The sequence below is a fragment of the Triturus cristatus genome, chromosome 7, assembly GCF_964204655.1.
Source record: "Triturus cristatus chromosome 7, aTriCri1.1, whole genome shotgun sequence".
Taxonomy (NCBI): Eukaryota; Metazoa; Chordata; class Amphibia; order Caudata; family Salamandridae; genus Triturus; species Triturus cristatus.
The window spans coordinates 372,864,504-372,936,592 of NC_140590.1; the positions used below are offsets into that span (position 1 = coordinate 372,864,504).

The window sequence follows — 72,089 nt, forward strand, 5'->3', positions numbered from 1 at the left end:
GTTAGAACAAAGGGGAGATGTGAAAGAGGAATAGGGGGGACTGGAGAGGTGTAAGATACAAATAGACAAAAATTTGAATGAAGAGACGAGGTGAATGAGAAGTGCTGAGGGGCACGGGAGGTGACAGGGCCAGAGAGGCCATGAGATAAATGTGAGAGACTGTTAGAGATGAGGGCAGTGAAAGGACAGAATGGCAAGAGGTGATTAAAGGTGAAGTGAGAGGTTGAATGGGGAGAGTTCAGAAGTTGTAAAAAGGGGTGAAAGAAAATGACCTGCAAAGTGAAGAGAGATCCGGTGTTGGACAGGCCACACAGGGGGCTTGCTCCCTCCCCGCACGACAGGGCCCAAGCTCCGGCCCACCAGGCATACCCCCGCGACAAGCACCTGTACCCCATCTCCCGACGGATCTCCTGTCCTCGGACCACTACTCCTCACGGGGTCCAGCCCCTCAGGCTTCCCCGGCCGGGTCAAGCCTCCATCTTGGGCCCTGCACCACGCGGCCGCGTGGCCGCACCCCGACCCCAACCCCGGGCCTGGCCGGCCCCGACATCCCGGCACCACCATCCACCCAGGAGGTGAGCGGACCACTTGGCAGGTCAATGGGAGGACGAGGTGTCAAAGGCTCTCCCCCGCCAGGTGCCGGTCGCCTCCCGCTCCCCCAGGCACTGGCTCCACCCCCTGCTGGGTGTCTGGACACCTTCATCCCGGACCCTCCGACCTCCAAGTGCGAGGGTCCGGACATCAAAGGGCACCAGCCCTATAACTGGGGCAGCTCCGGAGCAGGAAGGCAGTTGTATCCTGGAGTCGAGAGACACCGAGTGAACTCAGCCTTGACGGTCTACTGGCGCTGCCGTAGCCCGCTCTTGTGACCCATCGTTCTGCCTGCTGGCGCTGCCGCGGCCTTCTGCAATCTCCATCTTCACCGGGACCTGCTGGCGCTGCCGCGGACCGTACATCGACCACCTTCCTGGGACCTGCTGGCGCTGCCGCGGCCCGTTGTACCAACCATCTTCACCGGGACCTGCTGGCGCTGCCGCGGACCGTACATCGACCATCTTCCTGGGACCTGCTGGCGCTGCCGCGGCCCGTTGTACCAACCATCTTCACCGGGACCTGCTGGCGCTGCCGCGGACCGTACATCGACCATCTTCCTGGGACCTGCTGGCGCTGCCGCGGCCCGTTGTAACGACCATCATCACCGGGACCTGCTGGCGCTACCGCGGCCCGTACCACCTAACCACCAAGCTCGAGGATTGTGAGCTCATCATCTCATCCGAACTACCTGACTGGTAAACAGACTGTCCCGCTACCCCCCTTTCCTACCTTGCGAGACTCGAATCGAGGGGACCCCTGAGTCCAGACCTCCTTGTACCATTCAACCGTACCTTAAGAAGTGCTTATAAAGAACACTGAACCTTATCCGTGTGTGGTATCTGTCTGTGGGGGGGGGGGGGGGGGAAGTTACTTGTCTGTACGATCGCTGGAGACGGTTCTCCCCGGAGACCTCTCCCCCTGACCCCGGCCGACCCTCCCGGTCCGTCTACCTTTTCTAACATTGGTGGCCAGCGGCGCGATCCGAATCAACGCGTAATCGTACAGAGAGTAGCTCACCCCACGACAAAAACACGATGTCGACCAAAGATAGCAGCTCCACCGAGAAATTCCAAATGGAGAAATTAGAAGAATACAACCACCGCGAACTAAGACAATTTTGCATAGAACTTGGCATTGCTACCACCGGCCTAAGTACCAAGGATGATCTAAAGCGCGCCCTTGAGTCATGGACAGAAACTGGGGTCGCAGGACCCTCCGACCAAAGCAGCGTCACACCAGACCGAAACAGCATCACACCAGAGGGGAACGCCACGGCTCCCGAGGAGCGGGGAACGGGCCTCTCACAAGAGGAGATCCGAGAAAGAGACAGAATCAGATTACACGAGTTGGAGATGGCACGACTCAAGATGGATGGGGAACTCAAGTTAGCTGAACAGAAACTCAACCTCGAGCACATGCGGCTCCGAGATGAACGAGAAGAAAAGCAGAGACAGAGAGAGCTGGAGGAGAAAAAAATAACGCTCGAGCACGAGCGCCGACTAGCGGAGATAGAACTGCGAAAACAGAATAAGGAACTGGGGGTGCCTGAGCGACCACACACCCCGGGGCCAATTGAGAAAAAAGTCCATATCCCCAAGTATGTTGTCCGCGAGTATGTCCGAGAAGACGACATACAGCAATGGTTTAAAGCCTATGAGATCGCCATGACCTCCCACCGGATCGACCGGAGTGATTGGGGAGCCGGACTTTGGGGGAGGTTTATCAACGAGGGTCGCGATGCCCTACTGCAGCTCCCAGATCACCAAATGTCGTCCTACGACCACATGAAGGCTGCCCTCCTCACCCGCTACGGCCTCACACCCGAGATGTACCGCCAGAGGTTCAGAGATTGCACCCGGATCCCAGGTACAACTTGGGTAGAATACGTGAACTATTTCAGCCGTGCCTTCGAGGGTTGGATCAAGGGGAGTCAGGTCACCACCTACGAACAACTCTTCAACCTTATGGTATGGGAGCACCTGTCAAACAACTGTTTCGTCGAGCTCAGGCAGCACCTCCTCGACAGTAAGCTGACTGACCCCCGGCAGCTCGCCGCCGAAGCTGACCGATGGGAAAGCACCCGAGTGGGCCGGAAGGGGCCACACGACCAGAACAGAAGCAGCCAAGGCCAGCACCGTCCTCGGGGAGGAGGAGGGGGCCAGGGTCGAGGGAGAGACGCCTTGCCAGCAACACCCGTGGCCAGCACCCCGCCTCCGGCCGGCCGGGGCAACCCCCCGTTGCGGCCCGGGTTCCGAGCCAACGTCACGTGCCACCGGTGCCAGCGACTGGGCCACTACGCCAATGACCCGAGCTGCCCGTTAAACCAAACACCCAAGCCCCGCCAGGTAGCGGCCGCCGCCCTGGGGGAAGAGCGATTATCGGAGGAACCCGAAGAGTATGAGCCGGCCCGGCAAGGGTGGGAACCGGCCGCCATGGTCCTGGCGTGCTTAGGGGGAAGAGACATGGTCCCGCGGGCTCCCCTACCCGCCAACACCAGGAAATACGGTCAGTGGGTGACCATTAATGGACAGAGGGCCGAGGCCCTGCGTGACACCGGCGCCAGTGTGACGGCCGTCCGCTGTCACCTGGTGAAGCCCGAGCAGATCCTGCCGAACATTCTCTGCCCCGTCCGCTCGGCAGATAACTCTGAGAGTATGTGTAAAATGGCCTGCGTCCCATTCGAATGGGGAGGGGTCTCCGGCCTGCTGAAAGGGACGGTCCGAGACGATGCCCCCGTGGACTGCCTCCTGGGGAATGATCTCGAGAGTTCCCCGTGGGCCACCGTCGAGAGAAGAGAGCACCTGGGGATGCTGGGCCTCTCGGACTGGGCCTGCATAACCACCCGGTCCATGGCCGCCCGTGCCGCCCCCCGATCAGAAGAACCCGAATGGCCAGCACCTCCGCCCCCGGTCGCCCCAGTAGAGGGCAACTGCGAGGTCGGCCTCTCGGACCCGACGACCCAAGAGGACGCGCAACCCCAGGACCTTCCGGATCTGGCTCAGTGGCGTCAAGAAGGGGGGCCCACCCAAGAACAGTTCCGCCAGGAACAAAAGACCTGTCCCTCCCTCGAGGGACTCCGCCAACAAGCCAGCGCCCAAAACGCAGGGGACGCCGCCGGAACTCACTGGGTCTACTGGGATAACGACCTGCTCTACAGCGAGCAAAGAATCGCCGAGCTGGGGGCCGGTCGAGTTCTGGTGGTACCTCTCCGCTTCAGAGACTTTCTGCTCAACTTAGCCCACGATGTCCCCCTGGCTGGACACCTGGGCCAGGACAAAACGTACAGTCGCCTAGTGACCCACTTTTTCTGGCCAAAAATGAGGAATGACGTCCTGAACCACTGCCGATCTTGCCCCACATGCCAAGCCAGCGGGAAGAGTGGTCGGAAGCTGAAAGCCCCTCTGCAACCCTTCCCTGTGGTCACCACCCCGTTCGAGAGGGTGGGGATAGACATTGTGGGGCCTCTGGACCCCCGCACGGCACAAGGACACAGGTTCATCTTAGTGCTAGTGGACCATGCCACCCGCTACCCCGAGGCGGTGCCCCTACGGACCGTGACAGCTCCGGTGGTTGGCCGGGCCCTAATGGGGATCTTCTCCCGGGTAGGCTTCCCCCGAGAAGTCGTCAGCGACCGAGGCACAAATTTCATATCCAAATACATGAAGTCCCTCTGGCAACAATGCGGGGTCACCTACAGATTCACGACCCCCTATCACCCCCAAGGGAACGGACTAGTGGAGCGTTTTAACCGCACTCTCAAGGGGATGATTGGGGGATTGGAAGAGCCCCTCCGTCGCCAGTGGGATGTACTACTCCCGTGCCTCCTCTTCGCCTACCGGGAAGTTCCCCAGAAGTCCCTCGGTTTTAGCCCTTTCAAACTCCTGTACGGGCACCCTGTGCGAGGGCCCCTCAGCCTAGTCAAGGAAGGTTGGGAGATGGCCCCCCTAACAACCCCTCCAGACGTCTTCAAATACATCCTGGCCCTACGAAACCAGACCCGGCACTTCAGGGAGATGGCCAAGGCGAACCTCGAGGCCAGCCAGGAGGACATGAAGAGGTGGTATGATCACAATGCCTCCTCCGTTGAATTCGAGCCTGGTCAGCAGGTATGGGTGATGTCCCCCACCGAACCATGTGCCTTGCAAGATAAGTGGACGGGGCCCTTCAAAGTGGTCGAGCGCAAAAGCCCCGTCACTTACCTCATCGACATGGGGACCTCCCGGAACCCCCTTCGGGTCCTCCACACCAACCGACTCAAACCACACTTTGTGCGCTCAGAACTCAGCCTCCTGATGGCTACGGACAGTGGGGCAGAGGAAGACTCCGAACCCCTCCCGGATCTTCTGAAGACTCAGGAGAATGACGGCTCCGTGGACGGGGTCCGGCTCTCTGACGCCCTCACTTCGGAGCAACGCCAGGACTGCCGGAACCTCCTGCTGCAGTTCGCGGCCCTGTTCTCCCTCACCCCCGGGGTCACCCCTTGGTGTTTGCACGACGTAGACACCGGGGACAGTCCCCCTGTCCGACACCGGGCCTACCGCGTACCAGATCGGGTACGGGCCTGCATACAAGAGGAAGTGGCCAAGATGCTCACGATCGGGGTCATCGAGCCCTCGGACAGTCCCTGGGCCAGTCCGGTTGTATTGGTTCCCAAAGCCGCTGCCCCCGGCACCGCACCTGAACTGAGATTCTGCGTCGACTACCGGGGCTTGAACGCTGTCACCCGGACCGATGCTCATCCCATCCCCCGAGCAGACGAGCTGATCGACCGGCTGGGGGCCGCCCGCTACCTTAGTATCTTCGACCTAACAGCGGGCTACTGGCAGATCGGCCTCACACCCAGGGCTCAGGAACGGTCAGCCTTCTCTACCCCAGATGGCCACTATCAATTCAAGGTCATGCCCTTTGGCATGAAGAATGCCCCCGCCACGTTTCAACGCCTTGTGAACCAGGTCTTGGCGGGGCTCGAAGAGTTCAGCGCTGCCTACCTGGACGATATCGCTGTATACAGCCGCCACTGGTCCGACCACCTCCGTCACCTCCAAGAGGTCCTACAAGCCCTCCAGCGGGCCGGCCTCACCATTAAGGCCGGCAAGTGCCAAATTGGCCAAGGGTCTGTGACCTACCTTGGGCACCAAGTGGGGAGCGGGCTGGTGGCCCCCCTACAACTTAAGATTGCGGCCATCCAGTCCTGGCAGCCTCCCGTCACCCAGACCGAGGTCCGAGCCTTCTTGGGGCTCACCGGCTACTACCGGCGGTTCGTGAAGGACTATGGCAGCATCGTGGGGCCCCTCACGGGTCTCACGTCCAAGAACCAACCGAAGCGGATTAACTGGACTCCTGATTGTCAAGCGGCCTTCGAGAAGCTGAAGGCCGCCCTGTGCACCGCCCCTGTGCTCCAGGCCCCCGATTACAGTCGGGAATTTGTGGTGCAGACCGACGCCTCCGACCACGGCATCGGGCCGTCCTCTCTCAGTTGAACCCCGAAGGTCATGACCAGCCGGTGGCCTTCATCAGTCGACGTCTCCTGGCCCGAGAACAGCGTTGGAGCACCATCGAGAGGGAGGCATTTGCAGTAGTGTGGGCCCTCAAAAAGCTCCGACCCTATCTCTTCGGTACCCACTTCCGGGTACAAACCGACCATCGACCCCTGCAATGGCTGATGCAGATGCGGGGGGAGAACCCAAAACTCTTGCGCTGGTCCATTTCCCTGCAGGGAATGGACTTCACCGTGGAGCACCGACCAGGCCAAGACCACGCCAACGCGGATGGCCTGTCCCGCTTTTTCCGCCTCGACGAAGAGAGCCCCCAAGGAGATGGGTGACTCTCCCCGCCTTCAGCTGGGGGGGGGACGCATGTTGGACAGGCCACACAGGGGGCTTGCTCCCTCCCCGCACGACAGGGCCCAAGCTCCGGCCCACCAGGCATACCCCCGCGACAAGCACCTGTACCCCGTCTCCCGACGGATCTCCTGCCCTCGGACCACTACTCCTCACGGGGTCCAGCCCCTCAGGCTTCCCCGGCCGGGTCAAGCCTCCATCTTGGGCCCTGCACCACGCGGCCGCGTGGCCGCACCCCGACCCCAACCCCGGGCCTGGCCGGCCCCGACATCCCGGCACCACCATCCACCCAGGAGGTGAGCGGACCACTTGGCAGGTCAATGGGAGGACGAGGTGTCAAAGGCTCTCCCCCGCCAGGTGCCGGTCGCCTCCCGCTCCCCCAGGCACTGGCTCCACCCCCTGCTGGGTGTCTGGACACCTTCATCCCGGACCCTCCGACCTCCAAGTGCGAGGGTCCGGACATCAAAGGGCACCAGCCCTATAACTGGGGCAGCTCCGGAGCAGGAAGGCAGTTGTATCCTGGAGTCGAGAGACACCGAGTGAACTCAGCCTTGACGGTCTACTGGCGCTGCCGTAGCCCGCTCTTGTGACCCATCGTTCTGCCTGCTGCCGCGGCCTTCTGCAATCTCCATCTTCACCGGGACCTGCTGCCGCGGACCGTACATCGACCATCTTCCTGGGACCTGCTGGCGCTGCCGCGGCCCGTTGTACCAACCATCTTCACCGGGACCTGCTGGCGCTGCCGCGGACCGTACATCGACCATCTTCCTGGGACCTGCTGGCGCTGCCGCGGCCCGTTGTACCAACCATCTTCACCGGGACCTGCTGGCGCTGCCGCGGACCGTACATCGACCATCTTCCTGGGACCTGCTGGCGCTGCCGCGGCCCGTTGTAACGACCATCATCACCGGGACCTGCTGGCGCTACCGCGGCCCGTACCACCTAACCACCAAGCTCGAGGATTGTGAGCTCATCATCTCATCCGAACTACCTGACTGGTAAACAGACTGTCCCGCTACCCCCCTTTCCTACCTTGCGAGACTCGAATCGAGGGGACCCCTGAGTCCAGACCTCCTTGTACCATTCAACAGTACCTTAAGAAGTGCTTATAAAGAACACTGAACCTTATCCGTGTGTGGTATCTGTCTGTTGGGGGGGGGGGGGGGGAAGTTACTTGTCTGTACGATCGCTGGAGACGGTTCTCCCCGGAGACCTCTCCCCCTGACCCCGGCCGACCCTCCCGGTCCGTCTACCTTTTCTAACATCCGGGGTTAGGAGGAGAGAGGGATGGAAGGGAGGGGGTGAGAGGAAAGCTGCATGGGTAAACGGCTTAACTCTACACAAAACCGCCAGGGTTTTAAGGGACCCCTGCTTCTTCCGGTCAGGGCCAGGTGAGCTTCTAATGTGGCAGCACGTATTGCTGCAGAGTGGAAGGCCCTTCACAAAGGTTGACTTGAAATCTTTCTGATGATAATTGCTGTATTTTGGTTATAAATGGGTACTGATTGGGTGAAATCTTTCCTCAGCGTTACTTTGTGTAACAAATATCAAAATAATGAAGCAATGCTATCCCAAAATACGCGGCATCACATAACCTCATTTACATTTTCATCCCACGCAATTTAGTCAACCGGTTTAGACATTTTTGTCAGGAGGGGGTCCTTACGCCTCAAAATGTTGACAGGGGGGTCTCGGTATCCAAAAGTTTGAAGACCTCTGATCTAAGGGAACAAGATGTAACCAAACCTCTAAAAGCTGATACATCGGGTATGTCTTAAAGTGCAAGACATCAACTGTGCCAATGCATTAATATTAAAAAAAAGAAAAAGAATCTGCGGTATAATATTTTTTTAATTTTAACGTGTGCTCTACAGTTTTCTTTCTATATACCATTTTAAGACAAGAGACCAAAAGGCAGATCAGGCAGGCAGTTGCCGGAATCAGAAAGTGGAATTCTCACCACTTGCATGCTGCCGCCATGAGTGATGCTTCACTTCTACTGGGAATGGGGCAGGCAGGGGCTGTACAGCGGGGCAGGCACTGCTCCTGTGGCACAGGACAAAGTCGTGCGTAAGGCTGCCAATGTTTCCCCTGCTTGTTTAATCCTCCTTTTTGGTGCTTAGATGTGGAATGGGAGTTTATAGTTTCTTCAACGCAGCACACGCATTCAACCTGTGGTAGGGGTCGGCTTTTTAATATGGGACAAAACCTTTACAAATCCCGTTCACTGTAATCTTTGACGCTAGGCATTTTGCTGCAGATGTTATTCAATAAAGCTGGCCCGTTACACAGCTCACTCAATAAACCAGATTTTCCCATAGAGTCAGGCGGTGGGCTATGCTCATCTAACACACTAGGAAGGACGAAGCTTTGATCAGTACCATCTTAGATTTTTAGCAGCAAGTTTTACACAGGGCTTCTCAGTAATTATAGTTCTGTAGACCAGCTGTCGAAGTTCATTAAAAAAAATAATTTAAAAAAAACAAACATACGAGAACTTTCCATTCTGGAGTTCGCGGCAGTCACTCGCGGCTTGATTATCGGTTCACTCAAGCGCAGTATATTCAATACTTCAGACTCCTCTGGCTTAGCTAGGGGGATATCTGACTCCCCGGTAATATCTTTCTTTGGAGCGAATATACTGCGACAACCTGGTCCCATCCGGATTCAGCCGTGGCTGCTGAAAATCCCGCATATCAGAGACTCCTTGCAACGCGGATTATTACTTTGGGGCCCACTTGACTCAATTATTAGGAACACTTTAAATTATGAATAGGTTTGCCAACGCTGCGCGTTGATCACATGGGTTGCTCTTCATAACATGGACAATGTGCCACAGCTTTGTGAAATAGTTAGTTTTCGCTGTGATAGACCTTAGTAGTACACTCTGGAGTAACGAGGTTTCTACTGGAACGTCTGAACATACACCTACTGGTTAAGCATTGATTCTCGCTAATGGCATTAGCCTGCTGTTTGGCAACCGTTATGACCGTTGCAATATTACGTTACTAATACGTGAGCTTAGTTTCACTATTTTAAGCTAGTCACTAACTGGCGAGGCTATTATTAAACATCTGCTTGGTGTTTGCCTTTCTTCTACATCAGCGTTGCACATAGTGTTATAAGAATACTGTTACCATCTACTATCTTGATATTACTACGCAATTAACGGACAGAAGCTTCTAGCCTTTTCCTTGTCAAGCAGGTGATCGTGTGAGTTTTTCAAGTATACGCTCCACAGATAGACTTAACAGTCTGACAATTGGAGGGATCGATACACCATGTCCACCACAAACTTGCCTGTGCTGCTGTAAGAATGGGAATGTTAGAGACTTTACTTTCATTCATGGAGTAGATCCTCTCCAGTGAAAGGTATCTTTAGTACATTATTATTCAGCAATCAAAATTTTCCCCAATGGACAGTTCAGTCCGAAATTCAGTGGCACTTAATGGGAACTAGTTCTGAAGGAACGACAATGCAATTGCCTCTTCGATGTAAGAAAAATATGAGTTTGCAACTACATGGAGTATAGACAAGATCTTAATCAAACGCCACAAGAGTCAAGAATCTTCATACAGACTTCACAGTGCGACTCAGGGATATAACTGCATTTGATTATAGCCAATATAGTTATTTCAATGACCGTGGGACAAAAGTTAAACCAAGCCAGAATTGATGATATTAAACTGAACATAAAACAGGAGTGCCTTAAATATTTTCATAAAGCTAACTTATCCAAATCTAGCTTGGCTTGCAAACTGGTACTGCGTGTACCAGTTACTATTGTCAGCAATAAGCATAGTTTCAGCCTGACTAAAACTGGTAAAGAGTTACATTAGATCCACAATGACAGAAAAGTGATGAAATCATTTGATGCTCATCATTAGTGAAGCAGGTAGCACGGATGAACTGAACTTGGACAGCGCAGTTAAAAGTGGAACATTTCACAGGATCAACAAGCTTCAGTTTAAGATTCTGGTTTATATTGCTCCAAAGCAACAAAGGCTTTTTTTTATACAGGTTCTACATTTTAGGATGTTGGTCCTCTACCAAGATTGTAGATGGTCACGTATTGTTATAAACGCAACGTGCAAATCCGAAGTAGAAAGAAGGCAATCACCAAGCAGATGTTTAATATTAGTATCACGTTAGCAATTAACCAACATGCGCACACCACACCCATCACAGCGATTAGTAGTTTCTTCAAAATTGGCAGTAGCCAGTAGTTAGTTCAAGTTAGGACCAACTTTTCCCATAGAGAAATTGTTTATTTTGCTAATAACTGATACCTTTTAATGAATCTTCACAGAATTTCCCACCAAAAGTTGCCTAGTTCTGTACAGAAGGTTTTGGGGTGGTCAAGTAGAGGCAGAGAAAAAGGGTAGGTCCCCCAAAACATTTTTCCCCACGCAGAGTATGGGGATTTAGCAATTATTAGACACTTCTAAAAGCCAAAACCACTGAATGGATTTACACCAAATGCATCAGAAAGCTAACTTGGTCCAGAAAGAGACCTTTTGTGATAGGTTACAAATCTGTTCAGTAGATTTGGAGTTAAAGATATAAAACATTGTATATCTAGGGGCAAGGGTACCCGCGGATCCAATTATATATTAGTTACATGGGAGTTATAGTTCGGTTCATGTTTTAACCACACAAAACCATAGAAATTCAGCAGTTATACTTATCTGAAGAAACTACATGTTGCCTAAAGTTACTTTGCTCAAGAAGTTTGAGTTTAACATAATTAGAACTACTACTGTAGAACTTATTTTTTTGTCGTAAAAAGTGAACCTAACTAGAACGTCCCTGTAACCTTTTTTTCCCCAGTGTGTGTGTGTGTATATATATTCCCAACCAAGCAGTAGGTTCCAATTTAGTGGGCTGGGATGTACAAAGGAGGGAGACTTATAGGTAGCTCATGAACTACTCATTGGAAATGCGACTGTTTTAAGATTTGCTGGTATATTACTGGTTTAATCTCAGATTTTTCTACCACAAAACTACCTAGATTTTGGTGTGATCAAGATTCCACCTTTAACTATGTAACCAAATAAATTCACATTTAAAAGCTTCTAGGCAAACTCAATGTCTCATTTGACCTGGGCGATGTGAATGTTCACTTTCCTAGAATTTTAAAAACTCGAAATCATGTTCCCGAGCTAAAAGGCAGGAGTCTATATATCCGGTCTTAAAATGCCTTAAATTTAGTACTCTCATTTTGTTTGGTTTTAGCCGGAGTATCCCTAAAAGCGAATGAAATTGGTAGGTAACCATGTTCCAAGAATGTTAAAGGCTCAATAATAAAATTTAAAAAAAATCTACCTGGGAAAGGTGCGTTTTATTGATAAGGTCTGTATTGTAATACAAAAGAAAAATAACCAGTTCACAAGCCAATTCTCCAGGAGCCCTTCAAATAGAGGTCAAACTGTAAACAATCACTTGTGCAATTTTAAAGACATTGACGGTGTAGCACTCCATTCATGGGTAGATTAAAATCCACTTGTGCAAAATTAAGCCTCAGTAGGAAACATTTTCTCTTTTTCAGTCTTTCAAAACAAAGACACTCACATATGGGGGACATACATATGCTTGATATATAGGCATCAAACCTGAAACTTAGATCTCTGAAGTCAGTATTTTTACTTTTTTTGCTAATGCACTGGAACATACAATACTACCTACCCATAAGCAACTAATTTTCTTTTTATCATTCACGTTTCCTAGATGAGCACGGCATCTTATTTCAGACTACAATATTAGTCTAGCAATTTAATCTTCGTGCAATGGTTTAAATACTTGGAATCAAGAGCTAAAATGTTACTCATTCTTGAGCTGGTCGCTTGAGTTCTGTAATGGCATGACAGGAAATAAATTGACCCCGTGTAGAAATACCTTTTAAATTTGTGGTAGAACTTTTTACATAGACATGTAAATAACCACAGAATGGTGGAGGTAGTCAAACACTTGGTTTATGGCTCACACATATATATATATATATATATATATATATATATATACATACACAGGATTGGTCTCATGGGCCTTACATAGTTCACGATCAATTATGCTAAGTCAGATATTTAAATTTTAAAAAAACTGTAAAAACTAAAACTTTGAACTAACCTCACTCCTACCCTTCTCTTAACCCATCTAAAATTGGGAGCCGACAATTTAAAATACTATTGAACGTAGACATAAAATTTAAGGACCATGCATAATCTTTAGAATACAAAACCTTTAATAGCCCTGCATGACAAGCTAGATCTGAAATTTTGCAAAGCTATCAGAGCCAGGTGCAACTAAACAGCTAGAGATTAATCCTATAACATACAATAGCTATTTCGAGGCAACAGCTGTATGCTTAGCACGAAGACAATAAGTGTACTAAGGCATAGGACAATAGTATCTGGAAGCCAGCAGTCACGATGAGGACAAGCAGAGTGATGAATTTATATACAATAAATAAGACTGACTTGGAGCGCTCTTCCAGATACCACACTGCACCATCTCTGCTCAATCTTTTTCTTGACAGATTTGACATCTATACTATCCCCCTAAATGTGCCCATTTCGGCTTTAGACCAGTTTAAGAAAACTTCCAGGGTGTTTGGCTTATGGAATAGAGACATTTAGTGCCCCATCTTCAAAGGAGCTAGCAAAAACCAAGTTAATTCTCTTATCCCTTTTCTCAGCACTAGAAATTATTTTCTGAGTGGACTTTTCTTGCACAGTCCTGTGAAATCGAAGACATTTGGTAGTATGATGCTGTAAAGTCTAAAGCACTCTAAATGTGGGACATTGGAAATGTGCATCTAGTGCTTGTATGTGTGAATACTAAAATTCTCTGAAAGTCTAGAGATAATCCTTTTGAAATCCAAGCGCACCCTACTGAAGTTTGCCAAGTCTTCCAAACCTTTACACCAGAAACGCATTGGGACCCCTAATCTATTTTACAAACTCGTTCATGTGATACCTTGCAAAGCCTTGAGGTGTAAAGCTGGCTGTTTCAGAGCGGCGATTAATTTATCCTCCAGGCACCCTATTAATTTTGCTTCACTGATTGCAACAGCGGAGTCCATAAAAACTCTACCCATACAACCTATGCATCAGTTAGTCTGAAGTTCAGGACTATCTACATATTGATCATGGAATGTTTTATTTGATGTGAAAGAAGGGTATTGGATATTTTATCTACACCCACATCGAGACTGTCCCTTTTGCTCTTTCATTTAATAGTCAAAGTAGTTCATAGTGGATAGCACTTCGGCATTTGTAGTGCAGAAAAATGCCATTTAGCTTGACAATCCAGTTACACTGTCAGGAAAGAGTTACTTTAGCCTGAAAATGGACATCAAAACAATCACAAAGAAGGAATCTGACTTGCCATATGGAGGTTCACAATTGTAAATGTAAGTCCTAGGTGGTCACAAGGCAATTCTTGAGCCACTTCCGATGAAACCTTCTAGATTACATATCTGACCTTATAATGAACACCCCAGGGATAGACATCTCTAACAGTCCAAAGAAAATGCAAATATTGTGCTTACGATTGGATGGTAGAATTCTTCACATGGTAAGACTAAATAACAAACCTTGATATTGGTGTTGATCTAGGAGTTGAAAGTAAACTAAATCAGTAATAACACATTTTTCACATATTAAGTTTGTTTGGAGGAGAATCTGGTGCCCTGGCTTTTTGTTTAGGCCTGACCTCACACTAATCTAATGTTTGCACAGAGGTGCAAGTCTGTCCCTGGACACGAGTGAGGCCCTGGACCAGTCTTTTGACATTGAGCAAATCAGGTGTGTACTCATTTTACTGACACTGTACTACTGTCAGTCATGGTTTTAGCATCTAGAGCAGTGGAAGCAATGTTCCAAGTTTTCAGAATCCATAGTAATCGTGCTATGTCTGTGTAGCTGGACTGAGCACCTACCGGCACCACTCAATCTCACTGCTCTGAACAAACCCAGACCCTAACGCTAACATCCCAAGTGTAGGTCGTACTTCTATGCAGCCTACATCGTGTGAATGGGTCAGCCAGATAGGTTATTTCCCAGGACTGGGAGTGTATTGTTGACATTCCTAGAGGCGAACTAGACACTAAAGTGAGAACAGGGTTTAGAGAAAAAGGCTTCTATAGAAACTCAACTACGCCTTTTCAAGTGAGCAGCTGCTGATTCTTTTAATAGCACTGCCTTTTTAATATATATCGGGAGTTAGACTAAAGTCTGTATTAAGGTGAAAGGCAGACCTTTTCAGTAAAGCCAGCCTTTTGCTTCTTCCCTGATCACTGTCAAGTGTGGCTGTTGATAGCTAGGTTCAGAAAGTTCACATCTTTGTGCCTTTATTGGGGGTGATCAGGGCCGGAGACTACCCTGCTTTGAGAAGTATCACTAAACCAAATCAGTGCCTGGAGAGCAGCTCAAAAGGACACCTGAAAGAACCATAGACCCACTTGTTTTCATGCTCTGATGACCAATGTGCAGCCAAAGCTAGTGTTACCCAACATTCCAGAAGTGAGAGGTCACCTGAAACCGTGCCTTGAGCTAAAACGCAGTTTCTTTGACCTGAAGTGCCTAGAATCCAGCCTACCTGCAGGTGGTGTATTTAACCAAGGAGTGCCAGAAGCAGCTTGACCAGATGTGTGTGGGTCAGCAAGGGGATGTGGAATCAAATATGTATGCCCCGAGGAGCATGGGAGCAGTCTACCTTCTAGCGATTGTAGATTGTAACTACAGACAGAAGTGGGCGACACTGGACAAGAACTGTGCCAGAGAGACTGTCGCCACACCAAAATATGCTGGTGAAGCAATGTGCTGTCACCAGGAAACTGCCAGAGGCAGACCATGCTGGCCCCATCCAAGACTACACGAGACAAATTATGCCACTACGACTGAAGACCGCATCCAATATGGATTCTACTGCAGCTGCCTTTGTGCCAGTGAACATCGACTGTCCATATGCAGCACCCCGAGACCTTGAAGAAGCAGTTGTAGACGTCCGCTTGCCTGCAAGGATGTCAGACAGCAGCCCCTGCTGTGACCCTACTCCAGATTCCAGGCAGTCTAGAGCAGACGTGTTCTCTCAGAAGCATGACAAAGCCACACTACCTAAGCCGCCAGTGACTGCTTGCCATCAATACTACAGAAAGTCAAGTGCTGATGGGATTGTACTTGGTCCAGCTTTGCAGCGCCATAACCTGCTGGACACCAAGGCAAACAAACCAAGCCTTTGCAGCAGTCCCTAACAGGATTGGACAATGTTGAAGTAGGCAACTGCTAGGTTAACACCCAAGATTGTCCCTGTCAAATCTGTGTCCTATAAGCAGGGCCACTAGACTCCTGCAATTGTGTGGTCGCAGCGATTTTTGCATAGTTATAGATTTGCCGCATTTGCAACATAATCCATCAGCTGCCGCATATTGTCCAGATTCTAACCCAATTTTATTCCAGCGCTCACGTGCAAAAAGTTACTAAAAATTGGACAATGTGTCGCTGAACAGAGGAAGGCTCTTTGCAAAGCTGAACTGATTGCCTTTGTTGCTCATTACTACATCTGGGTAGTTAAGTGGTACTAATTATGGTGCAACCAACACCCATGACGAAATAATGAAGTAATACTATTACAAAATATGAGGCATCTTTTGACTTTTCTTGCTGCATACTTTAACCATCCCGACCCATACTTTGGCCCTCTCCTGTCGCATAATTCCAGTGTCCTGGCCTACAAGGATTAACTGGTTATCTTGCACTGAGATTTAGCTATCAAAGAACTAGTATTTTTTTTCTTTTCTACCTTATTGGATGTAACATATAGCCAATATTTAGTTACCTTTGACTGCATATAGGAAATGGGAGGAACAATAAATCTAAATACTTCTAGAATTGATTGAAGTTAGATCCTAAGCAAGAAGGATTTGGATTCACCGCCCAATCTTGGAACCACAGCGCTTTCTCTGTGGTTTGCCCAGAATAAGGAGAAGTAGGAATAAACTAAAACATGCTAGCTCGCACTTCAGTATCCTGCTATTTCAATTGCAAAATGCGGAAATCTGCTCTTTTACTCCCATGTTCTATGGATTCTTTGAAGAATGAAGAAAAGTTGAGATCGATGGGCTATGTTTAATCATTACCCGAATCTTTTGTGGTATAACCCTCACTACTGGAAACCCTTGGTGAACATCATGCCGAAAAGATCTTAGTTATACTTCATTCACTTTTATGAACATCCAATTTGCCCAACGCTGTGTTTAGCAGCTATGAGACTTAGGTACAATTATTTACAATTGCCTGGCATCACAATAGTAAAAGCTCACCAACTCCTCACTTTTTAATGGTATGATGGTTTGGTTGTTAATTTACTCCATGTTGAAAAGATAATCAGTTTTTCTAAAGTTCATGCAGCTAGTCTAATGATTTAGGTCTTGCTCATACAAATTCAGATTGGTCCCCTATTCTTACAAATACTTTATTAGCCTTCGAGGTCAGAAGTTGCAGGTCAGAAAATAACGTTATTCTGTACAAGGGGTAAGTTTTACTTTGCCATACCTTGTGGCATTTTGATAGTTTGACTTCTAAAAGATGGTACTTATAATTTGACCTTGGTGCTTGGTAAGAATATAAGATCAGGCTTTTTTACACTGGGGAGAGACTTTCCTTACACCACATTAGTAGAATGTAATTGTATCATTTACTAGTCACTGCTCAAAAAAGCAAATCTATGACTTTGAATGATCCCAACTTTTCCCTAAAGTTAAAGAGTAGGCATCTGTTGTTTAGGAGATACAATTAGGTAATATTTCATCTAATATCTTTATGGGAAGTAAATGATGGCTGTGGAAGGCACTCCGAGGACAGAATCCATCTCATTAATCTTCAATTGGAATAATAACTATCAAACCGCGCTGTTCTCCCTGTTAATTGCAATGTCCTCATCTATACCTTTGGGGTTGATGGGTTTTGACTTGTCTTGCAAGTGGTGGCCAAGGCCCTTTAGGAACTGGACTTAACAAAACATTTCCCTTCAATTCTGAAGGACATCCATCTGGAGGAGGTAGAAGCCACTCTAGGACAGTAAAGGCAATGTATTCCTGGAGCCATCATGTTCTTAAAGGAGTCAGAAGGCACTTCGACCATTGGTGTAATGGAAGAGGCGGCGGGGGGTTAATGAACTGTAATAGCGAGGCTCTATTTCAGAAACTTCCTTTTTTAAGAACCACAGTAGAGATCATGTCCTCCAAAAAGGTATAACTACCAAAGAGGAGCCCAGTTTGGTTTTGAGGTTTTTACTTATTACCTTTACAATCTATCCGATAACACTAATTTTTTGAGATTTTTGGAAAGAAGTTCACAATCATATTGGGCAAACACTGACATTACCTACAGAAAATGATCCTTTGAGATAAAATTCAAGCTTTATTTTCCAGTTCTCAAGTCTGTACTGACAGTGTCGAGTGTCCCACATAAGCAGGATCCAGGTAAGAAACGCACTACCCGTCGTATGCAATAAAACATTACTCCCCACCACCACACGCGTCTGGTAATACTTCCTTGGCATCATTAAACTGGTGTAATTTACTGCACACAGGATGAGATCAAAGCCTCATCGCACTGGCTGCTGGATAGTTTGTGCAATGTGAATAGCATGTTTAAAATACGGTTACATTAATTCCGACACTGCTGATCGCTGAATCCCTAGCTTGACAGGTGCCAGCATGCAAATCTACAAAGCCTTAAACTGTGGAAAAGGGTCACTTAAATTCAATTTAAATTCTGGATTGAAGTGCATCTGTCATACTGTGCAATACAACATTCAATATTTGAGTGCACTCCATGACCAAAATACACGTTTGACAAGCACCCCCCCCCCCCCCCCCCCTTCCAGGTGTATTCTACCTTCAGCCACTGTTCCACTTATTTTTAACAAATAAATGATGCAAATCACTAAATGGTCACCAAATTGTGTTCAACAATCATGGCTTAAAGACAATAAAAACCAAGACAAGACTTTAGAAAAAAAGGACTTTAATAGATTTTATAATTTAAATAACTTAATATTCCAAAAAGAACTATGACAAAAAATTTTAAAAACATGTGAGGAAAATGTAAAAGATACGTTTTATTGTGTTGCCTCAAGTCCTTCCTCCCATCCCGCCTTGAACCCAAAGTTGACACACTGAGTTCACTCCATGATCTGGAAACCATTGTGCGATCAAACCTACAGCACCTAAAGCCTCCTCAGAGCCCTTTTTTTGTCAGTTTTCTTTTTGGCCGCTAGCTTCTTGTCCCTGTCACCAGCATGCTTCTTGGCCATGGGCCCGTCCCCATTGATCGCTCCAGAAGAAGAGCATGGGTCAGTTGGGTCCTTGCAACGTAGGCTGGTTACCTGTGCATGGATTTCTGTGAGAAGACGGGCACGACTGGCATATTCTTCATAGTTTTCAAGCAGGAGGCGCCCAGCCTCCTCGTTCAATGCAGACTCTGGGTTTGGGTGAATCAACAAACACTTTATGGTCTTGAAAGAAAAAGAGGGGGGAAAAAAAATTATTATTTGCCAAGTCTGTAATGATGCAAACATACGCATTAACAAATGCTCAATTGCTCTGCATTATTCAGCCAATTGTTTGTCAGGAATTATCTTTCTAATAAGCTTTTTGGTATTGCTGACCATAAGTGGAGCCATAAAGGCTCACTAGAACATGAATGGTCCTTGCCTCTGAGTATCTTTAAATGCATTATTTCTTATGGTAAGGAGGGATTGTGCCATTGATTTCAAAGACACCACAGGGGGTGGGGGTTCACTTGTGAATCTAAAATGGTTTCAATGACCACAAATTTGGTTACAGTTAACTAGTTTATTTTGCAATCTAAATTCAGATGTTCTACAGTCGTTACAAAGCAATATTTCCCCACCATGGTAAGAAGTGTTTTAATACGGTGACCTAGTGATTCTGGTGACAAAATAGTTTGTTCTAATTTTTGGCACTTTATTTCCGCTCAAATTAAGAGTGCCTCTACTTTAAGCAGAATGAGTGTTTTAAAAATTTGGCCACCATAGAAAAAATAAGTGTTAAACAAAGTTTACTAACTACAATGCCCCCACCCTTTCCAACAGTGCAAGAAACCCTGAGCCACATGATACTTGCCCCCAATCAACTGTATTCTTCCTATTTTGCTTTTTAAAATTTGCTTGGGCAGAGCTAATTTAGGGTAGGTAGCTTACCTCTTGCTCGTAAGGGCTGTCCACTACTGCCGGTTACCAGGGTGAGAATTTGGGTTAGGTTTGATTAGTTTGGAACTGGTGTTGAAAGGGTGGACTTTTCACATCTAAACGTTTATATTCACCTGAACCTTTAGTTGGAGCCCAATGTTTTGCTTTTATGCAATTCGTATATTATTGGTGCTATTCTTGTAGGTCTTAAATATCCATATAATCCAATATGCATTTTTCAATTAAAATGCATGGCAATTCCAAAGCAAGAAAAAAAACAGGAGAACCATAGTGATGGCGGTAATGGTAACAGTAAAGAAAGCCAGAAGGAGGTACAGAAAGCATTGTAACATGATTATCTAAATGTTGCAATTATTTTCAACCCCCAGAGGAACTCAGTCACTTATTTAGGCATTGCATTTTATGACTGGTCTAAATTGGACAACGTTTAATGTAATCATTTATTCTATTTAACATCTTTTTACCTTAAGTGACCAAGGAAACCTCATACTGTACGATCCTTAAAAGGAAAGTAATTTTATCAATTAAAATATTGCGAACCTTGATCAAATTGTAGGCATTCCACCTCAGACAACTACTGTAAAAATAAATTTTAAAAAATGCAATTTGGCCTGATTAAGCAGCAATTTCTCTTCCATTTACAATACCGGAGGGAAATACTGGCACAAAACCAGGTTCTTTACCTGTAACTATTTTTCCAACAGTGCTACCTTTTATATAGTCACATGCCCCATCAGGGTGGGAATCCCTGGTACATCAAAATAGCAGCATTCAGCTTAAAGTGCACAATAGAGTATATAATGTAAAAATGCCAAAGGCCTGAAACAGTATGTTCAGTAATGAATCCACCTCATTTGAAAGAACCCAAACTTTAGCCAGTGAGGAAGCTTAGGCACCCCATCTCTCCTTTTAGGCCACCATAGCTCTGATTTCAAAGCACAAGTGTGAGAATCAAATAGGATAGGGAGGATAAGCGTTGCACGTAAATATATAAAAATACCAGTGTTAAGAACTGGAGTAAGTAATTTCTTCAACGCTGCAGGTCCTTCACATGCCATAATCAGAAAAGCAAGCTGTACACAGTAGAACAAAGAGTGCAACGGGCTCATCTTTAATGAAACTGGTTTCTCAGGACTCCCTGTCCGACTGCCTAGTCAGCTTTTGTGTCCATGTCGAGGCAGTAATGCTTAAACGTATGCCTGCTCCCCCAGATGTATTTCAAGGTCACCTCAGTATAGAGTGCTGCATTGAAGCAATGCCAATGGAGGCATGTGCCACACTCTTCCCTTGAGAGGAGATTGGCTTTGGCATGACAAAGCAATTTAGGCTGAGATTCAACAAGCTATCCCCATTTGGACAAGGCTGGACCTTTTCGTGGTTGAGCAAGTTATGCAAGTAGCTCGTCCAATGTGCACATGTCCTTTATATATATATCGAATGAGGCATCTACGCAAGTCCAAAGAATGCAAGGGTCTTTCTGAGGGAGAGGATGGATTGGGAAAGAAGGATCCAAGAATGACAGGCTCATTGAAATGAAAGCCAGTAGGCACTATAGGAATGAATTCAGGGTTGGTTGCCAAGTATTTTGTCCGCCGAGAACAAGCGAAAGGGTTCTCGGATGGTGAACGCCTGAATTTCTCCCACTTTAACAGATGTCAGAGTCAATAGTAGTTCTGGCTACCATAAAACACATTTTAAGTCTACTTCTTTTATCAGCACAAAAGGTGGTATCAGCTGACTGAGAACTGTATTAAGCTCCCAAGGACCCAGAGGATACAAAAGAGCTGAAAAGCGATTTAATGATCATTTGAGAAAACAGTCTGGAAATTGCAGTCAGATGAACTCTGACTGAACATTTAAGAGCACTTTTGCCCAAAGTTAACAAATATGGCAGCATCCGAGAAGGCTTTATTTGAAGTAGATGACCATTATCCCTGCACCAGATACAGAAATGCTTAAGCTTAGCATTGCAAGTCTTATTGACTGCTGGAGTACGAGCCAGCAGCAGAATAGGTTTACACTCTTGTGGGAGCCAGATGGCCAAATTCTAGATGGTCGGGTACCATGCGGTCAAATTCAGCAACTTGGGACCATGATGAAGAATCTTTCCTTTATGTCTGGACAATTTCCTTGGATGCACCCTTACAAGATTGGCTGAATGTGCTGCCAACTGCAGCAGCTTGCTATGCCAGTACTGGCAAGGCCACACTAGAACAATGAGGATCATTGGTCTGCCTTTGCCTACAACACACTGGGGATCAGGGGAAAAGTAGGAAAGGCATTAGAAAATATCTTCGACCAGCTGATCATAAAAGCATTGTCCATCGTCCCTGGATGCCAAAACCTGCGTGTGAAGCATGTGCATTTTTTGTTGTTCAGAGGCCAACAGATAGATTGCGTAGTGAATCCACCGGTTTCTATTCTAATTTGGCATTAGTGACAATCTGTCATTTGCCATCTGAGTTCCTCCACCTGATCGTTCTGGCAGATGTTACACAGCAATGTCCATCTTGTGAAAAATGGACCAGTTCCACAGCAGCGGAGCTTCTGAAAGGAACTTGGATCAGGCCGCTCTGCTTGGCTATGTAGAACATGGATGTTTTGTCAGTTCGGATTAAGACAGCCTGACCTGCGAAGCTGGGGAGGTACACTTGTAAGCCTGGTTTTACGGCACGAAATCCCAACACACTGATGTGGAGCTTTTTCTGTGCATCCGATCAAAGGCCTCTTTTAGAAAGCTCTTGCAGGAGGGCTCCCTACCTGTACCTGGGTGCACACATGGTGGGCAATAACCTGTTATTGGTAGAAAAGCAAGACCTGCTTTCAGTTTTCTGGAGGTCTCCACCAGAGCTGGTTTCAAGCACCTTGAGACGCGTAGTAAATCTACCCATGGGCCTCCCACCCGCTTCTATTGCAAACCCAGCTCTTGCTGAACAGGTCTCATGAAGCGTGCAAAATTGAATGAGCCCTATACATGATTACAACATACCTATCAGGGACTTGTAGCGCCTCACTTTGCTTTCCAACAAATCTGACATGGTTTGCAACTTTCTCTTTCTGTCAATGGAAAGGCTGTCCTCAACTGAGCGTCTAGTATTGCTCCCAGAAATTGGATCTTTGTTTAGGGTACCCACAATGATTTCCCCGTTCAAAGTGAGACCTGATCTTCGGAAGAGATAGATGCAAGTATTTGTTACTATGTTTGCCATCCTTGTCTGGCAGAATAGATGTTATTGGTTCTTCTATGAACCGCAGAGGCAATTAATAAATCTGGTCTAGTATGACCAATGGGGCAAGCTGGTTCTGAATACGGAGCTTTGCATTTCTTTTCCAGACGAGGCATCATAGCTGGAACAGTAGCAGGTGCCTTCAATAACTGCAGACCTTCTGGCCTGACAATCTAGAATAGGCATGGATTTATCGTATTTCCAAGGCTGCTGTCAGAGAAAACAATCGATCTACAAAGGTCATTGTTAGTTTGAATTTCTTGGCAGCTCTTTCAATCAATGAAATGCAGAGATGGCATCTGTAGCATATTGTGGAAATGGCCAATCGTTTCCCACCAAGGGCAACATCGGCTATTATCATCCCTTCCATCATAGGATGGCAGTTCACCCTCCTCTCCTTCCATATCAGAATAGGTAGAACCATTAGAGTAAACATCATCCAGGTCTCCTCCATGGACTGAACCCCTTGGCGTTGGGAGGACTACCCAGAGGCGAAGCTTGTAAAGGAGCAGGTTGAGGAGGCTGAAGGATGGGCGCAGCCGGCAAGCCCATGCTTGGATTATTAGTTGGTTGCTGCGTAATAACAGAGTATGGTAGTCAACAGTTTGGTGTGTCTTCTCGCTGCAGACTACATGTTCGATGCAATCAGTGTCCGCATAGAAAGAAAGCTTGACGCGGATGGTGTCTTCACCGATGGGAGTGAAGTCTTTGACGTCAACAAGGTTTCCATTGAAGACCTTTTTGTCACAAGTGTGGCGCTTTGATTCTGGTTTGTTCGCAGAGGAGGTGGCTGCAAGCGCTGTACCAAATAGATCATGTTCGGGAAATCAACAGTATACTCTTGAGTGATGCCTTCATTAATGAAAGGGGGCATCTCCTTTAAAAAGGAGGAAAATTCTCCTTATTGCTAAGAAAAAATGACAACCTCATTCCACTGTCTTTAAGACTCTTATTGGAGAAATACTTACAGATCTTGCAATCTGCTGACTTAGGTTTAGGATAAAGACCATAAATACAGTGAGAGTGGGTCAGGCCTTGGAAAAACCTATGAGCCCACTTGCTATGGCAAGTCAGATTTTATCCGGGTGAGCTATTTTAGGGTCTACTGGCGAGCTGACAAGCAGGTATTCTGTTCACTCACAATGGGAATGAGCAGTAAAAATGCCTTAAAATCTTGTATTTATCTTGACACATTTGATCCGAGTTTAGAGACAGGTCAAATGTCAGTTTGTCTTCACACAATTAACTTTGGAGTCAATAGAGGACTTTGTACAGTGAACTGTCGGAAAATCGTGCTATACAAAGTGTGAAATGAAAGGCTGTAGGTGGTCAATTTTTCTTCTAAAATTTAAATAGCCAATAAGTGAACTAGGAATAAAAACACATTTTATGGTAACTGATGAAAACCAAGATGAACAAAATTAGAACACCTTGCTTGAATCATTTTGGCTGAATCCCAATTTCCAGATTGTTTATACACTATATAGTTTTATCAGCAAAAGTGTACGTTAGTGCGACTGTTTACAGCCATTTCAATAGAGAATGTGCAGTCTGTAAATGACAGTACAACCATATCATGCTTTAGTAACATTTGTTAAAAGTGAGTTTTTACACAAACTGAGAAACCTTACCCCTGCCCTGATGACAATGCTATTATTAAACTAATAGCCAAGTCGGGGGCCATGCTACTGTACATCGGAGCTAGATTATTATATATGGAGCAAACATTTAGTCCATTAAATCAAACTAGAGGCTTTTTTGTACAGCAGAAGTGCTGAACTGGCACACTTGTATGTGCTCGTAATGATAAAGAAAACGGCGGCTATGTAACAAATTATTTGCCTTGGATCACACAATTAGAAACCAGCTTACAGGTCAAGTATATTACAGTTAGCATAGATTCAACAGGCTAAAAAAAAAAAATCTACTCGCCCATTCACAATGGCCAGTCAGATTTGATCAGGTCGAGCTATTAGCATGTACTGGTCTGTCAGGCAAGTGAACATATTCAGGAAAGGAACAGGAGTACTGTTCATTCAGAAAGTGAATGAGCAATAAAGAGGCCTTTAAATCTGGTTTTATTTTGACACTTGCCGTCTGTTGAAGGAAAGAGGTTAACATGTCAGTTTGTCTTTTTACTAAATGCATCTTTGAAAATTGAGTTTATTTTTCTCTCCTACTACAGTTAGAGGTTTTTGTCAAGTGAGCGGTCTCACAATCATTGTCAAACAAAAGGTTTCAAGGGGTCAGGCTTATTCCTAATTTTTAAATAAGCTTGTAAAGAAATAGTACATATATTTCAAAACATCAAGAATGGTGATGCAAACAAAGATTTAAATAGGAGCAAAACAAATCGGAACTCTAATTGGGGTTGTGCAAATGACATTGGCAGACACTTTCAAAATTGTACACATAGTTTTATAAGTAAAACTGCTAGTCAGTGGAAAATTGTGTTTATTTCAATGTAAAATATGCTACAAGATAAACCAGTTTTAAAAAACTCTGCCACCCATGGCGACAGTTGCTTGCCAGACCAAAAGATTGACGATCCAGAAATTGAAACAATCTTCCCTAAAACAACTCCCAGTACAGTAGAGCTGAAGGACTGGTTCAAACCCAGGGCAGATCAAGATGGAAACAAATTCTGGTTCACGGGAGTGGGTGCACGGCGATGAGCAGGAAATGGGATGGCGTAGTAGAAGTGCTTAAGCTTCTACCACATTGAAAGATATCTGGGTTCTTTAAAATTAGGTGATGTGTTACTAAACATACAATGCCATTTTTGGTCTATGGCCTTTTTACATCTACTATGTTGTTTTTTTAACACTGTATACTGCTATTTTAATATACCAGGATTCCCAGCCCGGAGAATGATTCAAGCATGTGATTAAAGATCCAATGTTGAACAGTAAAGCACATCTTGGAGGATAATGCAAGCTGCACTGCTGAATCCATCTTGTTATTCTCAACTTCTAGCACTTCATAAAGAATTGGATTTCATTTTAGAAGCAGATTGTCAAATGAACCTCATTTCCCCCAGCGAGCCCAGTCCGTCAGACACTACCTGAAAGAAAATGTTTATTACAGTCATTATGCACACAGTTTATTGTCCAACACCAGCCACACTGGTACTTCCCTTCTGTTGCTCGACCTCCCCTCCAAATGAAGAATTTAAAATATTAAGAAAAAAAAAGGGGGGGGGGGTTGGGGGGGGGGGGGGGGGGGGGGGGAGAATAATTAGGCATGGCTGCGGAACCAGCAGCTGTTATTGGATTCCAGCCTTTCATATTCCAAAACATACTTTCTTGTGCCTGTTGCTTCTTGGTCCCCTCGCCAGTTTATTCTGTTGCTATCTACAAACCAGTGGCTCTTCAAATACTTTCATAGTTATTTATTTTTGGGAAAGTTAAAAGCTGCCTGGCCACACCGCACTACAAAAAGTTATTTTACTTTAATAAACTGGATGTTGCCCTCCCATCCAAGTGTCATCCGCAATCCCGGCTTTTTTATTTTTATTATTTTTATTATAAATGTTTCTCTTTAGGTACATACACGTCATCATGTGCGGGGATACATATACAAGGACATGGCCTCTAGCAACGATCTCATCTTTCCACCCCCCTTACCATCAGAAAAACGTTGCTTTTTGTAGATGCTACACACCACCAGCAAAAAAAATCCTTGGCAAAGCAAGAGCTATTGGCTGTGCCGATTGTTTCTTAATATTCTGATTGCCAGCAAATATTTATTGCACTTCTTGCCAATGAGGCACTTTGCTCCAAATTAGGAAACAGATCTACTTCTAAAGTCATAAGGAAGTACCAAAGCTGCAGTGTCTCCTGTTGTGCTCTTTGAATGAAAGCTAAAAGTAGCTCAAACTCATTTTTTTTTTTAAACAAACTTTATTGCAGTTTTATTACGACATGACAGTAAGCACAACAATGACTAATGCGAGATGGGCCATGCCTAAATAAGTCACGTTCTCTAGAGCTCCTGTCAAGGCCTCCCGAACAAATTCTGTTGCATCGATATCCCTCTACCATCCACATCATAAGACAGGGTCGTTCCTTAAACCCCCCCATGCTGAGATCTCATCCTGCACATGCAATATCAAAGGCACCTGGAAGGAGCATCACTCCACCTACCACTATTCCCCACCCTTGGTCCTGCAAACCCGCACATAGTCAGCAGTGTCAGGTTAAGCAAGGCCTATAGTCCCATCCGGAGGATCCAGTTGAAAAGTGTCCTACGAGGCCTCGCTGCAATCCTCCGCAATAGACTAGTTAAAACACCCTCTGCCCACCCCCAGTCCCTCCAACTCCCCCCCCCCCCCCACTGTCAGACATGTCGCTCCAGCCGCTATCTTTCAGTATTAATGAGCCCCGCTGATTGGACCACTGGTATCGCACTGTCAGGGGACGAATGAACAGGAGTTACCACTCAATACCCGCTACCCTCCAGCCCTGCAGCTCAAACACTCATGCTTTCAATTTTTCCAACTACTGGCAACTGCTCAGGGCAACAATTCAACCCATTCTTTTACCATCTAGGCCAGCTCAGATTAGACCAAGCAATAAGCAAATCAGTCTTGGTCCTTCGCCAACAGGAACAGTCCAACCAAGTCCTCTTTGGTCTTGAGGGGCTTGTTTTCTGGTTCAGAGTAGTAGTCATCCAGCCTCTTCAGTCGGATCCAACTTGGTTCCAGTAGCAGAGAGAGCAAGGTAAATCCAACTGAAGACTGAGTGATATGGCTGGGCCTGACCGACTGAAGTTGCATGGTGAGCAAGAGACATTGGTTGGAATGCTACGCAGTCCGATGTCTTATTGAAAGCATTTCACCCAACGATGTCTTATTGAAAGCATTTCACCCATCACATTTTGTGCGTTGGAAGCTTAGTGCAACACCACTTTTGATGCTTTTAAGTAATTCTAAACCACTATAAGTGAAGCAGTGCCCCCATTCTCCCAAAGAAAGTCTGCTAAAATGTAGCCCCATAACGGCAATAATTACGCTTCATCTCTTTAGGTCCAGAGCTAGAAATTCCATATATGACATACTAACGGATTATGATCAGACTAGTCGCATAGAAATATGCCATAATGGTAAAAGCGCCTGCAAAATAAATATGAAATCAAACCAAGAGTGTTGCTTGTTGCAAGCAGAATAGTGCATAAATCCCAGCATAGATTGGGGACTGAAGCGCCAGTCAACTAGGCCAAATGAATCAATAATGTGAAATTAATATCATAATACTTTGTGCTGCAAGGGGCAGAAAAATGACAGATTAATATTCCCACACAAAAATTCATGGAATGACCCATTTCAATTTCAAAGTAACTGCAAAAATAGTGAGTGTAGACAAAAACCATTTTCTGCATGATCGCAGAATTGTTGAACCTCAAATTTTTGCTGGCTTCAGTACTCTTGTATTTTAGACATGCTTAAGTGGTAAAATGCCAGTGCTCCCGCTTTAAACATGGCTGAAATGGAAAACTCCCAATTGGTATATTTAATTTGCCCATAAGTCCCTAGTACAGAGTACAAAATGTATCTAAAGTCACTGAAGTGAAATCCCACTAGTAAACCACAGCATCTAATGGGTGATCTACTATAGGGTACCACTGTCACAGTGCAAAACATGGATTGCAGCCTGCCACAATAAAACTTTGACAAGGTAAAAACCTTAACTTTAAATATTAATAAGTCACCGGTATGGGGATCTTGTAAACCAAGACAATGTAAAATCTTGCTTGACCGGTATGCTGAGCCACAGGCAACACTTGAGGCACCCTTGAAAGGGACTAACTTGAAAGGAAGAGAACAGAATGCAAAGACAATTATTGTGCATGTACGATCTGTGATCGTTGCAGGTACATTACAGGCCTCACTCATCATTTTAGTGGCAGATATGGGAGAACACTAGGTGTACCATAGTACACGCCTCACTCACACCCAGAGCCCAAGTTTAGTGTAGCCAAAGAAATTTGCCATCTTGACAATCCTGGGACATTGCATTCTGTTATCATTTACAGTAACGCAGAAAACCTTGTGCAAAGGTAGGTCAGGGCTTAGGGACTATTACCCCATTGGTTAGAAGGGCTAGGAGTCAACACACCCACTAGTTCATGCTAGGCATAAATGTGGCACCTCCAGAACACACTTCAGAACACTTTCTGGACCTGCAGAAAAGACGGACTGATCTGGACGTCAGATCTGAAAGTAGCCGTGAAGAACTGGATTGGCTTCCTCATGTACACAAAAAAAAAGTGGGCTCCAAGGGTCAGCTGGCTGACCTTGTGGCTACCAGGAGATGAGCTGCAAGAGTCCTTTTCCTGGAAGTATCCCAACTGATTAGTGGCGACTGGAAACTGCTGTTGGCCATTGCTGGAAACCCTGGGAGTCTCCAAGTGCCTCCCTGGAGGCCTTTAGAAGTGCACTACTGTGCTGGATTGGGGCTTAAGACAAATGCCACAAGGTAAAATCTTTGCCCAAGACAGAGTTGGTGTATCAACCCACATTCGGTCACAGGCAGCTGCAAAGTGTGCCACAGTCCCGGTCTAGCCGGCAATCGACAAACGTTGCGGTGCTATTTCTACCATAAATCTATACATCTACACACACACTACCTCCCCACCATCCTCCTGGTCCCCTCATTGGATTTCTTTTAGCTTTATTCTATTTTTTCAAATTTGTTATGGGATTTTTATTTTGCCTTTATTGGTTTTTGTACTGCATAAATACTAGTTATTTAAATTAAGCCTGTTAAGCTCTGTGACACAACTACTAGGGATTATTAAATTGACTTGGAGGGTTCCAGACCACTGGAATAATGCAAACATTTTCGCATGATTATAGATTTGTCACATTTGCCAAATAATCCATCATCTGCCACATAACCTGCAGATTTGAACAAAAACACAAATTTGTTTCTAGCTAAAACGGCTTAAAAGTTACTACCAATGTGATGGCAAGTATTGCATTCACTAGTGACCGTGCACCAAAGACCAGGGAATAATGGTAGATGAAGAGGGACTGCTAAAAGCATTTACAATTGACCAGGCAGTCGAAATCGAGAGGGGACATACTGAGGCCTCACCATTGGAAGATAGGCTCCTGTCCGTCTATAGTCACCACAAGGCCATATCCCTTACCTACACACACAAAAAAATTGTATCTCTTACCCAACTCGCTCCTTAAGCGAGGGAGTATTGGCAGGCTGATATTGGGGACTTAGAAGAGAAAGGAGGGAGGTGCTGGCGTCCCCTCGCGAGGTTGCGGTTTCCTCTAGACTGCGACTGATACAACTGAAAATACTACATCAATCACATCACATGCTCCACAATGCCTTTTGCACCCTTCATCTACAGTTTTACCCATTTTGACCAATGTGGGGGCATTGGCACTTTCTACCATATTAGGGACGGTCTTAAGATCAAACCATATTGGGAAACAGTAGTTTAACGCATGAAAGATGCCAGCGGAGGGCCCATCCGGGAGTTCCCTGGCCTATGCCCGCTGAATATATGGGAGGCTACCGACATGAATTGTGCCGAGCAGCTCTGGACCACCATGGGTCTCGTGATCACAAAGCTCCGAAGTAGGGAGCAGCGGCAACACCAACCCTAGTTGAGTGGGATATGGATTGGTGCATGATTGCAGAAGTAGAGTTCTATAAAAACAGATGCCCCCGGAAATGGGGCATGGGTTAGGGGAAGTGGAACACGCACAGAGGTAATCTATGTAGCCCCCTCCATGCCGATGGGAATCGTGCAGAAGAGATGGGACTCACTGGGGAGGTCCACGATAAGGACATGCGAGTGGAGCATTAGTCTAGCTACTTCAGTCTTTCCTAGCTTAGCTGACTGGAATAGTGTGCGCCTGGTTAGGGGAGGGGAATTGCATCAGTTATAAAGTTGAATCTAAAGATAAAGGCCACTACAACCCCCAATAAGGATACAAGTTCATTCCAAGCCAGCGAGTATCAGACTACACACACTACAAATCCTGCTACTGTAGAGAAGCTTGCATTTATTTTATTTCCTCCAAGTAAATGGTAGAGCGACGCTGGCAGTTACATCAAATGGTTGGTCCTTCTTAGGCCTCTGGCATGCTTTTTTTGTTTAATACATAGACCACGTAGACATCCCTAATCCTTACAGAAGATAACTATAACCCCCTTTAAGGGAAAAAAGCCCCACACAACGTTTACCAGCCTTGTGTGACTAAATTACACCTTTAATTCAGCAACAAAAATACCTTGAAGTAAATGTTTCCTATGAGTTTGTTATGCATTTCCTTGATGGAATTGTCCCCCTTCCTTTTAGGTCTTAAGCTTGATGTAGTCTGTGGGCAAAAGTTTATGTACATCTTTAAGTACCAACAGAGAATGTTGGAGTGATCTGCCATTTCAGATTTATTTTCCCCATCTAGTCTCATGCACTTCTGGTTAAATTAAAGCTGTTGATCAGGTAGTCTCAATTCAACTAAAAGATGCACTATATAGTAATTGTGGATTTTTTTTTTTTACAACCAATTTTATTGAGTTTTGTAGGCAAGAACAAACAGCACCATTCAGAGCCACATATGCATCATCAGAATAGGGAGAAAAACACATCTCAGTGACATCAAGATTGCAGAAGGATATCACTAAAAGCATATCCACGTGTGCCTGAAGAGGACCACACCATCTCAGAGTATCCCGACCCATTTGCCCCACATACGATGAAATTTCTCAGGACATCCTCTGGCCACGTATAGAGGCCGCTCCTGTGCAGCGCACCAATCCACCCCCCGGCGCCAGCGCCCTGGAGTGGGAGGAGCAGTGTCCAACCAATGCGCAGCAATGTCCCTCTTGGCGACCACCAGTGCTGTGTTAAGGAAAAGTTTCTCTGCCCTAGAGCCGTCCAATCCGTCAGACTCCCAGCAGAACATGTATAGGAGCGAGAGGCACCTCCCACCCCAAGACACCCGTCAGGTCTTGGGCTAACAATTCCCAATATCTCTGGATCGCAGAGCACGACCAAACCATATGGTAGAAATCGGTGTGGGGGTGGGCACAACAAGGGCAGTGGGCGTCAGGCCGAAGCCCAGCACGGTGAAGACGCAGAGGCGTGAGGTAAGCGGTATGCAGAATGTAGATTTGGACCAGGCGAAGCCTCGCCGATACCGCGATCATCCTAGGGGCCATCAGGGCGTCCCTCCAGTCTTCATCCTCCAGCACCCCAAGCCAGCCCTCCCACCTCTCGCGGAGTAGGGAATTAGGAGTGTTGTTGGTAAGAACGGTAGATCCGAGAGACTCCACCCTTCCCCAAGTCCCCAGTCAGTACCTGTGCCTCGGGCGGGCTATATTCAGGCAGGGGCGTGCCATCTGGAATGTGGGAAGAGAGGGCATGGCGCAGCTGTAAGTACCGAAAGATTTGAGGGGAGGGAGTGCCCGGCCTGTAGTTCCTGTAAGGACCGAATATGGGTGCCGCTCCAGACGTCACCCAGCAAGATTACCCCGATGAGATCCCACTGCCGAAATCACGATAGGGAAGCGACTTCACGAAGTCTCGTGCTACACCACAGGGGAGCATAGCGGGTCAGCCTGCCTGCCCATCGAGTATGACGCAGGGAGGCATGCCAAGCCAGGAATACGCCACGCGTGATCTCAGGAAGAGCTCGGGGGATTGTGGTCCCATAAAGTATCCCCTGGATAGAGGAGAAGCCCAAGCGATACGCTGGGTCGGACCAGCCGCCATTTAACCAATCATGAATCGTGAGGAGACGAGTCGCTAGGTAGTAGAGGTAGAGGTTCGTCATTCCGAGGCCCCTGTCAAACGGTGGGATTCGGCACTGGGTCTGGGCCAGCCTGGCCCTCCGTCCTCCCCATAGGAATTTGGTGGCCATACCGTCCATATCCCGGAACCAAGATCTGGCGAATGGGAGGTGGGTGTTCTGAAGCATGTACAAAAAACAGGGCAGGCTCATCATTTTGTACAGGGCAATCCTGCCCAGAGTGTTTAAAAGGCAATTTGCACCATTTAAGAAGATCCGCGCGGACCTGCTTTACCAGCGGGGTGACATTAAGCTCCCATGCAAGGTCAGGGAGAAGGGAAACCCAAATCCAGATATTTGAAAGACAACCGCCAAAGAGGGATCGATGACTGCCAATCAAAGCATGCACGCGACGCGTGTAAGGGGACAAGGACAGACTTGGCCGGATTGAGCCGCAACCCGGAAGCTCGTTCAAAAATAGCCAGTGCCCGAAGGCAACGAGGTGCTGACCAGGTGGGGTCCGCCAGGAAAAGCAACACGTCATCTGCGTATAGTGCAATTTTGTCCTCCGCTAAACCGGGCCACCTCCAGCCAGTCAAGGAATGGTCGCTGCGAACAAGACAAGCGAACGGCTCCATAGCCAGAGCAAAGAGGATCGGAGAGAGGGGGCATCCCTGCCTCGTGCCCAGTCCAATGGGGAAAGGGCGGGATAAATTGTGGATTTTATCCACCACCATGATTAACAAATCTGAGATTTTGGCAAACATGTTGTGCATTATAGGCACACTACTGCACGTTGCGATAATCCAGTACTGCATTGTAAAGCTATAGTGGGCACCAATATAATTTAGAGACCTGGAGTTGTTAACTCTCCTGGCTACGTTACAGCAAATTGTATACTTGTTCAGGCTTTTCCTAATGTTTAATGTAGTGATTGAGGTCACTAGGCCCCAGGCAGAAATTCTCCACTTCCTTGTGATTCTTAGGGACACTGTATGGCAGTGTATCCCCAACTGTGGGTCGAGAGTCATTTTTTGATGAGTCGCTAAAGTCCAGAAAATAAAAATGCCTTTAAATTCTGTATTCAGCTGGTCACATTTGCCGAGTTTCAAAGACAGAGGTCTAATGTCAGGATAGGTCTTGGGCTGCTTTTTAACATAGGGACTGGTGTTTAGGAACGGTTGTCACTTTTCAGTCAGAAAAAGTAAAGTGAATGATCATCCTGTTGGGTTACATGAAGTGCGAAAAGACTGAGGATATCATTGGTGCCGCCACACAACAATGTTAATGCCTGTAAATAAAGGATTATGCATTCGGCAGTTAGGAAAGTAAGATGAAGCACATTTAATTCTTAGGTGTGTTGGAACTTTTCAGATTTTAGGAACACCACAAGACACTGGATGAAGCACAAATAATAAATCGCCACTGAAACCAGATGTCCACATGTGTGCAATAGTTTTATCTATAAAACTGTAGACCTGTGCAAACTTAGTGCATTTTCCATTGAAATGGTCAATGTCTGCAAATAATGCGCCACCACACCATTTATCACATTAGTCAAATAAAATAGTTTGCCTCATGTCCATTAAAGATAGGTGGGTCGCTAAAGTCAGTCATACTAAAAAGTCTTCTACACAAGTTCCTTTTTAACGGGTATTGCTGCTATTTAATATTATCAAACTCACTGCCCAAAAAGATTTGCCCTCCTAAGCGAAAGACTTAAATTCAGATGAGTAATCAATAGATAACCATAGAGATCGCATACAATATGGGTCGTAGCAGTAAAAGCTTCCTTACACATGTGTGATATGTACAACCAACAGTATCACAAAGTTCTTCAAAGCAGCAACATAAGTGCCAGTCAGGTACAGACAAAGTGCAACACCGTGCTCGTAGAGAGGTTAATGCAGGCATCACTCCAAACAGGTCTGGCACAAGTAAGGGGGGGGCGGGGGGGGGTGATTGCAGAGAAAGTGCGTGTGGAACCACATCTAAAGCAAAACTACTTTTTGGTGTCCAAAAAAGAAAAACCCCACAAATTAACACATTGTTAGCATAGTCCCTGACACATAAGGAACTGTGTAGATGTACGCGTTGTGAAAGGGCAGAAAGCAGTCAGTCACAGCGAAGACAACCTATCACTACACTGACCCATTGTAGGATGTAGTGGGTAGAAGAAAAATTAGCACATACACCAATTGGTGAAGAGGGCTAGCTGAAAGCCTCTCCAATTACATTTCAATTTTAGTACAATTAAAATGTCCTTCTGGCGTAAGACCAAGTTATAGAAACCAGGTATTTGCGACCTTAATTGGGTGGATGCAACAGACGTTATTGTGCATGTTGATCGTGCTTAGAGTACTTCAACTGCCTATTGGGTAGTAAAGTAAAATCACCAAGAGCAGAAAAAGATTCTCAATATGTCGGATCCTGAGCATCTCTTCCACTATATGCTTTAGTAAACATGTATGGATAACAGAGTGATGTACAATTATTAATTCTGGATTCTTTTCAAAACTTATCTGCCAACCTTTAGTAAGATTTCCATACACATCGCTAGATTATGTAAACAAACATTCAAATCCAACTCCTGATACTCTTAAACGTTAAGAGCTCAGCCAATGAACTATACAGGCTACTCACCAACAAGACATGCCTAATCCCAAGTTCTGCTTTCCAGTCTTTTTTTAACACATTGACACAGATTTCTCCATTTGATCCAACATTGGGGTGAAATATCTTTGTGAGAAAATAGCCTTTTGGTGGAGAAGCAGGAAAATCCTTCCCCAAGATAAGTTTCATTCTGAACAATCCGCCAGCATAAGGTGTGCCCTCTAGAATGAAAGGAGAGAACATTAGTAGGCTGCACAACACAAATGACAGTGCAAGTGTGCTGCAGAGTAAGAACGCCAAAGACTGCTTACTTTAGGGTTTTAAACAAGTTATACAGAACAGTTAACACATTCAATACAAAAAAAACACACAAAAAAAAACTTACAATAAGTGCATATATCTCAAGAAATATGGAATTTTACAGAACTGAAACGTTTCACCTACATACAGCCCAAAATATTTACTTTTTATTTATGGAGGTGCATTACAAACGTAAAAGTAAAACAAATTACATAGAACACAAGTGATCAAAAGGTAGGCAAGATTTACCCCCCCCCCCCCCCCCCATCTACCTATGACATGCCTACTTCAAGAACGCATCACTAAATCCTTTCACATTTCTATAGTTTTCTTCTAAATACTTTGTTTCGAAAGAGGCATAGCCAACACTTTCCAACTATAGAGCTACAGACTTCCTAACTATCAATATTTGTTCTAGCGGCAATTAAAGAGTAAATTATCCATAAAATCTGGCCACATACAAATTTGCCGTTAGTAAGTAATGCAGCTAAGATCAATATGGAGAGCTATTTAACTTAATTGCAGGAACCTGCAAACCACATACGGGGGTTGGACTAGACACATTTTCTCATCCTAAGGAGCAAACTTGGAACTTTCCTTAGATGCGGGCTTGCCAACAAGCATAACATGACAACAAATGACAAATGTTGTACGAGTGACACTGCATGCTGCGAGACAAGGGATTGAAAAGAATGTCCAGATGGTCTTGCTGTCCTGGCAACAGCGTGGTCAACCGTGCTTTTGAAATAAAGAAAGGTCACACTGGCACCACTGCAGTGGGGAGTTCAAAGATGCAATCTGCCTACTCTGATTCCTGAGAGAGTCAGCTGTGAAGTCGCTTATATTTCAGAGTGTGGAAAACTAACTTTTCCCAGCCCCACCACCCTTTCATAAGATAAGCATTTGCAATGCAATAGGTCTCGCCTTTGCGAGTTTGAGCTATTGGCATTGTAAATGACAATGCCTTTTATTTATGTCTTTTGAAAACCTGCAAGCGGTGCGTAAACACACTTTGTACTTCTAGTCGTTGCGAACGAGAAGCAAGGCTGGCAGTAACTGCGCCTCTTTTACTGACAGCTATTAGTACAAACTGCGTATTTATGGACTGCTTACAGGTTTTCAAAACACAAAAGGAAAGGCATTGTCATTTACAATAGCTCACTCTTAAAAGGCGAGACCTATTGCATTGCAAATGCTGGTTATTTAATGGTTCCCCCCCCCCTATTCTTGTGTTTTTCCTGGCCAGGAGCATTTCAGTCTAACAGTATAATGAACGGTTGAGTTGAATTTTTCTGTTACTGACTTGTTAGTACCCTATTTTGCATTCGGCCCTCCGTGGGAGAGCATGGGTTTCCTGCTCTCTGCCTCGATTGTTCCTGTGCTCTTTGCTCACTCCTTCTCCCTTCCCCGACTCTCCCTGTCTCACACCCAATCGTGTTTCAATACGTTTAATTTATAATTTGTTTTCCTTTTTACAGCAGTCTGTAAACTGCAAATTGCTACTGTGCTGTGTTTTTTGCGCTTGTGAACACTTTGTTTTACTTCTGACTCACCATTCTACTATAGCAGTCTCCTACATGGCAATAGACCCGATTCAGGTGGGAGACTCCAGATTTTTAAAGCCAAAACCGGCTTTATTTTAGCTGTCTCTGGCTTGAAATTGCCTCTGCCTCGATAGAAGTCAATAGGGAAAATGCATTCTCCTGATTTGTCAAAATCCCCCACTTAAAGCTTAAAAATATCAATAGCCGTGGAGTGCCAGTTCTTGTTAAGCGGGGGTCAACTTGTTTGATTAAATCCACCCAGACCGACTAAACTGGGAGGTGGGTAATTGCACAGCTGGATTTTGGGTCACCGTTTTAACGTGTGCTTCATTCTATGGACCGAATGTTGATGATCCCTCTTACATTGTCAGGCCACAGTCTAGGCTGATGTTGGAAACCCCGCCAATAATTGTAGGAGGCGATTTTAAAGTCCTGTTAGATCCCCACAAAGATAGGTCAAATCAAGGGCGTTATATTGGGCACCCCCGATAGGTGCAATGAAGAATATGATCCATGATCTAGGTCTGGCAGATGTTTGGAGGTACAAGAAGGGGGACTTGGCTGGGTTTACATTTCATAGTAAGAAACACCATCACTTTTCTAGGATTGATTATCTGTTAGCCAGTAGGAGTTTACTCGATAAAAGATCAGTAATTTCTATCCTTCCCAGCCATTTATCGGACCATGCCCCGGTTTTGTTTGTGATTAAAAACTTAACCAAAGTGACCCAATCCAGATGGACACTCAGTAGGGTAAGGCTAGATGATCCAGAAATAATTCAAGCTACTAAAATGTCATCTTTGGAGTTTTGAGTTCAACATAGGCTCAGCAGCCATTGCGATTGTTTGGGAAGCCTTTAAGGCTAGTTTGAGAGGCCGATTACATAGCCTCACTAGCTCCAAAAATCGTGTTGAAGGACGGGAATTGAAATCAGGAGAGGAAAAGATTCGATTATTAGAACTCGAGCTCCTCAAGTCATCAGGGTGAGAAAAGGAAAATTATGAATATGGGGAAAAGGCTGGTGCCCTTCTGGCATGGAAGGCTAGATCTGACCGTTCGAAAAATGACATCGGCAAGCTGGAGATAAATAGCCAAGGGGATAAATCGACTAATATAGACTATATACAGAACTCCCTGCTCACTATTTTCGGATCTCTGTAGGGAGAACTTATGCCCTTCCAAACAACAAATACGGGCTTGGCTGAGCACTAAATCACTTTCTTCGTTAACCCAGGCTAGTAAAGATTCGATTCCCCGATTACGTTGGAGGAGATAAGAACTCAAATAAAGATCTCTAAAAACAACAAAGCCTCTGGTACGGATGCCCTGCCAAATGAAGTCTACAAGCTCTTGTTGGAGGAAGTAACCCCAGTTTTGGGATCCCTGTTCTGTTCAATCTATAATCTAACAGGTCAAATTCCAAGTTCCTGGAGGGAGGCAACCATTGTGTTAATTCTCAAGACCGGGAAGGACCCTGCAAAAGCGGATTCTTACTGCCCGATCTCCCTGCTGAATGCAGATTAGAAGATCTTCATGGGCATTCTGGCATGGAGACTGGGCAAATTGGCTTCGGGACTGGTCAATACAGACCATAAAGGGTTTATTAATGGGAGATACACATTCAGGAACAGACAGCTGCTTATCGGAAATATCGACCAGGCAACTGAACGGTCGGAACCCTTGGCAGTGGTTGCGTTAGACGCTGCCAAGGCTTTCGACAGGGTGTGTTGGACCGATCTTTGGGAAGTATTGGAGGAAATGGGGTTTGGCCCAATCTTTATTCACACCAGAGAGGATGTTACCAGGAAGCATCAGCAAAAATTCTTATAAACGGCTCACTCACTTCCAGTTTTGAAATCCAAAGAGGGACTAGGCAGGGCTGCCCTATTTCACCCCTGCTTTTTGATTTGTATATTGAGCCTTTGGCTCAGGCTATAAGGTTAGATGAGTCCATCCCTCCCTTTAGAACTCAGCAATATCCGTCCAAAATTGCATTATATGCAGAGGATCTAATTATATACACAAATAACCCTGAGATAACAATGTCAAAGGTTGGGCTCTTATTGGAGGAGTTTGGTTTAATTTCTGGTTATTTGGCCAACTCCACCAAGACGAGGTTATGTGTTGGGATAGTGGTGTGTGTGTGTGTGTGTGTGTGTGTGTGAGTGTGTGTGGGGGGGGGGGGGGGGGGGGGGGGTTTGAATGACTACCAGCAAAAAGTTTAAATATTTGGGTATCATAATAGTGAAAGATCCCCTTTTTGTAAGGTGGAGGAACCTTCCCTTAACCATCTTTGGGAAGGTGAATCTAGTAAAAATTATTACTCTCCCTAACATACCCGTTTAATACGGTTCCTCTGAGGTTCCCCCAGCATTCTATTTCCAAGGCTCAAAGCAACATCGGGAGCTTTATTTGGGGGGAGAAGGGTGAGGCTATCGGGGAAAGAAATTAGGCGCCGTTTAGCCAAAGGGGATTGGCCCTTCCCGATATTCGTTGGTATTTGGCTGCTTTTCAATTTAAAGCTATCAGGATGCTTCTGAGCGAACCAACAGCAAGTGCTTAGGGTAAACCGATAGGGGAATTGGCCACTACTGAAGGTGGGGGGGGGGGGGGGGGGGTCTCTACAAGTTTGGTTCACCAAAGTTTTTTTTAAAAGAGTAAGGCTAAATGTCCTTAAAAACGCTCTGGAAGTTTGGTATAACATCCGTACCAGATGTGGGATAGGCTATTATTCCGATCAGGCTCCGATATGGGATTCCCCCGGGACTCCACTCTCTTCAGGATAGTTTGGCTGTCCCTATAAAAAGAGCGGGAGTCTCAATCTGGTCAGATTTGGGGGATGAAAATGGCATACATCCCTGGGAGTAAGTAAGAATAGGCTTGGGGCTATCAAAATTTAAGTTTAGACAATTAAAATCCTGGTTTGAAATGGAAAAGGAAAATTTCAGTGGTAACGGGGAGGTGGAGGCCATGCTTAAAACCACTTAACAGCTGAAGAAGGAAATTTCAATTTGGTACAGGTTTTTGATAAATGCAGATGATGCGGATATTCCACAGCAGGCGTTAGTATGTTGGAACCCCCTTTACATCTGCTTTATAAGTATACTAAATCAGCCAGCTTGAAGAAAAATCGCTTTTGTGTTACCAATCGAATTTACTATGCCCCGGAAAAATATCGAAATTTGCACCTACTCCTGAACCAAAACGCCCCAGGTGTTCGATCCCTAAAGCCAACGATATACACATCTTCTATGAGTGTTCTAAATTGGAAGTATATTGGACAGGGGTGTGCAAGTATCTAGGTAAGACCTTTGAAACTGATATTGCTTTGAATACATCTTTAGTCTTTTTTGCTAATGATCGGTTGTCCACTGCATGTTTGGAACAGCCTCAAAGAGGTTTACTGCTGTGTCTGATATTGCTGGCCCGTAGGGAAATATGTTTTAAATGGAAAGACCCCTCCTCCCGAAAACCGAAGACTGGTTAAAATCCGCACGTGCAATGGCCTGACTCGAAACAATCGGAACCAGTACTAGCTCCCCCAATCATTGGTTACCATTTATAAAAATGGGTGGAGAGCTGAAAATATTCTGAATCACAATGTTGATAAAGAATCTGGTCCTATGATTAACACCTAAATCCCGGATAAAAAAGGGGGATTGGTCGGATAGCCTAAACAAGTGCAGGCGGCCGGAGGGTTCCCCCGACAGAAAAGAACGGCCGGATAAGATCTGCAAGTTGTTTATAGGGGAGATGAGAACCAAAAAAAAAAAACCCCCACTTTCTTGTTCTGAAATGTTGGCATGTGTGCAGTCATCTGGGGGGAAAAAAAAAACTTTCAATAAATGATATTTGTCGTGAACGTGCTATATTGCAAATTCATGTTTACGTCACAGATTATTCTCAGCGCAGTAGTCAATCGGGAATGGCCAGCATAGAAACATCTCAAAAGTTTTGCATCTCTGCTTTCTAGAATCTTGTAGTGTCTCGAGAGGAGCTATAGTATGAAAACAAGGAGGCTGACGAAGACAAAATTTGAAAACATGTTTTGTGCACAGTATAAAGAAACATCCTTTTATCACAAGTATGAACCTGAATGTTTGTTTTCTGCAACATTTTTTATGCGGTCAGTGCTTATAAAACCGTGTTTCTATACACTGATTAACGATAAAATTATTCTTTGTGGACGAACATTTTGAATAAGATCTGCCAAATGCAAGCATGTTTTTCTTCACTTGGCAAACAACCAATTCTTTAGCGTTGGAAACCGTTTTGTATGGATGCGTGTTAAAGTACCAACATCTTAGATATTATGTATGCTAGAATGTCCCTATAAGCAGTTTTTATTTGCCTATTTTGCCTAGTTTATCGCGTGGTTTTTTGTTTCCATGATATTTAATTCCCTGCATCTATGCGTGCTATATAGCGCTTTAACGTACCGCGGTTCCGCGTAAACTACTATCGGACTCTCGAAACTTTCAGCTATGTGACATAGTCCAGATGTCCAGATGATTGGTAACCACTCTAGTCATGTCAATGACACCCCCTTTTGAACAGAGATAGCCGAAAGTATTCCACGCACTACGGGCAAAGCTCTTACACACTTTTAGAAGTTGCACGTTGCTTCGAGGCGCTATTCTGAGGGGTCACTTACAATTGCAGGCACATTACAAAGGTTTCTGTTTTTTGCAGTTTTTATATAAAACCGAACTAGACCCGAAGGAATTGGAGCGCAGGGTGGGAAGCTGTGTGCTATGTAGCGAGTTTTTAGGGGGCCGATAGCATGATGAAGTAGGCTGAGAACTGAAGCTGGGCAGTAAACCTCACGAACTCTTGTGAACAAGTGACGCTTTGTGGTGCTTAACGCGCTCTCTGGAAAGCGAAAGAGGACCGCGCTGCATCGGCCAGCCCACTTGGACGGGCTCGCCTGCTTTACTTCTGAAGTAAAAAGTTTGTCTTTATGGGGCCATGTGTTTCAAACACATGGCCCCATAAAGATCAGAAACCTTTTGCGACGCACGGAAGGCAGGTGAGCCCGTCCAAGTGGGACGGGCGAAAAAGCCAAAAGTAAACGTCACAACAAGCTCTTTTCCAATGGCTGGCCACTGTTTATCATAAACGGGGACGCCAGCCAATGGAAAAGAGGGGTGGGGGCTTAAAGCCCTTTACTGAAACAGACCTAAAAAAAAAAATGTAATCTCGCCAGCGAGACTGCACATGTGTCCAGCCCACGCCAGCCGAGACCTAAAAAAACTCTGCGCTCACGGCACTAGAAACTTATTTTCATTTAATGGCTATTCATGCTATATGCCACATGCAAGTCAAAGGCTCAACTAACCTACAGAGGAACACATTTTAGATAAGTTTTGTTAAAAGCTGTCTAACGTAAGATCTATACTCAACTGTTATCTTGGGAGACAGACAGTTTCCCGCATCCTACTAAAAGGTACTTAACGGAATAATTTTTCCTACTTACCCTGGGGTGTTGCAGAGCTAGGCTGCACCAAAGGAATCTAATAGCAACGTAGCAAATTTAAGATGTGCTGCAACATACAATAAGCTGTATTTGCCAGATTTCTGCATTTCCCTCTGCAAAAGGATGCACAACTCCAAACCAACAATAGATGGTGGGATTCCGCCGGAGTGATAATTTGCTTCGATAGCTAGGAATCACTAACGAAAAGACAAACACATTTACGAGGCCAACATCTGACACTACTAGATGTCCTGTTAAGAACTTCTATAGATGGGGAAGATGCAGAGGTGTGCGATTAGCACCAAGATTTAACTTCCTCCCCGGCTTTTATAAATCCTCCAAGCACTTCACCCTGGTGCTCACCTTCATCATTTAAATAAACCCATAACAAGCTTATTGCTATTGTTTGGGGCAACAAATCACCAAAGGTCTAGACTTACGATGTTTAAGAAGCTGGTGGAAGGAGGCGTGAGGTTACTCAACATTGCTGCCAATATGATGGCTGCTCAACTGCGACCGGCATTAGTCTGGTTTTGGACCCCCTACACTACACTTAACACAGAATAAGTACACTAGATTTTTTGCACCATATATTGTGGCTAAGTAAAAATAGACCAAACCCAAACACCTCACTCCACTCAACTGAAATCCTCCAAGACTACTGGAAGACTACACCCCTTTCCATCACCCACAGAGACTAGGAGATGTTTACAGATGGGACACTAGCAGCTTGAGACGCTTGCATAGACCAATTCCACCAGTCACACAAACACAGATTGACCCAACTGTTACACTGGATGAGGGATAGAGAAATCCAAAATAATACCCTTAAGGATAAGACCGTTTGAGCACCTCGTCCACAATAAAAGTGGGGCTCTTTATAGTACACAGCACTAAATCACATATGGCGCAACCCCCCCCCCGCCCCCCCCACTTATACATGAGCAAGGAGTGGGGTTTTGGTCCAAGAGATAGCAGAAGACACCTGGGTGTGGTCTAGGGCAACAAAATCAACTACGCTTGTGCAACACACAGAAAATGCACATACAATTTTAACCAGATGGTACCTCACCCATACCCGGATTAAAGCAATTAATGGTGGTTCTTACCTGTGGTGGATAGGGTGTGGGGAAAAGAGGAGACATACTAAAGAGGTAGTCCAATGGCTCGCACCTATTGGGAGGAGGTGGTCCAGAGTGTGGAGGTGATCAAGAGTGCTACTCAATGGATCCTCTTGTAAGGGGGAGGGGGGGGCGGCTCTAGGTGTAAACTCAGTGTACTAGCGGACAACCCTTTTAGGCAAACTCATAACATGTTTGCAACTGGCAGCTAGCTTACTACTAGCACAATTTTAGAAACAGACTATGTCCCAATTACATGGTCAAAAGTATTGTCTCTTTATGCAAATTAAAACTTCACAGCATTATTTCACGACACCATATGAAAACATGGGCATCATTCCGAACCTTCATTAAGACTGGCATGGGATACAGGGGTAGCCCAACAGGCAGGCTGCCCATCCTCCAACTTTCAGGAACGACTGAATGTCCTCAACAGTGTCCAATCCATCATGAACCACAAACTAACTCCAATCATGATATGATTAACATACATGTGAGACCATTCCCACTGCCTACCAAGAATTTGATGGTTTCTGCCGTAGCACGTTTATTAGTGCTGTAGCCTTTTGGGATGTGTACCTCCGAACAAAAAAAGAGAATGTATTGTTACTGTAAAACACCGATAGGTCTCTATGGTGATGTGTACAATTCTACCCGAGGATATAAAGAACTAGGGGAAAAAAAATAGAATGCGCAATTCCTGACAGCAAACTGTGGGTACTGATGTAAACTGAGCAACCCAAGAAGCAGCTTTAATCGCCTATACTAGCCTCAAGTTGTAATCGAATAGCTCTGAGTACAATGGAGCTTGCACTGCAAGCTAATGCAGACCCCCAATTAATTAATGCTTCTTCTGGAGTTAGCCACCTCACAGGGCAATAGCAACACAGCGGCTGTGAATAATTTGTTTGCATAAGGAAGACCAATATACTACCATTACACTGACAATTAGCAACGCATGCACAAGAAAGTAAGAACTAATTTGGTAGAGCACAGCCATGTGATGTATCTTACCCTACAATCCATTTCTAGTAATACTTTAATACGTTTTCAAAATGGAGCCAATTGGTAGTTATAGAAGAATCAAAAAAATATCAAGATCTGCGCTGTTACCTGGGCCTTCAATGGTGACTTGCACATCTGTGATATCCTCCTCATTTGGGAAAAGTTTGATTCCCTCTGGTGGGTCCGATGTTAAAGTGGAGACTTCCTTGTACACCAGGCGGATTATATGTGGAGGCAGGTTCTCAACGTTTGAATTCTAGGAAATTAAAGTAACTTTAAAAGCATCTGCAACAAATCAAAAACAAGATACCGTTTGCTGCTCAAAGTGCCCTCCCAACAGAAAGTTGTGTTGTAGCCTGCTATACCTTTTTCAGCTGTGTCACGAAGTAGGTTGTGGAATGTTGGGGAGCCACTGTGGGGCTGAGATGGAAATTAGGAAGTAGGGACAAGCAGAGAGGATGCTACTCGTTTGGGCATAATCTTGCGTATCCTGTAATCTGCTTTCAACAATAAACCGACATTTCCATAAACTGACGTATTTCAAGCACACAAACATCACCCAATAAAGACATTGGACTGGAGTTATGTCCACCTGCTCAGTTCCATTCAGGGATCAGCCTCTCCAATAGGTAGGGCCACTGGAATGGTGTGATTCTGCGTGCGTGGGTTCCTTACCCCGGGTAATTCTGGATTTGCCACATTCCATCGTTTGCTGCATAATCTGCAAATTTTACCCCAAAAAATAGTTGCGAGCTCAAATTGATCAAAAGACACTAAAATCATGGCAACATTTTTGCACACGGCAAAAGGCCCTTTACAAAGATTAACTGGTCATCTTTCTAAACTAATCCACTTTTCCCCTTTGGTCCAGTTTGTAGTTATTTGTCAAATCACATAAAAGTGCAGTATGCGCAGTGAAAACTAGTACAGACTACGCACTGCTAAGCGAAAGTAAGGACATATACAACAATTACAGACTGTACAGAACCCAAAGTTTAATTGTTTCCAATAGATGGAATGCATATGAACTGGGAAAGTTCCCCGAAGACTGGTTCGTAATTATATACTTTGGGTCCTGTAGTGTCCGTTTGGAATTTGTATGTATGCTCACAATACTGCATCATTTGCAATGGTTTTCACTGCACATTCTGGACCTTTATCCGATTTGGTATAACAAATCAGAAACAAGAAAAGCAGATTGGTTTATTTTGTTTGAATATTTTAAGGCATACAATGGATTGAGACTTTGGAATACTCAGACAATTTAATTAGTTCTTAACTATGCGCGAGGTATTGATATAAATGAGACCCATAGGGCAATTATTTGGCGTCTGTTGTAGATTGAAACTAATCTTGTTGTATATTACCTTGGTCTCCTTGGGGATATTGGGTGCCCTTGCTGTGTACACATTCCCAGGTTGGGATACTTTAGAGAGAAGATGGAGAATACTCAAAAACATGAGTTTGTAGGCACTACCAAACTGGCCATAGACGTTGCACAACATTATTCCCGCTTGCCAACACTTAATTTCAAATTACCCATCTTTAACTATATTCCATCGAGAGGTGGCATAGTATCGAAGTAAGACTTACAAGGACACTTTTTGGGACTATCTTGTACTCGTTAATCCAGTCAGTTACAAGTGTACGCTTAGCTTGCAAGCATGATTGTGAATTAGACTAACCGAACGGTGTGCAGCAAGAGGACATAATAGGACTTATTCTGTTCTGCCCAGCATACTTCTTGTACATTTGGCACCTCAAGTCTTGAAAATACAGATCTAGTATATGGAAAGGAAAAATCATGTTTTTTTCGGGGGGGGGGGGGGAGGGGGGGGTGGGAGGAGGACTAGGATTCGAATGTTCTGAGCGACCTGGGGCTCATTTGAAGGCAGAATTTAATGGTTGCCCCCCTCCAGGCATTTAGGTACAGAAGCCCTGATGTAAAACAGACTCAAATGGGAAAGTTCAATAAAGTGCCTGTTGCAGAGTCTAAGTACTGTAGAATTAAAATCACCTAAATTCAAGCTGTCCGTCAGCTGCCTATCCATGAGCCTGTTTTGCACCCCTGTTCAAGACCTATACTGTGGCAGCATCGCCCTGCATCCAGTTCAATGCAAGGGGTGTCAGATTTAACTTGCTACGGTGCCTCTTGACATCTTCCGTGCCCTGGAACACTCCCTGCGTACCTGGGCCCAGGGAGTTTTCTAATTCATGACTGGCAAGGGCTAAAGAGTAGCATGTGCTGTATAAGGATCTTATGACGAGCAAAAGCGACATCCTAAGCCGGACCAGGCAGATATGGAGGTCAGTTTAGTGCATTATGCAAAGCAATTGCTGTGATCAGCAGCCCTGGCGAGTTCAATATTGGCCCCCAAGATAAGTGTGCTGGAATTGGAATAACCAATAAACAAAGTGCAAGCAGCAATCATCATGTGCAAGACAGGTTTGTAATACTTCGGGGCCCACAGTAATCTTCTTTGGCCAGCTGGGGTCTTGTATGCAGAAGGGACCTATAGAGGAAGAGAGGATAGCATGCAGGATGGGAGTTGTCGATTGAAATTGAAAAGGCATTTGTAAACTGCGAGTCCACCATAAAACCCTGAGGGGCGAAAGCACAGATCCCACATCTCAGGCGCACTGCTCCTTTCTCGTGAGGGGCTTTATGCGCTGTGTGTTAAAAAGAACCCTCTTTTTAACGAGGAGCCAGTGAATAGCTTTCAAATGCGTAATCATGTGGGTTCTTGGAGCACCATTAAGAATTGTTTTGGCCACCGCATTATGGACCACTTTAAGACGACAATATTCAGGAACACCCAAGTAAAGAGCATTTCCACAGTCAAGCCAGTTTCCACATATAAGAGTTAAACATTGTTTCAGATAGTAGCAGCCCAAAACAAGTGCCCATCACAGCCTGAGATGTGAAGGACAAGGCACTTTCAATTTTGACTCCAAGTTTTTACTGAGCTCTGTTGAATATCAGGTTGCTGGACAATTAAGTCGACACATTGGCGAGGCAGGATTTAATAACCATCAAATTCTGCCCATTTACAGAAAGTGAACAACAACTGAGTATCATCAGCGTATTATATTACTTTCATCCCCAGTGCCTCAGCTAGGATGGCCAGAGGTGTAAGAGAGGCTTTGAATAAGGTGGGGCTCAATGTCGAGCCCTGAGGTACTCCCAACTGCGCACTCACGGATTGGGGGAAGAAAACAGGGGACCCCACACTTGACTTGTGTTGCTCAAAAAGGAAGCCAACCACTTCAAGTTGAAAGCTCCAATCCCAATAGATTGCAGACAGGCCAACAATCATTCAGGGGGGACCGTATCGAAGGGTGCCGATAAATCCAACCTAAACAAGACTACAGTGCCTTTTATGTAATCAACTACTTCTAGCAAAGCTATTTCTGTACTACAGTTGGCGCTGAAACCCGACTGACTGGGATGCTAAAGATTGTTACTTTCGAGGTAACTGGAAATACGAGAATTGACATGTTCCTAATACTTTTGAAAGTGCCACAAAGGAGATCAGCCTGCAATTGGCTTGGGCTTTAGGATCAGCCTTGGGCTTTAAGTAGTGGCATGTTTACATTTCGTAGGCACCGTTCCAGAAGACAAGGGCGCATTCAAAACTATTTAGAAGGGGTGGGATCTACTTCCAATGCACTGCAAAGGTCTAACGGAAGTACTTTGTGTAATGCTCTAGCCATGATCCTAATTTCTTCAGAGGGAAGGCGATTGTGGTTAGTTTTTAACCATTTGAACCAGATTAGATGATGATCAAACCTTTACCAGTAGTTTGGTCAGAACGGCACAGTCTTTCCATTAGAGAAGATTTGATCTATATGTCCAGGCTGCTGGGGGCGTTTGAAACATGTTGGGCAAGACCAAGGGAGGACAAATATCAGTAAAGGAGATTACCTCCAAACCTTAAAGTTTGCCCATATGGAGGTAAAATAAAAAAAACATTTAAAAAAAAAAAAATTAAAAAAAAATTCACATAGCACTAAAAAGTGGGCATATTTAAGGTATCAAGGAGTCAGGACGTTATTTAGTGCTCTCAGGAAAGGGCAGGCATGGCCAGGGGTCTGAAAATCAGAGCCCCTGCCATGGACTGCTGAGAAAACCGAAAGCAACAAAAGGCCTGACTTTTGGCTCCATCAAGTTCCCCCAGGGAGATGGAAACAACCATACTCACGTTTATAGATTATAGCCCACCCTCAAGGCGGTCCTTCCTAAGGATTTTATATCCCAGAGGAATGGCTGTGACTAAGGTGAGATTTGAAAATTCCGTAAGCCACGTTTGTTAACAAAAATCAGTATTTAATATATTGGATGGAAAGCGGGGCGTGCAATACAACTTGGGCAAAGGCTGCGCAGGGTCACCATCATAGGTGACCCCAGGCCTGCCTTCTGTTTTAAAACTGGCAGAACCGCTGGCAGCCTGGCCTTTGGCACGCCCATTGCGCATTCACACACCTCTCCTTAAATGCATATGGCTAGGGACTAGAGCACAAACTGCTCAAAATGGTGCCTCTTAGTATTCCGAAAAACTGTTACCCTGCCACAGCAAGGAGAATTCCTGCAGCCTCTCTGGATGGTCATAAATGGGGCTATTTCGAGGAGATGGAGGACCTAGAAATTCCTCATTTTAGCAACCCTTAGGAGGAGAGTTCAATAGCTTGTGTACTCCTCTAAGAAATGTAACAACTAACTGATCACAGCATATACACACACCGCTCAGACACACGGCAATTAGGTTATGCCCATTGCAGAACAGTTAAAGCAAAATCACTGTAAGCTCTTTAAGGCTGGACAGATGCATACCACATGGGACAGGCTTTCCTTCTTACAGTCGCACAGACGGTAATTGTGTTCCGCGGTTCCAGCGAAAAACCCAGATTTTAGGGGAATTAGGCTTTATCTCGGACTCAAAGTTTTTTTTAAAGGTTAATTTCAGATGGACCGGCTAAATATGCTTTTATCCGATTAGGATACAAAATCTCACATAAATTTGCATTAAACTTTCGAAAAAAGGTCTTGTTTATTATCATTTTAGCCAACAATTTTGCAGTGAGCTTTGGAGCTAAATTTTGTTTAAAGATGTCCTGCACGCCATGGGACTCGATTGGAATCCTCACATTTGTTATTTTTAACATAGATGCCTTACCTAATCAATTCATAGAGGGACCCAGGAAGGGCATTTTTCAGTTTTGCATACCCCAAAATCCAAGCAGTCAGCATATTAGACTGTTTATAAAGGCCAAATTCCAGTTGTATCTGCGAGGATGTTGCGTCAGGCAGATTGACTAGACATCTAACATCTTGATTGGACTTTGCCCAGCCAGGAAGAAATATGATCTTTAAAAATCAATGACCCATAAGAGAGTGTTGGAGTGAATCTGACCTGTATTACTTTATAGATGCCAGTAAGAGCTGGATTGCTCAACTTGTGCAAATTTTTTGAAGCTCATGGTCACTGACAAGGTTGATTACTTTAGGCTGGAAACGCTTATTAAAGTAGATACCCATGTACTTAAAGCTTACCACTTGTCATTATTGGCTACGTTTGTTTTTAGCACAAGAGTGTGTGGGACTCCAGAGATTGCTGCAGCCCCACTGCCGTATGATCGAATAGTAGATGGTCGTCGGCTAACTGGAGACAGTGAATGGGGAGACCCAGCAAACGGTGCAGATGTGAGCACTCATTTAAATCAATCTGTCTCAACAATTTTATGTATTTACAGCAGGTCTTAAATGGTTACAGTCAAACGTTATATTTGATATAACCGTAGCCGTACAGATGAGGGTATCCTCTTGACTGAGAAAAAGATTTACTAGAGAACATTAACAAGCATCACACTATGTACCAGTCGGCTGCCTGGTGTTGCACAACCGATATTCCGGAAGTCTCAAACAACTCTGGCCATGATCGACCGACAACTGGCACTCAGATATAGAAATGCATTTCTGGCATAGATCAAAGAAAAGGTTACGAAACACACGAGGCGTATAGCCCTCACAAAAAAGTGTACGTCTACTACTGGGCAATGTAATAGCACTTATTGGGTAAATTTAGAAACGGTGTACTTTCTACTAAAACAGCATATGACGCACCTCACGTTGTACTTACTTGTGCAAGTCTTACCGGTTACAAAAACTACTTCAAATGGACGTTTATACAATAGAACGAACATACTACGGGCACCGGCCAGTGATAACTACAATACCAGTTTGTTAACCCCACTTCTTTCACATAGCTGAGAATATTTAGGACACCTAGCTATGCGATCAATTAAAGCACATCACTTTATATGGCCATTCGCCCAATAGAGTGACATGAAGCATCATCACTCGCAACGCGCAACCTCATCTACCCTGAACTTACCATCTCCAGGACTCAGAATCTTCTAGAACACCGCTGGCCGTGCGGGAGTTCGGCGCCTTCTTTGTGATGAAGGTAACCACTACCCGCGACTTAAACGGACGGTCTATGAATTCAGCCTAATGGCCGTTGTCCGTTGCTGATCTCTCAACGGATATCATTTGACCATAATTTTAGCACTTCCGGTTACACAACAACCAATCCCTAAGCGGAACATATTCATAAAGTAGTGTAGGAGTGGGCGGCACTGCTAATGTCTAAAATCACCTGGCATTGGAGCATTTGAGACACATCAACCCAATCCTAGCACGCCGCATTTAATTAGGATGTGCTAATTGGCTGCTGTGTACGCATTTGCCTTTGCCTGAACCATCCTACGAAAGTGGTGGTTTCGGTTTAGATTATGTCCTACTGTGGTGAGTTTTGTGATGGCCCAGGAAGACAGCTTCATCCCCATCATTATTATTTTTTAAAGGTTTATATCGTGCGGCGAAATAGAGCGCTTTACAGGAGCACTAGCAACATTATACAAGGTCACTTTTTTTGGGTTATTTGTATTTTTTATTAAGGCACGGGTACGGAGAGAGTAGGTGATTTGCCCAGAATCACAGGGCGTTGAGTCGACTCAGACTCGAACCCGCTTCCCTAGTTCTAAAGTCGGCTGGTGTTGCCACAATGCCACATGTGTCTTCTTGGTCCCCGGAAATTAGGCTAGGCTGTTGCCATACGAGGTTCTAGATGTGCTAGTGTGTTAGGTTAGCAGAAGGACTGACTATGGGTGCTCACAGTGAGCGATGGTCAATGGCATGAACTGTAAAGCCATACTCCAGAGGAACTTCAGTGTTGCTGGAGTTCAGAAGTAGGTCTGCACTGGTAAATGGTGCTCATTATACAACCCTTTGCAATTCCTGTTATAACAAGCATTGGCAAAGCCATTAGGTCTCGCCTATAGAAGAGCTATTGGCTTTGGCAATGTGTTTTGCGATGTTGTACACCAGTGTGGCTCCTGTTCTGCATGACTCAAAGTTAGTGGCGTGGGGTAGAGTGTCGTAGACCGATTTTGTTGGAGTGGAGTGAAATATGGGGAGTAGAGTGGAGTGTGGTTCAGTGGCAGAGAGTGTTGTAGAGTGTAGTGTCCTAAAGTGGGGTGTGTTGAATGGATCGGGGTCGAGTGGTGAGGTTGATTGGAGTGGGTGGATTAGATTGGTTTCGGGTGAGGTGGATTGGGTTAGAGCAGGGTGGTGGTTTGTAGTGTGGTGAATTGGACTGGAGGGGGTTGGATTGGACTGGAGGGGGTTGGATTGGGCTGGAGGGAGATGGATTGGACTGCAGGGGGATGGATTGGACTGGAGGGGGTTGGATTTGACTGGGGGGGGGTGGATTGAGGTGAATTGGATTAGAGTGGAGTAGATTGGATTGCAGTCGGGTGGGTTGGATTGAGTGGGGTGGAGTAGAATGGGGTTGATTGGACTGCTGATTTGATTGGAGTGGAAATGGCTGGATTATGGTGGGGTGGATTGGAATGGAGTGGGGTGAATTGGAGTGGAGTGAGGTTGATTGTATTGAGTTTAGTTGGGTGAATTGGACTGGGGTGTGGTGGACTGGAGTAGATTGGATTGGAGAGAGGTGGATTGGATTGAGTTGAATTTGGACTGGGGTTGATTGGGGTGAGGTGACTAAAGTGGGAAGTGGGGCTTGGACTGGGGCGGATTCTTATGGGTTGGAGTGGGGAAGAATGGAGCGATGCAGATTTAAGTGGGAAAGATTGTTTTGGAGTGGGGCAGATTGTTTTAGATTGGAGTGGGAAATATTGTTTTAGATTGGAGTGGGGCAGATTGCTTTAGATTGGAGTGGGGTGGGTTGGGCGGATAGGAGTTTAGTGGATTGGATTGGGGTGAGTGGTTTGGAGTGGCCCTTCGGCTGCAAATTTGCTATTTAGTTCAGTGGAGAACGAAACTGCTCAAGATTGGGTTGATCTGGGGTAGATTACATTGAGTGGGACGGATTGGTGTGAGATGAGGTGGCGTGGAATGGAGTGTACTGCTTGATTATGTGTAAACCCATCATTTCAGAAATTACACATAAGAAAGAAAAAATGTCACTTTGTAATATGATAATCCTCATTTTTTGGAAACCGAGTTCACAAGCAAAAACAAAAGAAAACATGAGTGCAAAGTGAGAAAAGAAGACGTAGAAAAATAAAAGAAAGTTAACTGTAGAAAATAAATCTTTGCAATTTTGTTTGTCCTGCTGGGTATGTTTTTGCCAGTCACACACCTTCTGTTTTCAGGGCACTAAATGTTAAACAGAACAAAATAATACCTCAATCATGTTGGGAGCAGCGGATGGGCACTAATTAAGTTGAATGAATCCGTGCTTGGTCCCTGCTCCACAGAGAGGAACGGAAATGATGTAGGCCTGCCCTGACGAATTACGAGGCTGTAAAGAAGAGTGCCACTCAATCCAACAAATGGTAAGCAACGGACGGGCTCCAAGCCCTTTTTTTCTTAACAGCAGTGTCTCGCAAGCGAGACGCATGCTCTAGCGCTTGCTCTCGCAGGCTCAACCCTAAAAGTGCATTTTAACTTTTGATTAAGACTGCAATTATAGAGCCCTATCCTACCCTATTAAATTCCTTGCCAATGCATTTAATTTTGAAACATAAACATAATATTGATAGTACTGGAATGACATTTTGGTAATTACATTTTTTTTAAAGTCTTTTAATGTTGACTGAACGGGAACCACAAGTTTAAATAAGAATCTTGTAATGAACACACATTATAAAGTAGACTGAGGAATTCTTTGCAGAGCATATGAATGACAGGTGTGTATGGCAGCTGGGGATGTTAGAAAAAAATGCGGTGGAGAAGAGAAAAGAGTGATACAATGGCTACATTAATGGGAACAATTTTTTTATGATATTGCAAAACGCTGAATTCCAGGGCTTCAGAAAACCCCAAGGTTAGTCGGGTCTTGAAAAATCCACGCACCCACTCGCATTGTTGAGCAAGATTTATTCAGGACAAGCTATTTTTAGGAACTCCTGGAGTTGAAAATCTGTCAACTTCAGTCACAGAAGAAAAAGTAAATGTATTATGACCAACTGACTTTTGACCTCTGTCTCTGGAAGCAGAGCAAATGTGACAAAATAACAAGATTTAAAGGCATCTTTTTTGCTCACAAAATGGAAGAGCAATAAAAATGCCTTTAAATCTTGTTACCTTGTCACATTTGTTGGCTTTCAGAGATGGAGGTCAAAAGTCAATTTGTCTTCCTACATTTAGTTTTCTTTCTGTGACTAAAGTTAGAGGATTTTGTTAAGTGAACTGAACTGTGCAAAGCATGTTAAATGAAAGGTTGTAAGATGTCAGGCTTATTTCTAACACAATACTGAAATAGCTAAGTGAACTGTTAAACATTTCAAATATATTTCACTATGTATGAAGACCCATTTTTGTAGTTCTATGATAAAAATATTTGTATAGGATCAAAACACATCAGAACACTTTGGGGGTGATGATAATAGCTGTGAACCTACCACCGGCAGCCTCCCAGTGGCGGGTTCACCGCCATCATGCAGCCATTTTCCGCCCGCCAGATAAAGATGGCGGGCGGAGTGCTGGTGGACGGAAAGCCCATCCGCCATCAGTCAGACATAGGCAATCGTTATGATTGCCTGTCGGACCCGGCCAGTATACCTAGAATTGTGGGGGTGCCTAGCAGGCACCGTCCGCCACATTAGGATGCTGCATTCCGCCAGCCTTTGAATGGCGGTTTCTCCGCCATTCAAAGGTTGGCGGAGATTGACTTTGGGGGACCGTTAACGCCCCCCTTGTGCAAGGGCAATGCAATTGTGCACTTGCGGGGCACCTATGGGCCCCCTATAGTTCCCTTGTTATTAGAAATATAAGATGTGCAACAACCAATTATTTCAAAAATACTCGATATGTATTTATTTGGTTGTTACAAAAATTCAGCAGTTTGCGGGTATCATTACCGCCCGGTATACACCCGCTTGTGGATGCGGTGTGTGTTTACGGGAACTCCAAAAGGTTATATGGTGTGTATCCCGCTTGCGGATTAATTCGCTCGGAGCGCGGCATCAACACTTGGATGACATCAATCTCCTTGATCCCCATCAATTGGGCTTTAGAAGAGGCTGCAGTACCGAATCCGCAATCCTCAATGTCATAGACGATCTACTCAAATCCCTTGACTCGGATCAATGCTGCCTTCTCATCCTCCTAGATCTATCGGCCGCATTTGACACAGTTGACCACAAACTGCTTATCAAGGCTCTTCAAGAAAGAGCCGGTCTTTAGGAGACGGTCCTCCACTGGTTCACTTCCTTTCTCCACAACCGCTCACAAAGAATTAAAATAAAAAACTTCGAGTCCGACCTCCACCCCGTCATCAGGAGAGTTCCTCAGGGGTCAGTGCTCTCCCCGCAGCTTTTCAACATTTACATTGAATCCCTCACCACTCTACTCAGGAAATCCAACATCCCCTTCCACCTATATGCAGATGACATGCAGCTTTATCTGGAAACCACTTCAATTGAGGACATCCAAAGACTTAACACCACGCTCACGGAGGTTCAACACTGGCTCATAAGTAATCACCTGAAACTCAATCAAGAAAAAACGGAAATACTCCTAATCTCCAACAAAGACGAAAACCCCCAAATCGAAGAATGGCTCAAAGCAATTGACGCCCTCAATGGTAATCTCACCGTAGCGGATTCAGTAAATTCCCTTGGGATCACCCTTAACCCGAAACTGGACATGAAGAGACACATTTCAAGAACCGCTAAAAGTGCCTTCCTCAACCTGAAACTACTATATAAAATAAAACCCTTCCTCCCACCCAAGGACCTTCAACAAGCCACACAAGCACTAGTGCTCTCCAGAATAGACTATGGGATTGTGACCCTGACAGGGACAGCAAAATCTCTCCTCGCCCCCCTGAGGACAACCTTCAATGCAGCTGCCAGAATGGTTACGGGTACTAAGAAATTCGAGCACATCTCTCCCGCTCTCCAAGAACTTAAATGGCTCCCAGTTGAGTTGCGAGCCAGCTTTAAAACAGCCTGCATCACGCACAAAGCGCTACACACAGGCAAACCGGAATACCTGGCCGCCAAACTTAAAAGGGCCGGCCAGGCCAGAAACCTCAGGAGCTCCAACTCTTTACTACTCATCCCGCCAAAAACTCGCAAGCAGAAAACCGCAGCCAAATCATTTGCTGGAAACGCACCTAAAATCTGGAACTCCATCCCCCCCCCCCCCACATCAGAACAACCCCCTCGTTTCCAAAATTTAAGACACTACTCAAAGCCCTCTTCCTTGACCGCTCTCGAACAAACCAATAGAGCATAGGATGTTCCTCAGCCAACGCCCCACCCTACCTTAATGTGGGACCGATGTCACTGTCACGGATCATGAAAACTCTCTTTGCACGATCCAATTGAACAATGAATACGCTATGATGATCGTCTGGTTTATATTGCATCCCACTCCCCTTTGCTTATGTACCTGTTCCCCACCCTGCGCGTTCCCTCTTGCTCTACCTATTACCTGTACCGTCTATTCGCTCATAATTGTATATGCTGTAAAGCGCTCTGATATCCCCGGGTCCAGCCAGCGCTATATAAAACTCCTAAATAAATAAATTACTTCCTTCCTATCGCGAGCAAATTAATCCGCTAAGTGCCTGAACTGATTCTTCAGTCACCACCACAGTGCATAATTGATTATTGCACCCGATTATGTGCTCAAGTGGGATATACACCATATAACCTTATGGATTTCCCGTAAACACAAACCGCATCAACAAGCGTGTGTTTACCGGGCGGTAACGATACTCGCAAACTGCTGAGGGTTGCCCCCTTCCAGTCCCCCGTCCTGAGGAAGATCCGCGTGGCTGAGGTTTAAAAAATTCCCTCTGTGCCGCCAAGTCAGATCGAAACGTCGACGCTAATTTCCATTTAACCTGAACCAATTATTCCCTCTGTTACCCTACCCCGTATTCAAGGAGATTTATCCCTTGTCTTTGCTTTCTCTTGAGAAACATATGAATAAAGTGTATGTATTTTAGGATTGGCCATGTTATGAAGACTGTTTATTGGTTATCAGTCCTACGCAGAATGTTGTAAATATATGCCCCTTGAACCATCTTGGGAATTCTTCCCCTTTCAACTCCTTACACTATTGAGCTCTTTCTTGCACAGTCCCCTGTGGGAGCAACCCTTTCTCCTTCTCTGAATCTATCAGCTTTTTAAAAATTGAATTTTTGTATATACCAAATAAAGACATATTGCTATTTTTGAAAAAATTGGTTGTTGCTCATCTTATATTTCTAATAACAATGGTTTTTTGTAACCACGAGCTAAGTTTTTACATACTCTAAATATCTGTTTTCTAAAGAAAATAATGATTACTTAGAAATTGTTGAGATATTGGTCTAGGACCATTGTTTTTTGTATCATATTGACACCCAGGTCCTTGAACTCTTTGTTTGGGTTACCCCATTTACTTTACTGGTTCCCTATAGTCCCCAGCATCAGGTGGCAGGCACTGCGTGGTGCCTGCCACATAGTGCAGGGAAATGCACAACATGCATTTTTGCCATTGTGGGGGTGCTGCAGCTAGCAGCACCGGCCACAATGGTAAACATGTACAATGCGACCGCCACAGTGGTGGTCGCATTATAATTGCATGTGCGGGACCGCCGCCATATGGCCGGGCGGTCCTGATACCCGTGACAATGGCAGACAGACTGAAGTCTGTCTGCCATCGTAATCACCCCCTTTATTTGGTGATGTGCAAATTTTAAAATATTTTTGCTAAAACCCAATTTCCAAACATTGTTTATGTGCTATTATCAGTAAAACTACATGTTAGTGGGAACGTTTTGTGGCCATTTCAATGAAAAATATGCTATGTGTAAATGACATTGACTACCACATCATTCTTTGATAATATATTTATGAAAAGTGATTTTTTAAACATGAACTGGGAATTATTACTGCTCCTGCCCAGATAACAATGCAATTAGTGAACTAAGAGGCAAGCCAGGGATCATATGTACCCTAAATATGGGCTTGATTCTTGTTATACATGGGGCAAACATTTAGTCAAGTAAATAAAGAGGTTTTTTTGTACAGCATAAATAGCGAACTTGCTAATTTGAAGCTGCTCTCATGTGATAATAAAGAAAAAGGCGGCTCCATAAGATAAAATATTTGCCTAGGATCACACAATTTGAGACCAGTTCACAGGTCAAGTACATTACAGTTAGGTCGAGTAGATTATGAAAGCTACTAGACCTGCATGTGTAGTAACAATTTTATGATTTTTCGAGCCCTGTTAGTACTTCATCAACAAGCTGGATATCGCAACTGGACCCATGCCCCTGCTCCAAACTAGCCTAAACCTATTATTTAGCTCCTTGGTAATTGCATGTAGTATATAGCAAGTATATCCTTCATAGAATGTATGTAATGCAATTAATATTTATTTGTCCTCTGTAATAACTGGTTTGTTCAGCCATTTTTGTAGACAGTAACGTACTGGTGGTGACCTCAGACTGCAAATGTCCTATTCTGTTCCGTGGAGGACGAAACTGCTCAGAAGATACTATGGGCCTGATTACGATGTCAGGCGGACCCCCACCGACAAGTCATCGGACAGAAAGGCCTTCAGTCTGACCGCCGCATTACAATGCAGGCGGTAGAGGGGGAAGACCGCCGCCTCTGACAGGATGATCTGATCCCGATAGGGCAACGGTCGGAATCATACTTCCGACAAGAGGCAGTGCAGAGGCAGGCACCGCCATCGGGATTACGATGTCCCTTTCCAACTACCTTTTCATGGTGGTCCGACTGCCATGAAAGAAACTTTGGGGGCCTCAAACAGGGCCCCTGTCCCTCGTGGGCCACTGCAAAGTGGCCCAGGGGACACATGTAGTGCCCCCAAGCACATCCACGTGCTGTGTGGCATGCACCACATGGTGCATGGCACTCAGCATGGATGTGCTCAAAGTGCTTGTTCGCACTGCGGCTTGTTCTGCAGCCTTTTTCCTGGGCCGCAGTACAAGCCACAGTGTAAATGAGCACTTTCTGACCACCACCACGGCGGTCAAATAATAATTGGGCAGTTGGACCACTGATTGCTTGCTGGACAGTCTCCTGACAGCCACAGCAGTGGACGGCACCACCTGATATCGTAATTTTACCCTATGTTTTTATGATGTAAATGATTTTCCGAAAAAAATTAAAGTTTCTCCAGTGAGTTACATTATCCACAGGATCGCCACATGAAGTGATGGTCAATGGTTTGAATCACCTACTATCACACCCTGCACTCTACACGCCATCAGTGTGATTTCTGGCAAGGACACTGGTGGGTCTGTAATTGTAGAGCAGTCTTTGGGAGTTAAGCTTCCGCCTGTCATTTCCATTGACACACGGCTTTCCTTTCGTTATGGTTTATCTATGTTCTCACATCTCTGTAAGTCTGCATAGGGCTCTTGTCAGTTCTCTTCCTTTTGTGATTTTTCCTACTGGGCATTTATACGAGCCACTCAAATTGTGCTGCAGTTTAAGAGAAACTGGGAGAATCCACAGAAAAGCTTGAAGATGTTGGGAAGGTCTGTGCTTCAATAGAAACTTAGGGGCTGATTAGCAGTCCCACCGCTAACAGTGACTGAATCGTCACCCACCACATTACCATGGCGGGCGAATGTACGGCGGTCGGATAGACCGACCACCACAAAAACGACAGGGTCATGGACCCCGTCGATGCGTCGGAGTGAGCCACAATCCCTACAATGGTGGTGGTGCCTGCCAGGCACCGCCGTAGGTATTATGATGTTCCTCCCTGCCGGCCGTTTCATGGCAGTTTACCTGCCATTAGAAGACTGGTGGAAAGGAACATTGGGGGCCCATGACGGGCCCCCCTTATTCCCTGGCCCTCATTCATGGGAATTGGGGGGTACCTATGGTGCATCCCTACATATCCCTGGACCATGTGGCAGGCTCCGCGTGGGGCCTGCCATGTAGTGCAGGGATATGTGCCAGGTCCCCTTTATCCATTGCGGCTTGTGCTGCAGCCAACATAGGCATTGCGACAGCTGTGGTAGCAGTCGCATCCTAATTATTTTTGTTTAAATATCTTTATTGGTATTTTCCAATTTTATCATAACTTGCATCATAGTTTTATACAGCATTTTCAGTTGTCCATCGCAAAGTTATAAAGCCCATGTGACTTATAATAGTACATTTGACAACAGTAATAAGCTAATGTTAACACATCGTTCCTGCTGACAGATACATACATTATGTTGGGTACATATGAAGAGGTCTCAGTGTGCTATTGCTCGCACATGTTGTCACATCACCGTTACTGTATCTGATGCCAGGCCATACACAGCATGATCAGGACATATCTTGTCTGGGCCAATACCACAATACCTGATATACATGCTATTCCATCACATAAAAATAACCTGTCGGTCAAACGTGAACAACATTATAAATAAAATAATGTAAATTGACAATGTGTGATTAGAAGTCACGTGTAAGTACCAATAAGACCTATTTTTTCAATAAACATATAATCAAAACTCAAACTTACAACACTGCACACTGCCATCCAAACTATGTAAGTTGAGTCGCTGTTACAAATCCTAGCATGACGATTTATTGTTCACACACCATTATTTCATAGCTCACCTAGCCAGGTGCTAAATAAAGGTATGTACCTGTGTGCAGCTTATGAAACCAGCAGTGAGCGCCCCCCCTCCCGGCAGCGTGTGGGGTCCTGGTGATTACTAGTGATGTACCGGGGATTTTCTGGGTGTGTGCATGTCAGGGCACGGCATCGTCTTGTAATCATACCACTGGGTACTATCATGTCTGTTGTACATCAGCGGATTGCACATCCTCATCGTTCACTGCGGCACTACCTTGAAGGGCAATTAGTATATTGTCCCAGCCCTGCACTATAGAGTATTTGCGGAGCCCTGCCGTCTCCTCCCTGTGTAGTGCCATGCTCTCTCCCTGTGCCCATATTACAAGTGAACGTTTCCAGCCAGCGACCCCTGGTGGATCCGCATGCTTCCATCTTTTCGTTATTAATCTTTTCACCGTGATTAAACCTAGATTCCGGAATCTCAAGGTGATCTTATTGTTTTTAGGTCTCGCCTGACCCAGCGCATGCGCTGGTCTGGCAAGACTTATTGAGAGGGCTCCAAAAAGTGCTACCAGGCCAGCCTAGAGCTACAGTGCATGTGCGCGGGCACGCGCGCCGCGCTTTTCCGCCATTACTTTCACTTTTGCGGCCGCACTGCCGCTTTGCATAGCCAATAGGTCTCGCTTTTGGGACCTTGCAAGTATTTAGTTATGCAACTGTTGCATGGCTAAACACTTATAAAGTCCAAAAGGCGAGACCTATTGGCTATGCCAATGCTTGTTTGATCTGGCATAAAGTCCCAGTAGACAAATCTCCCATGACAGTGGTAAGGGCGTGCCTGTACATGAAGTTAGTGTTGTAACTACCTTTTGCCAGTATTGCTGCAGGGATGTGCACGCCCAGAGCATGTGAAGCAAATCTGCATCTAACTGCTGGCAGCGCGGGCATGCAGAGGTGGTAGTGTGGAAATATCTATTTATCTTGTCCGGCGAGAGATACGCCCTTTGTATGATATAAGTTTGAATCTGGAGTTTCTTGGTATGTGTTTGGAGCTTGCCAGCACAGCATCCCATTCTTTATCAGTCCATGGCCGGCCTCTATCTATCTCCCAACTAACTCGGAGCCGTGACATTGGCTTGAGAGTGTGCGTAAGGAGCGCTTCCACTAACCAATGTACCACGTGGGAGCCCGCCCCTATAACATGTAGGTACTGAAGCAGCAGATGTGTTGGTGGTTCCATCCTCAAGAACCCCCAGGCGCCTGATAGTGCTTTCAGAAGGGAGGTGTGTAAGAGGAATTGGCCTACTGGCAACTCAGCATCCTCAGCCAGTGTCGCAAACGGCAGTAGCGTACCGTCACTGTAAGGATGACCCAGCGTGGCTACTCCTGCCTCATGCCAGGTCGCCAGAGCTGCTTCTGATGTATCCAGTCTGCCTCGTGGTGTACTGAGTAGTGGCAGGATAGGGGCATGTGGGAGGGTCGCGCGGGTAAGATATAAGCTCCTCTTATAATAATGTATCGCCAAACCCAAATGTAGTTGTTTGGGCTTGGAAGTTTCACGACTGGGTGAAACATATGACAGATCTGAGAGCGGGTCCAGGGCTGTGCCACCGTCGCCGTGTCCTCCAAATTCTGACCATCAAGCCATTTCGTCGCCCATTGGAGTTGAGCAGCCAAATAATACAGTTCCATTTTAGGGACAGCCAGCCCGCCCTGAGCAGTGGGAGCGTACAGTTTCCACAGAGCCACTCGCGGTCTCCCGCTATTCAATAGGAAATCCAGGAACAGCCATTCTAACTCTCGAAAGAGCTTAGGCGGAACATAGAGTGGGAGATTTGAAAAATAATACAGCAGCTTAGGCAACACAATCATTTTCACCAGAGCGCTACGGCTTATGACGTTTACAGGAAGTGTCTTCCAGAATCGCATTTGAGCTTGGAGTGCCGAGATTGCTCTTGTCAAATTACCCTCAAATAGGTCGTCAGGTATCCGATATATAAATATCCAGAGGTATCTAAATGTGGTGGGGTACCATGTAAGAAGTGAGTCATTTAGGACCACAGCTTCATCTGCTATGGCAGTGCTGAAGGGATAATGCCCCGACTTGGCCCAGTTAACCTGAAGTCCATATATTTCCTCTAAGGTTATACCTGCAACGGACGTCTGGATCGCGGTGACATCCAGAAGGTATAATAACAGATCGTCCGCGTATAGGGAAATAACGTGTAGCCCATCCCCTAACTGTATGCCCCATCCCTCCGGAGCATCGTTGCTATTGGCTCCATTGCCAGAGAAAATAGCAACGGGGACAAGGGGCAACCCTGACGCGTCCCATGTCTCACCCTGATTGGGCCTGAATTCAGCCTACCGGTGCGGACTTGAACAGTAGGTCGTTGATACAATAGGCGAACAATATTTAAAAAGTGATCTCCCAGTTCAAATTTGCCTAAGACTGCCGCCAGATAAGGCCATTCCAGAGAGTCAAAGGCTTTCTCCAGGTCAATACTGAGCAATACCATCTTGTGCCCCATACAAAGAATAGCTTTGCAAGGCTTTCCAGGAAGCCCGGCCCCCACTGCGCAGCCTGCCCTTGATAGCATACAATAGTCTGGGTAGTGCAGGCTTCAATAGTCACAGCCTAAGGATCCCACATATCCGCCCCATGGTACCTTAAAACACTCGAATGGTATGATGCAGATGAGGAGCTGCAGACTCAGCCCTTATGTGCAAGGGGCGTGTTCCTCACGTTGGCAGACAGGCCTCATTCTCTATATCTTACCGCACGCTTTCCAGTCACGCCGTCTCCTGCCAAAACGGATCCTCCCTGTGGGCCCTGGAGTCTCCACAGAGGGCCACACCTGAAATCAATGCCTGGACGCCTGCCTGGGCCTAGAGGGCAGAGCAGATCCCCGGCCCTGCCCACCATTTCACAGGCGACGGTGCAGCTCCTCAGTCGCCCGCTGTGCTCTCGGAACGATTTTCGGCCTGCACAGCAGCGCCAGCCTCCTACCTCCGTACCGGCCCAGCCAGGCCTGATTTGGGCCTTTCTCGACTGCCTGCTATTCGGTCAGCAATGGAAATGCCCAACGTACGACGAGGCCTGAGGGGCGGGGCCAATCCCTGGCCTCGCGCCCAGCAGCGCTTCCGGCGTCCGGGAGCCTCTGCCGGACAGAATTCATGTGGCAACGCCTGCTGCTGGAATACGGGATTTATGGCGGTGTGCTACCATACCGGAGCACCGAGGACACCTCCTGGGTAGTGCAAGCTAGCCGCTGCCTCCGCTACTCAGCTATGCGCGGATATTTTCAGCCAGAGATGGGAGCCGAGGACGGAGCTCTACAGCAGCACGTCCGGCTCCATTGCTGGCTAAGCCACACCCCCGTGGCAGTCGCATCCTAATGCCTATGGCGGGACCGCCAACACCCTGTCGGGTGGTCCCGTCTCTGATATGATGGCAGTCGGACTAAAGTCTGATCGCCTTCATAATCAGCTCCCTAGTTTTGAAGAGTAAGGTGATTGTACAGCTGGGCAGTGATGACATGGGAAGACCCTGTAAGTTATAGGCTGTGTAGGAAAGTAGGATCTACTTCTATGGTTACCCCCACTTTTTGCCTGGTACAAAAGCTGTATTATGACTAGTCTGACTGGGATCCTGCTAAACAGGACCCCAGTCTATCTGCTTTCTCCCTAAATTGTTGCTTTGAGTACTTTGGTACACTCTGGATTGGATACTGGGGCATAGGTACCCCAGAGGTCTCCCTTTGGGCTGAAGCATGCATTATGCTACCCATGGGAGATCATTCAAAATGGATCTACAGGTCTGCCATTGCAGCCTGTGTAAGTTGGTGCTTGCACCACTTACTTGAGATATAGGTTTACTATATCTAAGGGTCACTGCACGTAAAACCTATAAGTCACCCCTGTAGCAGGCCTTTGCAATCCTGAAGGCAGGGTGCTTGGTTCTAAGTAAGAGGGTGCCCCTGCATGAGCAGGACCTCCCTGCAGCCTACGGAGTCCATTTTCCCGGGTTGTCAGTGAAGCAGCCATTTACTATATAGAGGGGCACCGCGTAATTACGCGATGGCCATCTTGAAAATAGCTGCAATGAAGCCTCTCATGTTTGGTATCAAACATGTTGGAATCATACCTCCCACACCGTATGGTGTGGAAGGTATGATTCCAATCACTGGAAGAGGCCTCCATTAGGCTTTCAGTGTTCCCAGTACCAGTCTTTTAGACCCTGTAGTGCTAGAGGCACTCTTGTGGTTTGACACCCAGTGATGACCTTTGACTACCAATATTTTAACTGACTTTAATATGTTATTTCATCCTAGCCTGGATGTACGACGGTCCTGCATATGCCTTGCTTCTCTCTTTCTTGTAATCTTGCTGTCTTTCAGTGGGAGCTGTCTAGAAAACAGAGCTTGTGGGATGTGCATGAGAGGGAGAGAGAGTTGTGGAATGTACTCTTTGGTTTTGAAGTGCAGTGTTGTGGGCAGTCATGCACATATGTGCTCGGTGTTGTACATTGAGAGATAAACTATGTGATGCTATAGGACATTGAGAGATTTAGTATGTGAATCCATAAGCAGTTGTGCATTGTGTTGTACATTAATGAGAATTATGAAGTGCTTACTATTGGCTTTGACATGGCCTCATGTCATCCTTTTTCCCTGGCTCTGCCTTGCTTCAGCTTTTCTGCGTGCACAGCAGCGCTTGCAAGTTGCTTGGATTATTCTCGCTCAAGGTCTTTCTGTTTTTGTGAGCAATTGTTTATGTGCTCTGAAAGGCTTTGTGAGCTGTGAGCTTCGTCAAGATAAAGGCAGGAACATGTGAGATTTGGAGAAGGGAACGTGAGAGTTCTTCCTGCCGTGGGAATTTTTGCTTTGAACCTGACCAGTTCTGCTAAGATTCCTCTGGCTCAGGGGGAGGTCTTTCTCGAACCTTCTAGTGTGTTTAAAGCTGAGGGTTTTGGACTTGGAAACTGGGAGTTTGGAATCCGAGCGAGGACGGACGCGTCTATCTCGGAGCGTGAACCCTGGTTGCTGAGGCTCTCAATCACGGCTGTTTACTTCCCCAGTCTGAGATGCGGTGTTTTTGCACCAGGTGATGTATTGAGTTTTGGTTATTGCCATTGTGATGTTTGGCCAGTAGTTTTGATCATTTGAGGTGTTTTTTTTGTGATGTAGGTGTGAGTTGAGGTGCACATCCAAAGTAATCATCTGATGTGTGTATATATATATATATATATCTTTCTGATCTCTTGCAGGACGTCCAGTATATTTGCTTTAGTCTTATGTCATATTATCTGCTGCTTGTTTATTAATCAGTATTATTCATGCATTTAGGTTATTGCTTGCATATAAACATATATATATCTCTTTGTGTATTTGAATCTTGTGCATTTTACATCTGGGAAAGCTTTCTCCGTTAGAGAGCATTGTGTGAAATAATAAAACCGCAAGCCTTATTCCAAAGATAGAGTCCTTGCACCTTGTAAAATAAAACCCTTTTCTAAAGGTGCTGTGTTAAAGTTTTGGCTGTGCCGGGTGTTGGGCTACCGTGTGGAAGATTCTGAGATTATCTGATAGGCGCAATCAAAACAGACCTGGACTGCACTAAATGGTTGCTGCCGACCAGAGACACATTTCTGCCCTCCTTCTGCTGAGCCAAGCTCGAGCAGAAGAAGGTGGAACAATAGACATCCTGCCATAGGGAGGTGTGACCACCTCCCAGACGGGATTTAGTGTATTGGGACCGGGTGGGTGCGCTTGCCAGCACCAGAAAGTCTGCATGAGGTGCACACTTGGTGTCCCCATGCATAGTCCAGTTCAAACCAGTTCTGGGAGCCGTTGGCTCCCGTTCTGGCGTGAAACTGGACAAAGGACATGGGAGTAACCCCCCCCCCTGTCCAGACCCTCCCCTGGGAGCGTTCCCTGAAACTTCCCAACCCTTTCCCTAGGCTACTTAAGGGCTTACATGGGTGTAGGTCCCTAGATTCATTGTGGGATAAGATTCAGATCAGACACCACTGCACTTCTACCGTCTGTGCACGCTGGACTTCGTTTGGTCCTACCTTCGTCTCCCTTCCAGTCTGCTGCATCGTCTGTGCCTGTACATCATACAGGAACCTTCCAAGGCCTGTGAAGCATCAAAGACACCTGAAGTAATCTCCCTTGGAGTGAAGGAGTCACTTCTCTGCATTTGCAGGCACCACAACTAAGTCGACCGGTCTGCAGATCCTGATCTCCTCCGGACTCAGTGGTCTCTGCAACACAGGTAGTGGTTTTCCACAGCTCCCGCGGCCTGCCCTGCCCTCCAACCAAGTTTGAGGGTAGTATCCCTCGTAGGGGTTGCAATAACAGAACCCCTGTGCACCGCGTCCAACTTGCAGTTGCAAAGGCTTGTTGGCTTCTTTGCAAGAAGATCTTTGGGCTCCAAGTAGCCCTAACCTCGTGCACCTCCAGTGACCAGAATCTTGCGCCACCCCGCATCGTGTGCATCGTGGACTGCCTCTTTTGGTGAGCTGCTTGAGGTCCTCTCGCGACTCCAGTGCCTTCGGCCTGTGGATCCACTTGAGGGTCACACTTGTGGGACAGCTCATACCCGGGTCCTGGTCTTCCTTCAGCGTCTCCTGGTCCTCACAGCTTCAAAGTGAAGGTCATTGTCATCTTTCCTGAAGCACCGACATCAGAGGGCATTCGTCTTCCAAGTCTCCTGGTCACTCCTGAATGGCATAGACTCTGTCCCCTCTGCTTTCAGGTATTCCTCTTCAAGAACCCACGTTTGTATTCCCACATACACTTTCTCCTCTTCTAGCAGTGGCACTTTCCTGAAATCCTCCATTGGGTTCGACTGCGGTTTTCCGACACCACTTCACACATATGCACCCGGCTTCCATGGTGTAGGTAACGTGGGTACTAGGGTATCCACGGGTGGGGTGGCTCTCCAACCTCTTGTCTTCCAAGGGGGTACTTCAGGGTCCACTGAGTAGGGTCCTTAATCTTTAAAAATCCAACCGCAGATGGCGACGACTTCCGCTTTCACCGCTTGGACGGGCGGCATTGTTCAAAATGATGTCGCTGCCTCGCTTTTTGTACGCCTTGCAAAATACTCTGGATGTCGTACCGGCCCGCTATTTCCGGGAGGTTGAGGGTCTTCAGCGTCAACTGTTTTGGGACGGGCGGCCGCGGATTGCTCTCGCCAAGTTAATGCTTCCTTGGTACGATGGGGGGGTTGCACTCCCTGATATCAAACGATACTATTGGGCGTCTCAGTTGGCGGCTGTGAACCACGGGATATATGGTCCTGCCTTAAACCCGGCGTTCGAGATGGATAAATTCCTGCTTCCAGGTGGGGATTATAATAGGGCGCTGTACTCGGTGACCCCGGACACGCGGCTGACGGGACCCACGCGGGTGGCGGTGCGTGTGTGGCACGCGGCGAATGCTGCGATGGGGTGGAGGGATCGCTTGACTCGGGCGACGCCGCTGTATGCCTCTGGGCGGTTGGGCTGTTTGTGGAGATCGAAAGGCTTTGAGAAATGGGACATGATTGGTATATGTAAGGTGGGTGATCTTTGGGTGAAGGGAGCTTTCAAAACGTTTGAAATGCTTAAAAAGGAATATAAGTTGAACGATAAAGAGTATTTCCGATATGCTCAAGTCCACCATGCGCTGTGTTCGGTTTTTCCGGACGCTGCTGCCATCCCCGAGTATTCTCCACTGGAGAATAGAGTGTTGGATGGCTATGTGCCCGACAGCACTATTTCTTTGATTTACAAGAAACTCATCAACGATCGCGCGGACTTGCTGCTCCGTCTGAGAGAGGCATGGACAGGCGATGGCTTAGAGCTGGATGATGAGGACTGGGTGTCGGCGGTGGCCTCCCCGAAGGAGGTGGCGATCCCGGCCCGCCTCCGGTTTGTACAGCTGAAGATCCTCCATAGAGTGTATGTCACAGGGCCCGGTTTGCTGCGTATGGGTTATTCGATGGATGGATTGTGTAAGCGTGGATGTGGCCTGCCGGGCACGTTCCTTCATATATTGTGGGAATGTCCGGAGATTGTGCGATTCTGGAACGGTCTCCATACTGTACTGGAGGGGGTCACACATGTGGCCCTGTTGCCAGAGGCTAGGAGGTGTTTGTTGAATGTCTGGGAACCGAATGATTGCAATGCGGCACAGACGCAGTGGGTGACCTTGGGGTATATGGTGGCTAAGCGTAACATTGCACAGCTATGGGGCTCCCCGAGGCCGCCCACGGTTGATGTATGGAAGGAGAATATGGACTGGTGTATGTTTAGGGAAAAGACGGTGTATGTGGCGAGAGGTAAGCCAGGGAAATGGAGTAGGGTATGGGGTCCGTGGAATTTATATCGAGGCCGTATCTGCGCCCCGCCTTTGCCATTAGAGGTCGATATTGCTTTGACCCCCTAGCTGCGCATTCTGCGGGAGTGTGTAATGTGTGTTCCATGCTTTGTTTTCCCATTGCCCCCCTTCACCGCTTCTGGACCAGAATCGTTTTGGACACTGTATGTTGTTCCCCGTCCTGGGAAGAGCACGCTGCTATCTCGGACTCTCATTGCCTTGAGTGTGTGTTATGTTTAATAAAAAATGAAACCGTTGTCTTAAACCGCTCCTGGCCTATGGCCATGGTCTGTTATAGGTGCTTACGGACTGCCGGGTACTTTGCCGCTGGTTCATTTGAATGTATGGCGTTACACTGCGGGCCCTCGGGCTCTATAGCGGACGGCCCTGGTGGTTGTAGGCCCTTGTATGTCTTTTATTGTGTGCTAACGGTTTCTAATAAAAAAAATTTTAAAAAATCCAACCTCGACTTGCACATGGAGTTGTATGGCGCACGTGGTCGAGCTCCCACACTGCACACGCTCTCCGTGGGGTCCCTATCTACTCACCTCGGGTGGTTCCTTGTGGTCTCAGCACGTCTACCTCCTCTCGACACTGTCTTGACTCGAGTCGTGATTCTTCTACCACTTTCTTAGTATATGGTTTGGTCCCCCCTGGGGCCACTGTGTATTTCGTGCTATTTACTGTGTTTCTTTGCTAAAGTCTTGTCTGCATTGTGTTTATCTCCATGTAGAAGATATTGGAACGTACTAGAGAGTATTATATAATAAATACATATTTTTATTAGAACTTGGTGTGGTTCTTTTTCACTTAATATATACTATAATATTGCATTCTGCTTTACACTCCTACTGGACTAAGCCTGAAGACTGCTCTCCACTGCTACCACTTACAGAGCTTTCTAAGGTTATCTAAGACCTCTCAAAACACCATAAGGGTTGTCTGGATTGGTGCAAGGTGCCCACTTACATTAGTGGACATCATATACCAGGCCAGCTTCTCAGTTATCATAGGCAAAGAACTTCAGTAATGTGCACTGTAAAGAAACCAACTAAATATGGTTTCTTTTTGTTACTTTTTGTCAAACAAATAGCACTCATAGTCAGCATCCCTTCCTGTGACATCCATGACCGGACACTCAGTTCTTTGTACTAGGTGCTCCAAAGTGTAAGACCCAATCTCTCACAACAATGAAACAAATGTGCCACTAAATGCAAGTGCTAAGGACAATATGTTGCTGGTTATTTGAGCTCACACTGCTGCCAAAGGTTCTTGGCTTTAAAGTAACACTCACACAACACTTTGACCATACAACTACACAATATTGTGAGGGCCCAGGATTTTACTAGTTTCCAGAAAAATTTGCAGCGTTGGTTGGGAGCTTATTTGAAGAGAAATGGAATTTCATAGTCTCGTTTCTGCTATAGAAAAAGCTCAGTCGCCTGACCTTACTTTACACATATAAAAAATATGAAGCAAAAATCGTTTGGATGATTCTTAAGTTTCATACAGGGTAATGGCACTTGAACTTTGCATCAAAAAAAGAAGGGGCAGAACCTTGAATTGCGTTATGAAGATTATAAGATATTTAAAGATAAATCAGGGGTCCAGTGAGGTTGATAGTTGGGGAAATACATTTTTAATTTTTTTGTTTCTATTGATTAGTCTAACTGCAGCATTTTCAGTAAGTTGAGGATGGGTAGTATTTCGTCTGTTGTGGTGAGGTAGACAACTGCAGAAAAGGATGAGATGACCTCAGTGCCCTAAACAATGGAATGATTCAATCATTAGTGCTTCACGAGAAAAGAGCTGATTGTAGTGAAATTGTATTATTATTCAGAACAAGTGCCCTACCCATCGGCTGTCCAAAGCATTTATGGCCTTTTGAATCAATTTTATGGCCTTGCCCGATAGCTGTCAGATGAAAATTTTCTTACCATATTGTAGGCTGTCTGTTTTGGGGGATTTCAGTAAATATTTTACTGATATTGATAGCTCATTTTGGGGTCTCAGGAGTCTGTTTACAAACCTTTTGGCTCACCCAGCTCTGTTTCTCTTCTTTCTAATTCCTCTCTCACTTTAGTTTCCATCCACCACATCCTTCTCCAGATCCCATATCCTGTGACTCTAGCCTGGGTGCTCTAATGGAGGAACAGTTTTCAAAGACAGGGGAAACCCAAGGGTATTAAGGTAATGAGAGTGTAAGTATTTTTAAAGGAAGATTGGTTCCTTACTTGCAAAATAGCACACAAATTGATACATAGAGGTACAATGAGGTCTATATTGGGTGTCCAAATGGAAAATCAATACATTTATCTGGTTAAAATTAACACATCAATAGAGTGGAAGAACAAACAAGAGAAGTTAAAAAACATTTAGGCTCAGACATATATGATTACAATGAAAACATAATGGTGATGTCGCATATAATATGAAGTACCTATGCTCACATGAACAATTATATATCAACAATTTGGTACTATGGCAGACGACATTTCAATCCCCTAAGAGGATGTAGGGATCATCATTAGGACATAAGCAATTATGCCTGAGACCAAATGCCCGTGGAAAAGCATATGAAAGAGGGTCTGGAGGATAGAGGAGGCTGTAGTCATGGGAACAATAGAATAACATGCTGGATACGGTCTGATAGCGTGGCACGTCAGTGCAAATAAATAACCAAGAAAGCTGCTAGGTGAAGAAAGTGGGCTTGACGTGTATCGGCGGAAAAGGCAGCCAGGATCTGATGACATTCAGCTGATTGGAGGCAGGATGAGAGACCTAGAAACCCAACAACAAGCACCTAAATATATATTTTTTTAAAAACTTAATTATTTAATTTACACGATTATCAATTAAACAATTAATAACTAATAATTTATTTATATTTAATGAACTTACCACATTTTATCCCTACAAACA

The 72,089-nt window shown here is 45.7% G+C and overlaps 1 protein-coding gene across 1 annotated transcript; it reads right to left on the bottom strand.

Annotated features, from left to right (window-relative positions):
• Nucleotides 1-18,447: 18,447 nt before the first annotated feature.
• UBE2S (ubiquitin conjugating enzyme E2 S) lies at nt 18,448-51,272 on the bottom strand. The gene is made up of 4 exons (XM_085616542.1): nt 51,107-51,272; nt 44,823-44,970; nt 35,299-35,489; nt 18,448-18,954 (listed from the first exon to the last, which is right to left on the bottom strand). The coding sequence occupies exons 1-4, from the start codon at nt 51,107-51,109 to the stop codon at nt 18,667-18,669; spliced, it is 630 nt and encodes a 209-aa protein (XP_085472668.1). The 5' UTR covers nt 51,110-51,272; the 3' UTR covers nt 18,448-18,666.
• Between the last annotated feature and the right edge of the window lie 20,817 nt (nt 51,273-72,089).

What these genes read in the sequence shown, in the direction of transcription:
- UBE2S (XM_085616542.1), bottom strand. An exon ending in AGTCACCATTGAAGGCCCAG is followed by an intron (nt 35,490 to 44,822) that starts GTAACAGCGCAG and finishes CTTTCATTCTAG; the next exon opens with AGGGCACACCTTATGCTGGC. An exon ending in GGATTAGGCATGTCTTGTTG is followed by an intron (nt 18,955 to 35,298) that starts GTGAGTAGCCTG and finishes TTTTCTTTCAAG; the next exon opens with ACCATAAAGTGTTTGTTGAT.